The following is a 72,089-nucleotide window of genomic DNA, read 5'->3' as shown; positions in this document are numbered from 1 at the left end:
ATTATTCACTTTTTTTTAAAACAAAAAAATTGGTAATATATTTCTGAATTGGTAAATAAATAACTGTTCATCCTTAATTAAGTCTCTCCTGATTGAACTGGAAGATAGATTAACTCTGGTTCAGTATTGGCTCAGTCAAGGCCATTGCAACTATAACAATCCAAAAAAAAGATGTTTAATTTTTGTGGTGTTTTACATAGTATTTACTGAAAATAAAAGATTAGCTGTTTCCCCCTTCTTTGATATATATCTTAAAAATGTGACTCTGAAACTATTGACATAATGCAGTAGAAAATGTTTTGCTGAACATAACTAGTAATCATATAAAGAGACAGTCATTGATGTCCAGGACCTTGGAGCAGATTATCTGAATATTAGACAGTGAACCTTCTCCAGAGCCTTCTCCATCGCTGCCCCCTCCCTCTGGAACTCACTCCCCAAACCCATCCGTTCCTGCACACACCTCCCAACTTTCAAGACCATGCTCAAAACCCACCTCTATAAACTAGCTTTTAATACTTAACTTCTTCTTTCCCCTCTTCTCTTTCTGTTTCTCTGTCCTTTAATGTTTCTTCTACTGTTTTTAACTGTTTACTGTGATTTCTTTTTTACATGTAAAGTGCCTTTGAGCCCTCGTAAAAGCGCTTACAAATTAAATGTATTATTATATTATTATTATTATTAACGTTTGGAGCTCATGAGGAAAAGGAAGCAAATCATTCTGTTCTATTCTGCATTAAATCCTGCACATATCTCATTAGCCCTGGGAAAGAAAACACTATACTGCTTTGAATTGTCCTTTGTAAGCAGACAACTGGGCTTGTAATGAGTTGTATCCTTGCACATTAACCAGTAGAATGAATTTTTATGCTCCAGCAAAGTATGGAGCACAGAGACAAAGGGGGAGTCTCTTCTATGATTCCTGCACGAAGCTGAACACATTCAAGGAGAAACCATGTTTGCTTACTTCACACACTCTGTGCCATGAATAATTTTCTGATGTGTTTAATGGTCATTTTTTACTGTAATGTGGCCAATGTTTTGTTTCTAAACTGAAACGTATTTGAAGCACTGTTCAATGAGCTCTACGATTCCGCAACAATGAACGGAGATAGTGTGCTTGAAATCTGCCTCCTGTCTAAAATGACATAATTGATGCCCCTCCTTCTCTAAACAATTTAACACTAGAAGTCAGGCCATCCCGACCTCAAAAGTCAAATGAAGTCAAATTGCAAGTGAGACATCATGTGCCACAAGGGAATATGCCATCCAACATTTATAATGGTCCTAATAACTCCAACTCTTGCAACAGTGAAGTGGAGACCCTAAAATCACAGATAATCATTCAAAAAAAAAAAAAAAGGATAAGAAAAGTGGTTCATGGGCTCTTGTACACCTACATTAATATTCAACTAGTCAAAGTATGCTTGTGCTTTAACCACATCCTAAAATCTGGAAACAAAACAATTCTATTTTCTGTGAGACACATGCAAGCAAATCGGTTTTAGTGGCCTTATTTAAATGCCAACCGTAAAGAATTGACCATCTGTGGTTTCACAGAAGACACTGACCCTGCCTGCAGACAGCAATGGCAACTTGAATTCCAAACAAAACATAATTCAACTGATCTTTTCTTCATGTCACAATGTTTTTTTTACATAGACTGGTTTTTAATCAAGCATGTTAACCAGTTTGGGTATTTGACAGTAACACCCTGAATATAATTATTTTAGCCTATAACTCGGTAACTTTCCTAAAGTGACCCAAAATTCACACAACAAAGTGTGTATCGTGCTAAAAAATCCGTGTGTTTGTTTTGAGATTAAATGTGAACTAAATTACTCGGTACATCATATTTAAAATACACAGAACAAGTCAGTTTTGCTTACCCCTTTGACAGATGTTTTTTTTAATGGAATCTTGTAACTGTAATTGTGCATGCCATGTTTGCATGTATTTTTATCAGACAGTAGTGACATCAAGAGAACAGTGTATCACAGTTGAAAAGGTTATACATCTTTATTAAGCCCCAACAACTGTAGAATGTTCTTGACATTTACGTTTCAGTAAAATATATTTCAATAACTGTGTGTGTTTTCATGTCTAAGGTTTAAGACGACATATTGTATATGATATTGTATCATATGTTTGATCCCAAAACAAAAACCAGGAAATTCCCCGATCCCTGCTCTTTAAATCATTACATTTGAATTAATCATCCATTTATTTATGTCAGACAGGCTAATTATACATTTTTAAAAAGCTCTGTAGTTCAAAATTAGGTATAAACGCTTAACCATAAATAGACCATTCTATGAAGAACAGTAAATAACTGTAAATTGCTCCCTAATATCAATATCGGCCCCAAAAATCCCTTGTGGGTTGGGCCCTTGTTAACATGGACTTGACATGATCTACGTTGTCATTAGGTCAAGGCTTTGCTGTTCGAATCGAGTAGTAGTTGTCGTCAGTGTTTCTGGGGCCTGTACTACGATGTGAGTTCAACATATCCAGGGTCTCTTTGGGTGATCTGGCTTCACTAACCATAACATTAGAGATCGTGCTTATCAGTCCTAAGATGCTGGTTATCAACCTGATAAGTCAACCCAGAGTTGACAAGACCGTGTTCACATAAAAGGGCGGATTTATCTGCTTTTTACCAATCACAATCATCACCGCAACTGCCGTCAGCAGATTGTCAAATCTACAAACATTATATTCACAAAAACTACAAACTACACTGCTCAATAAAATAAAAGGAACACTTAAACTACACAATGTAATTCCAAGTCAATCACACTTCTGTGAAATCAAACTGTCCACTTAGGAAGCAACACTGATTGACAATCAATTTTACATGCTGTTGTGCAAATGAAATAGACAATAGGTGAAAATTATAGGCAACTCGAATTGGAAATTTCTGAAGAAATTTCAGTGTGAGAGCTGCAGCACACGCTGGTACAATTTATGAGCATTGTACAACAAGTAAAGCACAGTCTCATTTGGAGCTTAAATAACACAAGTTCCTAAATGGAGCTGGTGAAACATAAGAAGTAGTACAGCTCAGCAATATTACTTTCCTAAGGCTAATGGTAAACAAGTTATGAGTCTTAAATACAAAGCAATTAATGACTGACCAGAGGCCTATAGTCAGGCCCGCCCCTCCCTAAACGCAGAACACGCGCTTTGCGTAGGGCCCTGTGATCCATGGGGGGCCCCATTTTGCGCAAGTGAATTGAATTTCCCTTAGGATCAGTAAAGTATCATCATTCTTTGCAAATGCGCAAAGGATGCACGTGCATTTTGCCGAGAGGCGCGCGTAGAGCGCCGCCACCAAGTCAGCCCGAGACAGGAGAGAGCAAGAGAAAAAAGAGACGCAATGATTGAAAGCCCATCTGACCAATCAGCGGCCAGATGGGCCGGCAGGCAGTTTTTTGCAGGTAGAGAGTAGAGAGAGAGAGATGGCTTCCAAACGTCAATACGATTCGGGAGCTAGCAAAAGAAAGAAAAAGTCCAAACAAGAAGAGACTCGTGCTTCACTTGAAGGTGGGTATGTTGTTGAAATAAAAAAGAAAAAAACTTAGTGGCATATAAACTCGTGCTAATCATGAGACAGAAGATATGATAATTGTGTCTAGATGTGGACTGGAGATTACATTTTCAAGCGGCTCTGATGACCATTTATCTTGTTAACTGAATATATTCAGCTTTATTGAAAAAAAAAAAGGAGTTTTTAATTGACCAGTTGGTGGTCATATGTTGGCTCAGGTTTATAGCCTATCAATCTATGTTTTTAATATAAGTATAAAAATGTAGAACCTAAGTACAACATGTGAAAATAAGTACATACAATATTTAAATGTAGAAATATCATCAAATTCAATCATAATGAATATTATTAGTTGTAATCATATTTGCATTGATTGCAATTTAATTTTGTGAGGCTAGTATTTAAAATAATTTCAGCGTGTAGTTTACCATTAAAACCAAAACAAACCTATAAAGTTCTTGTTCCACTGTGGGTAGAGGCTCTTCATTTGATTCATTAGTAATTGTAATTTATTATTATTATTATGTTATTGGAAGGGGGGGCCCAAAATAAAATCCTGCTTAGGGCCCCCACTTGGCCAGGGGCGGCCCTGCCGATAGTACGAAGAGAGCTCAACATATCCTGGGTCTCTTTGGGTGATCTGGCTTAACAAACTCTGACATACAAGATCGTGATTATCAGTCCTACGAATCAACCTGATCCGTCAACCCAGGGTTGCCAAGAACGCGTTCACGTAAAAGGGGCGGAGTTAACATCATTTAACCTATCACAATCATCACCGCGTCTGCTGTCAGCAGATTGTCATATCTACAAACATTTCATTTACAAAAACTACAACCTGTATTAACAATATAAATACGTTAAGACAAACAGGCTCACAAGAGACACAGATGCAGGAACAAATGCAGGAAGGACAAAAAAAAAAAAAAAAGGAAAATCCATCATATGGATGATGACATGACATCATATCTCGTTCCATCCACCAACGCCACAAAGCACCACAACCGGTCCAGGAGTTGGTGGATGCTTTAGTTCAGGTCTGGGAGGAGATCTCTCAGGAAACCATCCACTACCTAATCAGGAGCATGCCCAGGCGTTGTAGGGAGGTCATACAGGCACGTAGAGACCACACACACTACTGAGCCTCATTTTGACTTGCTCCGGAGCAGGTTATGTTGGAGATAAGAGAGCATCTCCGACCACTGACCAATCAGGTCTTTCGATCGTGGAGCTCCTGGAGTTGATTGAGAGGGGGAGGTCACTTCATGTGTCCCGCATGATTTTATGGCCTTTTAAGTTAATGATTTTTTTACACTAATATCCTTCAACAGAGACAAAAAAAGCACTGGAACATCTTAGTTGAAGATGTACAATTACGAATATTTCCTTATGGCTTTGAATTGGTTTTTCATATTAATGTTTAATGTCTCCATGACTGTCAGAGCGTCAGTTTGAATGTAACTTCTCAAAATGTTCTCCTCTCCACTTTAAAGAGTCAGATCAACAATTCAGCTCAGAGAAGAAACAGGAATTACTATCGTCATTTCTAAATGAACTAAATGATTTATTGCTGCAGCTGTGTAACTTTAGTATTTGGGAGCCTGTTTGTTTGAACAAATTTATATTGTTAATATAGTTTGTAGTTTTTGTGACTATAATGTTTGTACATTTGACGATTTGCTGACGGCAGACGCCGTGATGATTGTGATTGGTTAAATAAAGATAACTCCGCCCTTTTATGTGAACGTGCTCTTGTCATCTCTGGGTTGACTTAGCAGGTTGATAATCAGCATTTTAGGACTGAAAAACACAATCTCTCACGTTAGGGTTAGTGAAGCCAGATCACCCAAAGAGATCCTGGATGTGTTGAACTTCGTATTACAGGCCCCAGGTCAATTTCTCTTCTTGTCTTCCCTGTAGTCCTGTTTGGATTATGAAGGATAATAGTTGCTATTTAATCCTTTTCCTAAATGTTGTTAATAGAAATCTGACTCCTCTAAATAATGACCTCAAATCTCTGCACATTCTTTTGATTGGATGAGAGGAATGACTGGAGGCGTCTCTTTCAGGTTAACAGAGTTTATTAACCCAATGAATCAAGAATACAAGTTACAGAGTCTCTGGGTTCAACACTAAGTGTCCCTGACAACAGACAGATACCTGGTCAGTTCGCGAAGTCTGAGCCCCGACTATCTTTCCCTGAACCCTTTTATACATTAGACAGAGAATATCTAACCAAATTATGCATTTGAGAATGTGCAGTTTCCGTCCTCCGATTGGGCAGCTTTTCAAATTATGCGCCTCCTGATGTTTGGTTCCGCTTCTCTCATTGGTGCATCAAACTCCCGAATCCTTTGTCCAATCTGTAGGGGAAGACACTTCCTACCTGTTTCTTATCACAACCTGACATCTCGTCTAGTAACTAATTCTTTTTAAGGAGAAGACAATTTAGGTAATTAAGAATCAAGGCTCATTGAACCTATATAAAAGTGGGTGAGTGATTAACTGTTCAGGGCTTAAACTAAGGAGCTGAAGAGACTCCGCCCCAGGAAGGCAGCCGGCCCAGACAAAGTGTGTCCCAGGATGCTAAAGGCCTGCTCTGCTGAGCTGGGGGAGCCACTTCAGCACATCTTCAACATGAGCCTGCGGCTTGGGAAGGTTCCTGTGCTCTGGAAGACCTCGTGCCTCACCCCGGTCCCCAAGAAGAAAAACCCCAGTGAACCAGGCGACTTCAGACCAATCGCTCTGACATCCCACGTTATGAAGACCTTCGAACGGCTGCTGCTCCAACACCTCAGACCCCAGGTACAACACGCACAGGATCCCCTGCAGTTTGCATACCAGGCAAAGGTGGGCGTGGACGATGCCATCCTCTATCTCCTACACAGGGCTTACTCTCATCTGGACAAAGGGAGCAGCGTGATGAGAATCATGTTCTTTGATTTCTCAAGCGCCTTCCACACCATCCATCCCCTCCTACTGAGAGACAAGCTGACCGAGATGAGGGTGGACTCGTACCTGGTGAGGTGGATCACGGACTACCTCACAGAGAGACCACAGTACGTCAGACTGAAGGACTGCACATCTGACACTGTGGTCAGCAGCACCGGAGCACCACAGGGGACCGTGCTCTCCCCCGTCCTGTTCACCCTGTACACCTCTGACTTCCAGTATAACTCTGAGCTCTGCCACATGCAGAAATACTCGGACAACACTGCGATAGTTGCTTGTGTCAGGGATGGACAGGAGGAGGAGTATAGGAGCCTGATCAAGGACTTTGTGACATGGTGCAGTGACAACCATCTGCAACTAAACACCTCCAAGACCAAGGAGATGGTGGTGGACTTCCGAAGGAACAAACCACATCTAGAACCTGTTTCCATCGGGGGGGTCGACGTGGAGGTGGTCAGGACCTACGGGTATCTGGGGCTGCAGCTGGATGACAAGCTGGACTGGTCGCCTAACATGGACACTACCTGCAGGAAGGGACAGAGTCGTCTGTACTTCCTGAGAAGGCTGGGGTCCTTCAACATCTGCAAAAAGCTGCTGCAGATGTTCTACCAGTCTGTGGTGTCCAGCGTCCTCATCTACGCCGTGGTGTGCTGGGGAGGAAGCTGCAAGAAGAGGGACGCAGCACGCCTGGACAGACTGGTGAGGAGGGCTGGCTCTGTGGTGGGCACAGAGCTGGACTCACTGGTGACAGTGGCAGAGAAGAGGTCTCTGGACAAAATGCTTTCCATCATGGACAACACACAAAACCCTCTGCACAGCACCTTCACCGGGCAGAGGGGCATGTTCAGCGAAAGACTGCTGTCACAGTCGTGCTCCACGGACAGACTCAAGAACTCTTTCGTCCCCCTGGCCATCAGACTGTACAACACGTCACTGTCACGGCAGGGAAGAAGCGCACGGTGATCCCTGGACTCTTTTTTCACTTCTTTCTCACTCCTCATCTGCACTGCCGACCTCAGAGTCAGCCTCCAGTTGGACACTTTAACGCATATTGATAGTCACCTTACTGAGCACTGGTCACTTTAACGATAATCACCCTAATCATCTGGTTCCACCCTACTGTATTGCTATGCTACATCTGTAAGGGTTGACATGATCACCCTAACTAGGTCAAGTTTCACTCTATTGTCTTCAACACTTAATGCTAATATGCTCCTCAATAGTTGGGTACTTAATTGGCAATCACCCGAATCATCCCTGGTCTCACCTCTTTGTCTTAGGACACTTAATGCAAATCACTGCTCACTGTTTAACGACTGTTTAACGACTGTACTCACACCTCGGGCATAAGCTCAAAGACCTCTGTACATACACCCAGCACACACAGCACACATGCTTCTCTCATGCAAACAGCGCACATGCTTCTCTCTCCTCACAGGTTAGGTACACCATGCTACATAAATTTTAAATCTTATGCTAAAGCCTTAACTCTCAGTCACATAGGGGCTGCTAAATCTTGTTTGGGGGATTATTGTATAGAGAGGGGAGGGGGGACAGCGGGTGTGTATTGTAACCGATGTTTTGTACTGTAACCAATGTCTTGTGTCTTGTGTCCTGCCTGTCTGTATACTGCTACTGGATGCCCTGAATTTCCCTCGGGATCAATAAAGTATCTATCTATCTATCTATCTATCTAAACTTGTTTGATTTGGTGAGTGATTCAGTTTAAAGGGCCACATCAAACACATGTTGGAATGTGCACTCACTTCTGCAAGCCCTCTTCACGGAATACCTTTAACCTCTGAACTAAAATCTCAAACAATTAGATTAAAACACTTAGAGTAAAACATGATATAATAACTGATATGATGTAAATCACTCTATTGTCTTCAACACTTAATGCTAATCTGCTCCCCAATAGTTGGGTACTCAATGATAATCACCCTAAGCACTCCTGGTTTCAGGTTATTGTCTAGGACACTTAATGCAAATCACTGCTCCTTTAAGTTGGTGAGCCAATTTACATTCCTGCATTGACTGTTTAACGACTGTACTCACACCTCTGGCACTACCTCCAACACCTCTGTACATGCACATGTAACTAGTTTCTAGAAGGTCAGCACTTTGTTTCTAAGGTTCCTTAACTGTTTACAGGTCTCTTTTAACCAACACATGTTTTTCTCTCCTCACAGGTTATGTACATTATGCTATATAAGTTTTAAGTCTAATTGCTAATGCTAACTGCACAGGTTTAACATATAATTATGTTTATTCTTAGTCACATAGGGGCTGCTAAATCTTGTTTGGGGGATTATTGTATACAGGGGGGGGGGGGGGGGGCAGCGGGTGTGTATTGTAACTAATGTCCTGTGTCCTGCCTGTCTTTATACTGCTACTGGATGCCTTGAATTTCCCTCGGGATCAATAAAGTATCTATCTATCTATCTATCTATCTATCTATCTATCTATCTATCTATCTATCTATCTATCTATCTATCTATCTATCTATCTATCTATCTATCTATCTATCTATCTATCTATCTATCTATCTATCTATCTATCTATCTATCTATCTATCTATCTATCTATCTATCTGAATGTAAACAAACATCATTCAAACTGTAGATATCAAACCATTCCTTTGGACTGGGTGATGAAACTTTATTGCAGTGAACACATTGATTATAAGCCGAAAAAGGCCTAATATTCTATCAATTATTATTTAGTAAGTTTTTGTTTGTCTTTGTTTAATTAAGTATTTGTATTTTTTGTTCCTTCAATTGGGTCCTCCTCTTTTGTTTTTCAACCTGTACATGACAATTAGTCTTCTGAATCAGTTATAGGTGACACTTTCAAATTTGACTTTGATTTAGTCAATCTAGACATATTTTATATTATAACAGTTTCTGGTTGCTCTGCACCATTTATGATGGTAATTTGATACCTGCAGATCCAGGCAAATATGACATGCCAACCTAATTAGTGCGATTATCACACAGCTACACAGCCTGAGAGGATTTGAAGTGGTTTCATCAAAAGGATAATTTTCCTAGGGAATGCTTAATCCTGACAGCGTATGCACCACCAGATCTATCTCAGTTTAGGATGTGCATGGCCTGTCTGCTCAAGTATATGACTGATGTGAAAGAATCAGCTCATACTTGACAAGAGTAGAGTAGTGGAAGCACCACACTGAGTTGTTACTCAGTGAACTCAAGTGATTAGAGTCAGATTGTGTTTTGCAATGGGCACAGTTATTGCCACAATCCTTAAAACAGAACAGTTATTGGAGCTCTGGTGGCATAAAATCAAACCTTTCTACACCAAAATCATTAGCTGGCAGGAGCATAGAGGATAAAACAAAATTACGCCCTAATAACCTTATCAAACGGCTGCAGTTGGTTTGCTAGTTAACATAATTTTTATAAATAGTGTAATGCCTCAGTTCAGATGGGGATTTAAATAAGCTTCCAAATAAAGGCTTAATTGGAATAAAGACATATAACCTACTGTACAAAACCTCAAAAATACCATATGGTTGTTGTATTAACTGTTTATGAACATATATCTGTCTTATGCGTTATTATATCTCAAATCATCTGTTGTTAGTGTCATCTTTAAACAAAAGCATGACTTTGTATTTGTATCTGTTTGTGTGTGTGTGTGTGTGTGTGTGTGTGTATGTATTTATATATATATAAATAAACACACACACACACACATATATGTGTATGGGTGTGTGTGTGTTTATGTGAACACGCAACTGTCTATTTTAACAAATTCGCACTATCATCTTGAAATGATAGTGGGAAATCTTGATCATCTTGTTCCTGTTGTCACCTAATGGTTTACCAAAGTTAAAGGTGCTCTTAACAGGATGGAATATCATTTTGCAAATAAATAATTAACAAAGCCTCCTCTATCATGTTGCCCAACATTCTTGAAAACATGTGCATTCTCATTCAGAACACAATAATTCTCAGTCAAGTATCTCTGCCCTTTCTCTCACTCAAGCATCATATTGTACTACAAATTACCTCATATTGCTAACTGACTCATGATGGCTGAGAAAAATGTCACTGCTGCTGCACAAATGCACCAGCATGTTACTTAACCTGCTCTGTTAAACTACTCCCTCCCTTATTCACCCTTGGGTGGTCTTGGTGTGTGCGCCCCAGCCTTCTTGGCCTCTACAATCGGGAGAGTTCCCGCCCTTTACCCGTTGTAAGCCCACTTCCCAGATCAGACGACGTTTGCCCATCCTCAGGGTCAAGACTGAAGGGACGACTGACAGAGGAAGACCAATGACCCTTTGATACAGGGCATCTAACATACCACTACTACATTGTCAAGCCTCTAAACAAATGCTGGGAGCCACATGGAAGTTCTCAAGGTAAGCTGCCAAATCATTGGTATACCCATGAGATGAAGCAGTGATGTGAGTATTGATCTTGGTCTTTAGGTAATGTAGTTGTGGGATAATCTTTCACATTCTTGAGTCCTCCTCACTCAACCGGATTGTATATTTTGCGTGTCTTCAAATCACAAATTCAACATAATCATGGACTCTAGCGTCAGAAATTCCGATGTCTGTGTCAGCTCCTGAGACACTGTGTAAATCCAAAGGGAGGATTAGCTCTTGACAGAATTCCATTTTCCAGACATTTGGCATACAACACATTTAATCCTATTTGCTCCACTACATAGGCACACTTTCATTCATTTCATTCCTGGTATTACTAAAATGACCCTATAAATTGGATAATATAATGTTTAAAGAGAAGAAATGCAACACATTTACTGGAATAAAAGTAGGTTCAAAACTATAAAAGTTTAATTTCATATCAGACCCTTTTTTTTGGCTTGTCAACAACATAGACTGTCCAAACATACATTACAAAACATCTGTTACGAAGGGGATTCCAACTGTCAGATACTCGGCCAAAACATTTCTGCTTTTAGTAAACTGGTGCCCCTTAAATGAAAATAAAAAAATCGTTAAACTCCAGCTTTCAAGACATAAGATCGGGCAGAGACATTTGGCACTACTTTCTGTCTTTCCTACATTGTTTTGTCAATTTGTCTCTGCTATGGAAATAGATGTGACTAATAGTGAGTGACCCAGTAACAGGCTATCTGCGTATAGTTGTTGCCATGGAGATCAGTCCTGGTATACACGTGCCACGTGACCCAACCAAAATACAGTGAAAGAATAACAGTTTGGGGGCCACAGACAGCAAGCCTGTGGGCTGCCTATTGAGGACCCCTACTATAACGTCAAAGTCTCTAGAACCTAACAATAAGTCATATTATTTAAAAAAAACTACTACTCTAACTTAAACGTTTGCATACACAATCATTTAGAACATTAGCTCAACAAAAGGTCCCAAACTGTCAGTGGAGGTTCATACAGTGAATCAGTGATTATACTTACAATCTTGGTTTCCATCAGAGTGTAAATTGTATTTTCTGTGAAAGTTCTGTCCGTCCTGTAAACTTATACCAATTTAAAACAGTTTTAAGTTTCGTTCCTTTAAATATCCCATGATATCTGCTGCAGTGACATCACTGTGGTGACTGCACACATGGAATAATTTACATGGGCTGTAAATGGCTTCTTATCTACAATTAACTTTACCAAAACAATACATAATGCCTAAAACCTATTACTCAACATAATTTACAATAATTTATGATAATTTTAGTCTGTGTTTTAATTATATATCTCACCCTCTTAAACTGAAGTAAGGTATAGATATGACGACACAGATTATGCAGTTAAAGCTCAGCAACATCCTCAAACAACCACATTAATGTGTTTAGGTAGACAATTGAAGTGCAATCTTTGAACTCAGCTCAGACTCTACCTTGAGGACTTGGACTTGGATTATGGAGACTCGACTCAGACCTGACTTGAAGTTTCCTTTAGTGACTTGAACTCAACTCGGACTCAAGCACTAGTGTGCACTTGACTCAGAATTAAGGTTTGCTTGACTACTAAAACACTACTGTCGACATACTGTATTTCAAAATGTTGTCTCAAACTAACTTCCAATAACCTAGAACCAGGTAAAGAGTTTGAGATCATGCAGGCCTTCAGCTTCATGGTATATAGCTGTAACACTGCCAAACTGCCATCAACAAACTAATGCATAACTTAGAGCCCTAAGATACACTAGGGCAAAGAGTGTCAGTGTATTCAATACACATCTACACAATACACTGTATTGTGTAAATGTTTGTTTTCTCATTTCTGCCTGACATAGTTAAGAGCTAAACAGCAGCACTCCAACCTCTCAGTAAAATATATATTTTTAATATTGCTGATACAATAAAATGTTCTATTAATTTGCTAGAGGTCCTGAATGCTCATCGCTACCTCTTACTTGAGACGACACTGCCAAATACTCCACTACTATTACCAAGATACCCATCATGTGCGCTCACTCCAATGCATGTTCTGTTTAATACATGTGAAAACACATGCAAAATCACACCCTCAAATACTCAACAGATTTGGATTTATAATAGCTCTAATTGCATCTGAGCCCATAAACATTGATAAACACCGCTTAGTTTTCATTGTGCACACATTAAAGAATACAGACAGGTATTCCAGCAGAAAAAAATAGTAAATACATATTTATTTCACATTAGGCACTCTGAACTGCATACATTTACAAGGAGCCTGTTCAGTCATGAGCACAGAGGAAGAGCAAGCCTTGCTAAACAGGTTTGAATGTGAATGATGAAAAAATTCCACATCATTTGCTAATTAATAAACTTCTGCTTTCAAATGGAAGTAAGAAAACAATGACATGCTACAGCAGAGGTGAGGAGGTGAGCAAAAGAAAAAGGTTAGTACAGTGACAATATGTCAATATTGCTTGAATAGCCCATTGATATACCAATTAACATGCTGTACATGTAAGTGTGAATGTTTTGAGTCAATATTAATGTGCTAAAATGATCAGCAATTTAAATATATTCTTTACAACCTTAATGGGTCCTTTGAAAGAACACAACTTTGACAATTGAAGGTTGCTGCAAAAATCAGATGATGATTTCATAGCTGCATATGTAACTTGATTTGTAACAAGACAAGTTATTTTGTCTTTTTAAAAAAGACAATTATTTTTATATTTTTAAAGTAGTCCTTAGTCTTTGAATTAATTAACCAATGGGATTAAAGACATGCTTATGACAGTCCTCAAGAGCTCTGACTTTTAAAAATCATCAGATTCAACTCCACGTGCAGACATTCATGGTTTATACTGACCTTTTCCTCAAACTCCAGGCACTTTAAGCCGAATAATGCTACATCTTTGTGCTCATTGATTTTCAGGGCAGACACTGAGGTCTCAAGTCAGCAGAGGCCAAGCTGAGAGAGGCCTTTTGTTCGTGAAACCAATCAGAATAGAGGTCTATAACCAGCCGGTAGATTTTTCAGGATAAGTTTTTTTTTAAAGAAAGAAATGCCTGTTTAAACCCACCCTAACGATGTTCAAGTAGACTGTTAATTTATTTCCTTTTAGTATGCTTCCACTTTAAAAGTTGTAAAACAGGTATACTTCATGTATGCCTTTCCTGGTTGTTTGAGAAAACTACAATTGCATAGCCTCTCACAAGGAATGTTAAGGCTCTGGGTGTTGCAGTTAAATTGAGATTTATTGTTTGTCACTTAAGCTAGTGCATTGTCCTTATCCTGCAGAGACTGGATAATGTGTTTATTCTTGGAAGAAAATGTTACATGGGTAATAATGTTAACCCGTAGCTAAAGGGTTAAAAGCAGAGAAGACATGTCTTTGTCCCATGCTCCTCCTCTCGATGGAGGAGTCTCTACTGTTACTGCTAGATCTTTAACAGAATAGTCCTTTAGGTCATTAGGCAAGAGAGTAAGATCTTTTTCCTTGAGGCAATGGCAGAATTCAAGTAGTTGTCTCACTCATATTCTAGTGGTATGATAATATTCTCAAGTCACGTTTAGACAACCCACTCATGGATCAGTCTCCTCTGCTCTATACTGCCTCTTGCCTCATTCCTTTTGGATTCACTGAAAAAAACAGAAGTGTTTGTGAATGCTGGCATTTACCCCCCCCCCCCCCCCCCCCATTCACTGGTACATTATGTGCTTCCTTCTGATTCAAGTACATCCTGTAACACCAACATCAATGATAACAGATAGTAGACATACTCACCTCTGTCTAGCTGCTGAGATTGATAGAACCAGTATCGTTACCACAAGTTTCCATCGTCATTATTTTCTCTGCCCCCACCTCGTCTCATCTTTATGAAATTAAATAACTAAATGTGTGAAACTGCTTCAAGCAACATCATGTTGGATAGTTTGATGCTCTTCACACTTCGGCGGCACTCTGAGTGCAAATGCACTGTTTTATAACACATAAAACCAACGCTAAACCAGGTGTCAAAAACATCACTTGCAACCAACTACTTTTTAACTTTAATTCAAATACATGTTTCAACCCCATCAATACTCACTTGGGACAGTACTTAAATGTGTAATGGACCAGTCAGTTTGAGGCAAAATAAAATATTAAGCTGTGGCTTACTTATTTAAAAATATGGTTCTTTGAAGCTTTTAAACATTTTAATCATGTATAAGTGAACTTCACACATTAGACAAGTGTTGTCTAAAGCCCCGTTTCCACACAGCAGTCTGGTACGGATCAGTACAGTTTGGTACGGTTTGGTTCGATTCCTAATCTGCACTCTCGGACTTCTCCTTGCAAGAGACGGGACTTAATCTCCCATAGCCAATTGAGAGTCTGTATTCAGTAAACCAGCTAATGAGAGCAGAATCTGAATCACTACCCTGACAGACAGAAGAAAACGATAATACTGATATTAAACAATACTAAATAGACCAATTTTCAACCGGGCTGCAATAAAAAAGGCCTGATATCACTACCAATGTGACCTGTCACATCTGAAACTAGCCAATCACAGCATTGCCACCTCCATTGACATGTTGTGGAGCAGTGTCATTTGCGTACATGCTATTGCCACAGGTTTTCAGAAAAAGCAATTTAATATGGAGCTTATATTGTGCAAAGGCTGCAATTCTCTAATTATGCTTGCACATGAATGATAACATTGTTTTGTTTGTTTTATGACCTCCACATCAAACACTTTTTGCTTTGTTTATAGTATAATTGCAAACATTCTTGGTTTTCTATGTAAATGTGACTGAAGAGCAGTGTGTACTGTTATTCTTTGATCGGAAGTGTGCTTTGGGCATTGACCTCAGAGGGGACATGTGATGTGATTTCCTTGTATTTGGCACTGATGTCTGAGGTGGGATGAAATCTCATTACAATGTCTATGGGTGTATTCCACAGATTGGAAATATTAATGGATCCCAAGTGACGTCACCCATATGTTACTTCAGGGAGCTCTGGAGGCTCATCGCAGCCACAATGCTCCAAATTCTGTCTCAGGATTTCAGACAACCAAACGACAGCCTAAGAGCTGCAGCTGAGGCGAGTTTTAAGCTTCCTGACATACCGCTGCTTGAGCAGAAGTCGTATTGTTCATAAAATCCAAACATAAGGAGGTTAATTGTCATTGTAGTTGTCTGAGGAAGAAGACGATAGGACCCCACACTTACTAAAATGCAACAAAAGGTTTAAATCACAATCACGTTTTGACAAGAGGTCTTTTTCAGATTTTTTTAACAAAAGAAGGGAGCCACACCCATTTATACAGACTTCAACACACTTCCCATGAGGACAATAACTAATCAAAATCAATTTTGTATAAGGCTGTAAACATGAAAAAAGGGTCATTTTTGAATTATGGTGTGTATGTGACTTTATTTTTCAGCACCAAAGGTTTTTGCTTGGCGTATTCTTGTCACGTTTTGGGTAGGAAACAGGGAGAGGAGGACCCAAGTGCAGAATCACTCATAATTTATTTTAACAAAAAGGCAAAAACAAAAACTTACAAGGAAAAATCCAAAACGTTCCAAAAGGCAAAAACAAAGAAAATCCAAAAAGGCCACAAGGAGAAAACACAGGGAGCAGGGAGAAGCAACACATTCCAGGAACACGAGACAATGACCATGACAATACAATACAACCAACAAGAAACTGAGGCAAACAGAGACTAAATAGACAAGGGGTAATCAGATGCAAGTGAGACTAATGAGACAGGTGAGGAACATCAGGGTAATCAGAAAGGCGGGAAACATACATACACAGAACACGAGGGAAATAATAAACTAAAACAAGATTAAATACAGAACAAAAAACCAAACCATGACAATTCTGGGGTGAAGAAACAATGCAGGGGTAATTCCTGCTAAATCCTCATTTGATAGGATCATGCAGAAAGGTGACTTCTTGCTAACCTTATGGTCTTAAGTTGATCTTAACTTTTTTGTTGTTGATGTCTTTATTTCAAGGGCTGCAGGAACAAGATGTAGGCTGGAGATGAGACACTGTTGAGAATCTGGGTGTTGATTTGCTTGGAATTCTTAATGGCTCACAGTAATACTTTTGGATGTCTGACAATATATTTGACATTCAATAGGAGAGCCAGGTTTTGGATTGGATTGTTGGGGATAATGTTAAAGATATTTATGAAGACATTTGTTACATTGAACCAGTGCTCGACTTTCAGTAAATCGCTGTGGAGAAAGTTGTGCGGGCTGGAGCTGGCTCTTTATATCATCTTTGTTAAACGACTAAACTGAAGGTTTGATCAACCCCTTCTTCCTCTGGGCAGGCTTTAGTGATGTTACACACAGACATGACATTAAGGTTAGGTTTTTTAGAGCGAATAGGAGTGGGAACTTGTAACAAAGTCTCTGCTACTTTCGCATACTGAAACTATTTTAAGGCAAAAATTACCAATGCATTGTATTTTTTTTTTACCCTATCCTCACATAAGTCATGTGAAATTTGTATCCTTTAAATATAATGCTCTATACGTTCATGTTCTTGAATCCTCCTGTCAAAGGGAATTATTTAACATCCACAAGTGCAGACATTTTACACAACTGAGGTCATCCGTTATCTGTCTCAAGAACAACTCCAGAACTGTGTTCTGCATCTATAAACTAAGTCAATGTATAAATCAATCAATCAATCGTTCAATCACTCAGTGAATCAATATTTTATTCATATAAGTCACACTTTTTTTAAATCTTAAGACACTTTACAAAACAAGATTGCTCGAAAGCAGTTTGGTTTGAACTAAGTCTAAAAGACAGATTGACGGCTTTGACAAAAAATTCATTGAATTTAGTTTCAATAAGTCCGTAGGAGAAAAGGAGGAATCTGCACTAGGTGACTAGGGAGGGGAAGGGGTGTCACCTATTTTGTCTCCAATGTTTAGAATTGTATGATTAAAAAGCTTATCAGATCATAGTTGCTGAGTTGTAAAGGAATACATGGCTCAGTTGAGCTATGACTCTCAGTCAGCCTGGCTTCAGTGCTGAAAAGGTATCTCAACTGGTTTTTATTTTCTAAGATTACCGTGTAGTAGTAGGAAGCTCAAGGATGATAATTCTTCCATTGTGGATGGAGCGGCAATTTTTTAATGGCTTTTGCAATCTTCCTTTTTTCGTTAAGAATTACATTTTTTTACTTTGAATAATGATCAACTTTGGCTCCATGCAAAGATCGAGTACATAAATTAATTCATGCCAAAAATGTGCCATATTAAAATATATCTAAAAACTTCATTAAACTTTTAACATAATGTATAGTTTCTGTTTCCATTTTGACCTAAATTGACGGTTTTTGAGGATTATCCTACATCTGAATCAAATTCAGCACTTCTCTACTTTCAAGCTTTTTTTCCATATTCACTGAACTGCCTTTTAAATCTTAAAAAAAGACAGAGAAAACCTGTGGACAGTAGAAAAATATGGTATAGCAGAGACCTGTAAATCTGTAGTAAAGATTTGACTAAGGCTTTTTAGAGACTATTGTAAAAAACTATTGTATTGGTCAAGTGTTCGTGGATAACATTTTTTTTTTACATTAGAATCAGTTCCCCTTGCCTTTGTCTTAACTCCAAAATGTAGTCTTAATGAAATATGTGTTGCGGGAATGTTTTACTTATTCAGACATCCATCCTGTGTTAATTATTTATGCTGGTTTTGATGTGAGTTTAGGTATATGTTCAACAGCCCTCTTCTTAAATTCTAGTGCACATGCAATTTTTAGCATCCACTTTGAACAAAATGCCCTCATGTAGCTGATCGCAAAGAAAGAAAGAAACAGAGTGAAACTGGTCAGGAAATGAATGGATCTTTTTCTTTTCGGGGGTCAAGGATTGTCGACTTTCTCTCTAAATGTTATGGTCCTCAAGGCATAAGCCTAAATCATGGGCCCATGTGCTCTCCCTGAGAAGGTAATAAACCTCTGTCTTACAAAGAGTCTATAAATAAAGTTTGAGCTTGACTTGCTGTAGGGATAAATGAAACACATCCCCAGTTAAAAGTTCCCTTTCCTGAACAAACCCAAAGGTTTGGCTGAAGGAAAAGGCCAAACTGAGGAAGACAAATAAAAGATCTATTATGAACTCACAAAGAATGCTTTCTCTGTTTTATCGTACACTCCCTGTCCAGCCAGGGGGCACTTCCTCTGCGTTTTTGTTCAACTCTCAAGCTCCAGGAGAGTTTCCGATAATCCAGATAAATGCATCTTACCCTGTGGCCTAGCAGCATTACATGAGATGCAGTTGCAGACTGGTAAAGAAGCTATACACAACTGATAAACTGCCTTATTTATTTAGATAATATTTGACTTATATGATGCCAAAAAATCATGAAATTAGCTTTAAATGTAAAGAATACTCTAAATGTTTTGCTTCTTATAGCAGATTTCTTTGGGGAAATTTTGATACTTGAAAAAAGGGAGCTGCAAATTAAAGCTGCATGTTACTTTGGAGCAGAAAGTTTCAGACTTTTATGATTTTAAAGTCAACACTATTTACACAGTATGTTGCCTGAACATGAAGTAATGATGTTTTTCATCCTTACTTTATGTTAAGAATCTTCTTTTACTTGATCACTTTTAACCACTTTTAGGCTGCTATTAGAGGTTGCATGTTTTAAATGGACCAACACTCATGTGAGTCAGGGTTCAACACAGTGAATTACTTCCAAACAATCCTAGTACAGTAAGCACATTGAGCCTCACCTGTCGTATGAAATGTACTTGACTTGACTAGTATTTATAATTATAACCTCAAAACCGAATCATACATTATCATTATTTACATACAACTTGAAGATCTAGTGTATTCTGATGAGGTGTAGTGTGTGCACTATTGTTGAGATTGGTGTACAAATGAATACACCAAAAAAAGCTTTTGAAGAGACTGGATAAAAAGATTTCTGAGTAGTTATATTATAAGTAGCATACGTTTCTCAATTGTGTGAAGATTACTTGTAAAAATAGGACATTTATTTTTGCACTAACAATATTGACTGACACAAAGTCAATATTAAAGTTTTAGATAAAAGATTTTGGATCCCTTGAGCCTAAAATGATTTCCTGGCAAATCAAACAGTTAATCTTCTTAAGCCTGCAATTGTGACTGCTTAGCGATTGAAAGATCCATTTATTTGACCTCTTACATTACATCGCTCCAAAATTGGTTAAGTTAGTAAACACTATACATTTGTTTTTTTCATATAGCTTTTTTCTCTTGTGAAAACAGTAGTTTATTGTGTTCTCTTTGCTTAGAACAAATAATGTGTTATGCCAGATGAGCAGAACTAAAGATTCAACGATAGTTGGCCTTAAGCAAGCTTCAGTTCGCAGACGACTGGTCAACAAATAAAAAGACTCTTTTGTGAACCAGAGGTGGTGACGTCAATTGAGCTGCATAAAGAAATAAATTCATAGTTGAGCTGCAACAACACAGCAGTAGGAGGTTGGGTCTCAGTGTCTTCCTCATTTTTTTAACTTGCGTAAATAATGAGCCTTCAGCCCTAGATAAATTAAGTGGGGCTAGTGACTGCTCTTTGCATATGCTAGCTCATTGTCCACAGTGTAGGCTGTGACTAGATGAAGGGATTATGGACTGTTAATAGATACGCTTGATCAATTACTACTCAAATAAGATGTTGGAGATGCTTGAATACAGCCACTATCAGGTAAGATGGCTTTTATGTATTTTAGAAAAAACAACAACAAACAAACAAACAGATAATTGAATCCGCTATGTCTGTTAGTAATTGAGAGTCTGAAACTGAAGTAAATACATATGTCTTTCTTTCTACAATATTCAGCACAGGCTCATGAACTGTCAAAACTGCATCATTGGCTTTCTTTGGTCTTTGTCTAAATTTGATAAATGCAGTTCAGAGCCCTTCATAAATGGCATTAAAGTGTAAAAGCTAAAGAAAAGTTTGCATTTGCTGCATCCATTTTTGAAGTGTTGAAGGATTTTAACTGGTCCTATATGTTTATAATAATAATAATAATAATAATATGAAGATTATTATTATGGTCATTAGCATTATTTCTGGGCAGAAATTATGTATCAATAAAATATGCCTGTGGAAGAGATGAAAACAGTGAAAATATATCTTCAATACACGTTTGAATAATGAAATAGATTTCCATAAGTTTAGATAGGTTGAATTAGAATGGAGCTTTGAGGTCAACTGATGATCTTCATACACAACAGATACACATTTTTACTGCATTGTAAAAAAACAAAAGATTAATTTGTTTTTTTGGTTAAAAAAAACAAAAACACACAAAAACAAAACTAAAGAAACTAAGTTTCTGTGGTTTCAGGCAAAGCTTCTGATTTGACTTAAAAATGGATGCAAACATCATAAAAGTTATTATAAGATATCTTTACATTAAAAGCCTTATTTTAAAATAAACTGTTATCAACACATACAAAGTAATACGAACATTCATTACAAGTATTATTTGAAATCACTAATCCTTTTTTATTTGTCTTTCAAACACATTAGTTATGGTTTGCGATTCTTGGTCCTTCTTCTTAAACAACAATATTGGACCTGATGAAGAAATAAATATGTTTGTAAATTCTTACTTGTGTAGGTGCAGCCTCACCTGGACAATCCCACAAAGTACCACATCCAGCAAGCTCAGAGGCAGCAGGTGAGGCACTATCTATCAACCACCCTGGGTGGTAAAGCCGGCAGTCAGTGCCCCAGTCAGCCCCCAGAGCATGGCATGCCCCCCGGGCCTGGCAGCAGCGCTCCAAACAGTCCAATGGCCCTGCTTACTCTGAGCTCCAACTGTGAGAAAGAGGTGTCTGCTCATTAAACCACCTAAGACTGTGACTTTTATTGAAATTAGGATTACCCAATCAACCTTAAATAATTTTAAATCAAACTTGGCTTCTTAAAATACAGATGGATGATGTCATCGATGATATAATAAGCTTGGAATCAAGTTACACTGACGATGTTCTTGGACTTATGGACCCTACTCTACAAATGAGTAACCCGGTAATTTTCATATTTTTTTGATTTTTAAAATATTGCTTTTACAACACTATCATTGACCTAAATTAAATATATCCTTTTCTTTTTATTTAATTCAGCAGCTCCCTATGTCTGGTAACCTTCTGGATGTTTATAGTAACCAAGGACTCCAACTACCCGGCATTGGCATCAGCAACTCCTGTCCATCCAACATTAAGAGGGAATATACAGGTAAACATTAAAAACACTGTTTTGCCTGCTTGACGGTTTTCTTGATTGTCTGTACTGATGTATATTTGGGTTTACTTAAAGTTGGAATCATGGAGTGTGATATAATTTCATATTAAAGTTTGTTCACTTTTCTAATACTTGACTATTAATTTAGGTAATATAATGTGATTATATTTAATAGAGAGTGGAGGAAAGTGAAGTTCAATATGAAATAAAATATTATTTATGACAGTATCCTTAACTTAGATAAAAAATCAACCTCTTTAAAGTAGAATGGAAAAGATGCATGAAGCCTTGAAAACAAATTCAATATTGTGTGCAATTTGGAAATGCACAAAATCCTATTAAGTCACTTATTTGCCAAATAGTAACTCCAGCGCCTGGCATGAAGCAAGTACTGGACAAGAATGGATCCTGTGACCAGTATGAAAGCTATCACAGGTCAGAGGGCTTTCCAGTAGGTAAGCACAGCAAAATGAACTAAAGTAAAAATGATTATGTTTTGCAAAGCGTAACAGTTTCTTTTCATTTTCACCACAGTTGTATATAGCATTTTGTGTATTACTTAATTTGCACACAATATAAACAATCTAATATTATAAATGTGTGATTGGCATGACTTCAGTTTTACTTCCAACTAAAATCCACAAAACTATTTCCTATTTGCGAGAAAGCAAGATAAAGCATAAAAAAACAAATGTTCAAAGAGCTCGAAGAAAGAGTGATAACAATTTATTTATAACTCGTTTAAAATAATTAATATTGGCACATCCTGTTGCTTTTCAGAAGCTGAAGTACGTGCTCTTGCTAAAGAGCGACAGAAGAAAGACAACCACAACTTAAGTGAGTCAGTCAAACAATTGTATTTTATAGTGAGCTTTCTTAATGACTTTGTTAAGCAGTTCTAACTTACAGTCTGAAGATGCTGGTATCGCTACCTTTTTTTTTAAGGTATTCCAAAAAATACCGCGGCAGCCTTCCAGAGAGTATTTTTCTTTAAATATTATTTATTAAGTATTATTATCATTCTACTTTTCATGCAGAATAACTGAATATTGTTGAAATTATTAGAAATAATAAATATCGATCTAACAATGGTTTGTTAACACATTTTATGAACTGTTAGTGCTTACTTCAGCACACTGTCTAACTTGCAAATGTACATTCATTAGCAATGTTTCGGTACTTGACTTTCATCAAGCCTGATGAATGTCTACCACTGAAACGTTGCCGGTAACTGTATGTAGGCATGTTGAACAGAATGTGGGAGTTCACCTTTCATGGATACATTAGATGTACAAAGTATTTTTCTCTTATAAACTGTAAGTACACCTTTACAAAATGTCGAAGCCCATTTCATTAATTGAACATTGATTCTTTTTTTAAACAAATGTCAGTTGAACGAAGACGGAGATTTAACATAAACGATCGCATCAAAGAACTCGGAACCCTGATACCTAAGTCAAATGATCCGTAAGTGTTTTGTTATTTATTCTCATGAACCAACATTGTAAGCAATCTATCAGGTTCTTCTCTTAGTTTCTCGAACCCTAAACATTTAATGGTATGTTTGTTCTGTAAAGGGCTGTAAATAGTTTTATACTTTTATGGCAAGTTGATCATCTGACACTGACTGAACCCTTTGTCTCCTAAATACCCCAGAGACATGCGCTGGAATAAGGGCACCATTCTGAAAGCCTCAGTGGACTATATCAGGAGGCTACAACGGGAGCAGCAGAGAGCCAAGGAGCTGGAATGCCGACAGAGAAAGCTGGAGCACGCCAACCGCCATCTGATGCTTCGTATACAGGTAGGTTTTTTTCTATGTGCTTTTACTTAGTCAATGTCTTTGCTTGTTGATGAAAATGGATTACACCAGAGCTGAAGCCTGAGAAAAGTCTCTTTGGCCAGATAGTTCTTCTCTTTGCACAGTAAACATAACACCATTCACACTATTTGATGTGAATAGGGGAATTTGCATGCAATACAGCTAAACTAAGTTATTGAACAACATAATCATCATAGTTAGAGGTACAAGTCAGTATGTTATCAAACAATATATTTTCTGTCACATTTTGTTTGTCTGTGTAATCATTTAGGAGTTGGAAATCCAGGCCCGAGCTCATGGTCTCACAGTGGTATCATCCCAGTCTGTCTGCACAACAGAATTGATGGCCAGAGCTATCAAACAGGAGCCTCTCCTGAGCGACTGCCCCTCAGATCTCTACCAACAAAGCACAACTCCAGACATGTCTCCTCCAACCACACTTGACCTCAACAATGGAACAATTACCTTTGACCAGATACCAGCAGATGCTGGGGACTCTGGCCCATATGGAAACACCAGGACTTGTAAAATGAAAGAATTGGTAAGGGATAACACCCTGTCACCAATTTCACCAAGTGATCCTCTGTTGTCCTCCATGTCCCCAGATGGCTTCAACAACAGCCATCACGATTCCAGCTCTGGTATGGAGGAGAATGATCCAGGCTGTTAGCATCATTTAATGCAATAAGTTACAGTTGTACTGAGACTTTCTTTCTGCCCATTAATGAGGCACATCCCCTAAAGTGACTTAAAGGTCCAGTGAGTAGGGGGATAATGAAATTGAAAATTGTTTTATTTGATCTTTTTTCCTGTATTTTTCTCATGTCCCCCTTTTCATAACCCTGATATTTAAATACAGTATTTTAATACTTCCTATTTTGTACACAGTATTTTCAGCAGTCACAGAGGAACAAAATACTACAGTCTGATGTTATATACACTGGTCAACAAAAGTTTTTTTTTTTTTTGGTCCAAAATCTACTTTTAGGGAAAAAAGAAACTTGACATTGACAATTGGTAGAGAAGTGCAGAGAGCTGTTCTTTGTTCTTAAGAAATTGACCTGTCCTTCTGAGAAACTTTTTCTGAAAATAATCTTTTTAATTCATAATGTGCTTACAAACACATTGTGATTCTTTTCTTGGTCTGACTCAATATAGCTCGATTACAACCCATAGAATTTTATGACCATTGACACCACCACAAAAAATCCATGAATGGGGCAGGGGGGTAATATACATAGATCAGAATAAGCAAAGTTGAAAGGGAATAAGAAACTTTAATCTCCAAGTTTGTTTGTTTTTTTTTATTTATGATAAAAATCTCACAAATGTTTCGCGTCAGAAATAAAGTCCAACCACACGTGTAAAAATGTATTTTTTTTCTGTCCTTTTTGTTACATTTGCAAATCTCTAATGGTAAAAGATAAATGGGCTTCAGCTTGTATAGTGCTTTTCTATCTTCTGCTTCAAGCACTATTACAGCTCATGTCACACCTACACATTCCCACACTGATTGCAGTGGTTGCTATTTAAAGTGACCCTCAAAAGTAAGTATTCCCAGTTTTTATACACATTCATACACCACCGACTATGCAGCAAGAGCAATTGCATTTAAGCAACGACACATCTGACATGTTGCTGCAGAATTGGCCCACTCTACTAATTTTACTAACTGTGCCACAGCTGCCAATGTCACGTATTGCTTGATCTTGAGCAAAGTTAACTATAGAAAACAGCTGTCCAGACTTTTCACTTGTTTTAGGTGGGCATTTTTCATCTAAAATGGGTTGATTAAAGTAAATAATCACAATAAAAAGCAAAAAAACAACAACGACAACCACAAGGCACAAACACTACTGTGCAGCATGATTTTTGAATTGCAAAGTATTCGATGTGATCCTATGTAGGCGTCATCCAAGTGTAAATATTTTCATTAAAGAGAAATTTGAAAAATTATTATGGTCACAGTTAAAAGACATCATCAAATGTATAGAAACTTCCTCATCTATTTTCTCAGTTGAAAGCAAGTGTTGCAAATCTCAGTGACTGTGTGCTGCCAAAACCACCTCATCAAGAAGTGAGACTGAGTGATATGTTTAGCTAAATATTCAGGTGTTTACCAGAAAACACAACTTTCACATTCAAATCAACGGCGCGGGAGATAGGTCTGTATGTAGGAAAACATTTAATCTGAAAAGCGAAAGGGCAAGAATGCCTTTGTGAAAGACTGGAACTCAGTCTGTTTTAACAACAATTAATTCAAATTCGAGTCTATTAACAAATATCAGTGTGTAATTTCTGCAACGACCCCTTCTTTCTCATCACCAACTCTATTCTTAGAACTCCAGCAGTTAGTCAAAAAGTAAACACAGCAACGGACAGAAAAAGATTTTTGGCTGAAACAGTTGTCCTTTTTTAAGGCTATATTGTCTGACAGATCTGTGTTGGGAACAAACATGCTGCCATCTGTATTGAGATATTTATAACTTGCCTCTGTTGTGTTGACCAATAGGATATACAGCATTTATTGAATCAAAAGGATGTTATAGCTGTATGTGTACTTAAGTTGGGTACAGTGGTATTTTGTCAAACAATCCCTCTTCCTACTCCTCTTCCTATGCATAACTTCTATAATTATTACATAATATTTTCTAATTTCTGGGAGCAAAAGAGTGTTCAGGCAAACTTCTTGATGCACCACTTGCCAACAGTCTATTCTATATAAAAGACTAAAAATGTGTTGATATACAGGAACATTGTAAAACTTGTGTAAATGTTAAATCTTGTTCTACAATTCTGCAAATGTACAATTCAGAAATCAGAGAGTAAGTAAAATATAAGCAAGGATCTAGAAAAGAGGAAACATTGTCAGTGAGTGCAAACAGAAGAGCTTTAAATTGGATTGGACACAGATGCTGACAGGCAATGCACATAGGCAAAAGACATCAACAGCTGTTCTTGAGAGCTCTTATCAGCATAGAAACCCTCTTAAAATCGTTATCAAACAAAACAATTGTAATTATCCTTGTCAATCCTATCCAAACCATCGTCATCATGATCATTAACTTTTTCTTGATCTTTTTAGGCATTATCCTTAAAAGATTTGGGGAAATGTACTACGCAGTCCCCACAATCCTTTGCTGAAATTCCTTCTTAGGGTTGTTCAAATAGCGCACTGGCATGATTGATCACCCTATGAACTCTAAGGGAGAAGAAGAGTATAAATGTGTTTCTGTGTTTTTATCCCTGCTTAAAATGGTGACGACTTCATTAAATATGTGGGTAGCTATTTATTTAACAGAGATGTTAATGTCATAGTGTCTACAATTACATAATCCCTGAAGAGATTTTATGATGGGCCCTAATCTATTTAACTGTCCTTCTATGCCCATTATCACTAGAGAGAACATGTTATCAAGTTTTTGGAACCAATCAGAGTGTTAGGTTTTGTTTTGGCGGACCCCAAAATGCAGAGACATAAACGAACCAAAATAGTTTTAACCAAAAGATATTTAATGTTCCAAAAACAAAAGAGCAGGCAGTGAGGGCAGGCGGCTGGCTGGCTGGAAGATCCAGGAGGCACACCAGCAAAAACTAGAAAAGAGAAAAACAAGATCAGTCCAACAGTTCAAAAAGCGAGAGCACAAAATCCACCTAAAGACTATAACCAATCTGCTGTATGCAAACATGCCACTACCGAACGAGACTGAATTATCTGGCACAGGAGTAGGGTGACAGCCAGGCTTATATAGAGGAGTTGATTTGATGGAAGACAGGTGTGCCTCGTCTGCTACCTGGAGGAGCCAGCCACACCCCCCCCCCCCCCCCCCCCCCCTCAAGGGACGCCACCTGGCGGCCTACCAGGCTTGTCTGGAAACCGGCTGTAAAAGTCATTAATCAAAGACGGGTCCAATATCAGGGCGCGAGATATCCATGAGCGCTCCTCTGGCCCATAACCCTCCCAGTCAACTAAAAACTGGAAGCCTCGGCCTCGCCTACGCACATCCAACAGTTGCCGGACTGAAAAAGCCGGGTGATCGTCAATAATCCGGGGGGGAGGAGGGGGTTCGGCCGGAGGACAGAGAGTGCTGGAGTTGACAGGCTTCAGGAGTGACACGTGGAATGAAGGATGAACCTTCAACGAGGGGGGAAGTCTTAAACGAACCACACAGGGATTAATAACCCGCTCGATCTCATAAGGGCCAATGTATCTGGGTGCTAATTTCCGGGACTCCACCTGGAGCGGAAGGTCCCGAGCGGATAGCCATACCTTTTGGCCGGGTTGGTAATCCAGGGCCGGAGTGCGGTGACGATCCACCAACCTCTGGTTCTGCAACGCAGTCCGGGTGAGTGCAGCTCTGGCTGCGCGCCAGATCCGTCGTGCCCGTTGTAGATGCCCCTGAACCGACGGAACAGCTACTTCTGCCTCCTGTGCTGGAAAGAGGGGAGGCTGAAATCCATTAGCTGCCATGAAGGGGGACATACCTGTGGCAGATGACACCAGGGAGTTGTGGGCGTAATCGATCCAGGAGAGATGGGTGGACCAGGAAGCAGTGACACAACGAAGTGCCGATTCTAAGTCCTGGTTAGTCCGCTCCGTCTGGCCGTTGGTCTGAGGGTGGTAACCGGAGGACAGGCTGACCGACGCCCCCAACGCCTGGCAAAAAGCCTTCCACACCTGCGCGGAGAACTGTGGACCCCTGTCCAAAACAATGTCCTGCGCGGTATGCCATGAAGTCTAAAAACATGCAGGGTGAGCAGAGAGGCTGTCTCCAGGGCAGAAGGCAGCTTGGTCAGAGGAACAAAATGCGACATCTTAGAGAATCTGTCAACAATTGTCAGAATGGTTGTGTTACCTTCCGACGGAGGCAGACCTGTGACAAAGTCCAAGGCAATGTGGGACCATGGCCTGTGAGGTGTAGGGAGAGGACGAAGCAGGCCAGCTGGAGCACGGTGTGACGCCTTACTGCGGGCGCAAACTGAACAGGCTGACACGTACTCCTTAGTGTCCGCTGACATGGACGGCCACCAGAAGCGTTGTCGTAGGAGGCTCAGGGTCCGATGAAAACCTGGATGGCAGGCGATCTTAGATGCATGTCCCCACTGAAGAACCTCCGACCTAGCAGCCGGAGGAACGAACAGCAGACCAGGCGGACAATCCACAGGGGGCTGGTGATGTTCTTGGGCCTCCTGGACCAACCTCTCAACGTCCCAACGGGCAGCCCCCACCACACAAGAGGACTGCAGGATGGTTTCCTCCGCGACCTCCTCAACCGGTGGTGAAAACTGCCGAGACAGTGCATCAGGCTTCACGTTCCTAGAACCTGGGCGGTAGGTGAGTGTGAAGTTGAAGCGTCCCAGGAACAGAGCCCAGCGGGCTTGGCGTGAATTAAGCCTGCGGGCAGAACGAAGGTAAGACAGGTTCTTGTGGTCTGTCCATACCACAAAGGGATGATTTGAACCCTCCAGCCAGTGCCGCCACTCCTGCAGAGCCAACACGACTGCCAGGAGCTCCCGGTTCCCCACATCGTAATTCTTCTCAGCTGGGGTGAGAGGTCGGGAGAAGAAGGCGCAGGGATGAAACTTCTGATCCGCGGCAGAGCGTTGGGAGAGAACAGCCCCCACTCCAGAGTCCGAGGCATCAACCTCCACAACAAACTGACCAGAGGGGTCAGGGTGAGATAAAACGGGGGCTGACGAAAACAAACTCTTTAACTTAACAAAAGCCCCTTCTGCTGCAGAAGACCAAACGAAAGAAACCTTCACCGAGGTTAGTTTGGTCAGTGGTGTAGCAACTCTACTATAATCGCGGATAAACCTACGATAGAAATTGGCAAACCCTAGGAATCTTTGAAGTTGCTTTCTTGTTGTAGGAGTGGGCCATTCGGCCACTGCCTGGACCTTGGCAGGGTCGGTCTTGATTTGCCCCTTCTCCACAATAAAACTAACTGAGGACACATGAAACTCACTTTTCAGCCTTTACATAGAGTCTGTTCTCTAATAGTCTCTGCAGCACAAGATTTACGTGCTGGACATGCTCCTGAAGCGACTGGGAAAAAATCAAAATGTCATCCAGGTAAACGAACACAAATCTGTTGAGCATGTCGCGGAGAACGTCATTAATGAGCGCCTGGAAGACGGCAGGGGCATTAGTTAACCCAAAAGGCATCACAAGATACTCAAAATGCCCCAATGGTGTATTAAAAGCAGTCTTCCACTCATCTCCCTCCTTGATTCTCACCAAGTGGTAGGCGTTTCGGAGGTCCAACTTAGAGAACACGGTGGCCTTGTGGAGGGGGCCGAAGGCAGAGTCCATGAGGGGAAGAGGGTACTTATTCTTAACGGTGACGTCGTTAAGTCCCCTATAGTCAATACAGGGCCGCAAAGTCTTGTCCTTTTCAACAAAAAAAAAATCCTGCCCCTACTGGAGAGGATGAAGGGCGGATTAGTCCGGTCGCTAACGAGTCCGTAATGTACTTTTCCATAGCCTCCCTTTCAGGCCTGGAGAGGTTGTACAGTCTGCTGGACTGTAGAGGCGCGCCGGGGAGAAGGTCTATACTACAGTCATAAGGTCTGTGTGGTGGCAGTGATAATGCACGATCCTTACTAAAAACCTCCTGGAGGTTGTGATATTCAGAGGGAATGGACGATAAATCAACTGGTTTAGGAGGACTAGGTGTGGTAGTAGTAGTGGTCGGTATCGCAGAGTGTAAGCAATGGGAATGGCAGAAAAGGCTCCAATTAGTGATGGTAAGTGTAGACCAGTCTATGTGTGGGCTGTGGAGCTGCAGCCAGGGGAGACCTAACACAAGTGGTGAAGTGGGTGACGAAATTATATACAATGAAATGGTCTCATGATGATTACCTGACGTAACCAAGGTAATCGGACCAGTGTGGTGCGTGATACGAGCGAGGAGTCTACCGTCGAGAGCGAACACGTCTTTAGGTCTGGGAAGGGGCTCAGAAGGTAAGTGGTGCTGGGAAATAAAACGAGAGTCAATAAAATTGTCATCTGCTCCAGAATTTTGAGAGAAACTGAGGTCTGACCCCAGGAGACAGTACCTCTGAGCTGCAGTCGTTTTGAGGGGGACGAAAAGTCTGCCGTGTGGCTCACCAGCGCCCCCTCTGAGACTGATGAGCCTGGACAGAGGCGTACCTGGTGGCCATGTTGACTGCAGTAGATGCACAGACCCTGTTGAAGGCGACGTTGTCTCTCAACACGGGAGAGTCTCATCCTCCCCAGCTGCATGGGTTCTTCAGTGCTGAGAAGAGTCGAGGCTGCAGGCGGAGAGGTCTCGGAGGATGACGGCTCCGATGAGGAGGCGTGATGTGAAGGTCTCCATTGTCGATCAGAAGGCGGGGTTCTTGCGAAGGGTGGGGAGACTCTCTGCCTAGCCTTTCTCTCCCTACGTCTCTCACTGAGGCGGTTATCCAAACGAATAGCCAATGAAATTAATTCCTCTAAAGAAGAGGTTTCATCACGAGCAGCTAACTCATCCTTGAGGTCTTCACTTAATCCCTTAAAGAAAACTCCTTGTAAGGACTGGTCGTCCCAACCGCTCTCAGCTGCAAGAATGCGGAAATCAATGGAGTAAGTTGAAACAGAGCCTCATGCTGCCCCACTAAAACTCCTTGGGAGGATAAAGCCTGCTTAAATCTCTCAGTCTCTGCGGGGTCCATTTTGGCCAGATAATTCTGTCAGGTTTTGTTTTGGCGGACCCCAAAATGCAGAGACATAAACGAACCAAAATAGTTTTAACCAAAAGATATTTAATGTTCCAAAAACAAAAGAGCAGGCAGTGAGGGCAGGCGGCTGGCTGGCTGGAAGATCCAGGAGGCACACCAGCAAAAACTAGAAAAGAGAAAAACAAGATCAGTCCAACAGTTCAAAAAGCGAGAGCACAAAATCCACCTAAAGACTATAACCAATCTGCTGTATGCAAACATGCCACTACCGAACGAGACGGAATTATCTGGCACAGGAGTAGGGTGACAGCCAGGCTTATATGGAGGAGTTGATTTGATGGAAGACAGGTGTGCCTCGTCTGCTACCTGGAGGAGCCAGCCACACCCCCTGCCACTCACATACCTGCAGAGGAGAAAAGACCAGAGAAGGGAGGGGGAGAAAGGACAACACAAACTCACACAGAAAACAACCAAACAGAACTGAAACCTCACACAGAGCTCCTGAAAAAAAGTGTCATATCAATCCAGACGACCACACTTCCTCATTAAGATACAAGAAAGTAAGGGTATTTTATCAGATACGTGGGCAATCTTGGAATGAATTCCTTACCACCAAATTTCTACACCAATGTGTTCCTAAAGGTGTGTAGTTACACATAAAAAAAAAAAAAACAACATTTAATTTCAACTCCCCTAGGAAAATCCGTGAGAGCTGTTGAAACTTTGGACACTTGGAACCATTTTTTTTGAAAAATTGCCTTTTTTTACATATACCTTAAATAGCATGTGAGGGGTCAAATTAGGTTTTTTTTAGGATGCTGAATCCATTGCAAGCATTTATTTTGCACTAAGACCACTCCTTGGAAGAGAAACGGCCATGCACTCTTTTACATGTGAATGATTTTTTTTATTTCAGTATCTTAAATATTAGTTTGAGAGCAACACTGCTGCACGATGTCAAATTTCTCAGAAGTCTAGGTCAGAGTCATCTCCAGACTCTTCATCAGCATGGATACAGTTCTTGCATGTAATGCCTTTACAATTTCCGCAAGCCGAGACACTGAAAAACTTGGTACAGAAACAGCCATGTCTGCTTTTCCTGTGCTTTTGAAAACCCTTTGTTGCAGAGAAAATAAATGTTGCTTGTTGCATGTAAATCCCAGGGTAGGGGAAAGTGGGGTAAATTGAGCCAGTTTTTATATATGTGTTTCTCCATGCAAAGACAATTGAGACAGAAGTTCTATAAAAACATCTAATTTAATTTGGGATGTTGTTTATCAATAGAAAATATGAGAATGCATCTATGACAAAGAGCCATGAAAATATGAAGTCAGAAAAACAGCTGATATGTCAGGCTGATATACAGCTTTAACATAAGAGCCATTATAACTTAAATGCAGAAATGTTACTGTATCAAAAAAAGTTTCAGAATGTAAGGTGCATAGTTGCCTAGCAACAGAGGGTCGATCAACTTACCCCACTCTCCCTATCTTCATAGGTTTATTTATATGCTCATGGACTGACATAAATTCGACACATAGGCCTATCAAACAATATTCACTGGTCAACAAGATATTGCAAGACAATTTTACCTCTGATATGTAAGTATTACTTATTATCACAATTGTAAATATTCCATGTCACTAAATGGATAAATACTATATAAGGAGTGTACTGTCAGCAAACTAGCTTAGAGCTAGCTAACACTAGGTATCCTAGTTAGTTAGCTAACATCCACACACTCCAAGTGCATCTGATTACATTTTACTTACTTGAATGTTAGCTGACTGCCTTATGCCAACTTTAGCTCGCTATTTTCAGAGTTTGTTTTGGTTTCTCAAGGTCTTTTTGCAGTAACTGTAAATCTGACCCCCAATTTGCTTTTAAATACATCGTAGTAGAGATAGGATATTTGTACAAATGACAAAGGATGACGTTCATGTCGCAAGAATGATTACAGATTTGAAAGAAATTAAGATGCTATCTTTGTAGGGCATTACAGAGTAGCATTATGGATGTCAATGTTAAACCTGCACCTCTGCTCACTTGTTTCATCTGTGAAGGCCAAGAGCTGCTCGCTTACAATCTTGAAAGGGCAAAAAATAAAGGCTACCAAACTATGTAGGGATATGCAGAAGAAATTGAAAATGCAAAAATTTTGGACCGCATGAAGGAGGCAAAGGAAGTTGGAAGAATGACATATCACAAAGAGTGTAAGCGTGATTTGTACAACAAATCTGTCCAGGTCATCACAAAGTCAACTCGTACAGCAGAGGTGGAGAAAGAGTTGGCACAGGCAAAGAGACAGCGTATTTCCTCTGGATATAGTGTGTCTGCTGCATGCAGTTCTAAAAGTTCACATTCAGTTCAGCTTTTGTACAAGAATGTATGCATTCTTTGCAACCAGCCCACTCATATCTTCCCAAAAAATCCAGAAATTTCTAGAAAAAGATACAGAGTCCCTGACAATTTGACTGCAGATGGACTGAAGACAAGCTTGCTGAAAACAGCACATGGGCGCAAAGATGAATGGGGCACCGAAGTCATTGGCCGCCTAGAAGGGATCAATGACTTGGTAGCAGAGGAAACCTTGTATCATTTGCGCTGCAAAGTACTTTTCGAGACGAGTGGTCATTACTCCAAGACAAAAGATGTGGGAAGAAAAACTGACGAGGGGCGAGAGGCTGTGTTTCATGGGCTCTGTGAATAGTTAGACCCAGAACTCGAGCATGGGGTTATGACACTTCCAAGTTTTATGTGGACCAAGTCCACATAAAAATGCAGCAGTTTGGGGTCGCCGGTAGCGCAGCTGCAGTGCGCGCGTCCCCATGTATTGAGGCTCAGTCCTCGCGCGCGGGCGGCCCGGGTTCGCGTCCGGCCTGTGGCCCATTTCCCGCATGTCTCTCCCCACTCTCTCCCCCCTTCCGACTCTATCCACCTTCCTCCATCTATATGAAAAGCCAAAAACAAATCTTTAAAAAAAAAAAAAAAACCGCAAGGTGTTCTTATCTCTGCTTTGTTAGTAGCGTGATCACGGCCGACATTGACCACTTATTAAAACTGATGTGTAAACTATATTGCAAGCAGTTTTTTTTCTCTCCAAAATGAGATGAGAGGATCTGCTGGCTCTGTTGAGATTCAAAGCCAGAGTTTTTCATGTAAGCCATGAAGCTGGCTCTCTTTATCCTGGCTAGACCAGGTGATGTTCAGTGTTACGGATTCCAGACATGGCTTGTATTAGTTTTTTGTTTAGGTTTTGTTTTTTGTTATTAGTTTGGTGTCTTTCCCAGATGATTATATTTACCAACAGTGGTTTAAAACTTTTACAGACCAAAATACAATAAGAGAGTTCATTACAATGGGTAATTAGGATGTCGAAAAGGTTCCCTCAATATTTATTTTTATTATTTTTTAAATTTTCTATAAACAATGCATTTAAAAAATTACATTGTAATCCTTTTTTAGCAAACCGCTGTTGGATGTATGCTCTCAGGTTAGTGTTTAAAATAAAGAGTAAGCACATTGAAAGCAGATAAATCTAGTTTTGTTTGTAAACAGTGGCCTCACCTTATTACCAAAGTGATATTCTTATTAAAATAAGAAATGAAAAGTAAAGCCCGGTTCATACAGCAGGATAATTACGCCGATTTTGGCCCAGATTCTCACCTTCCGATAATCTTAAAAGCGCCCCGATCATCATAAAATAATATTATAAGATCATCCTGCCGTGTGTGCTGTGTTAAAACTGCACACCAAACTCTGTTCGGAAGAATGCCGGGACCGCTTCGATCTCAAATTGGGGATATTCAACATGTTGGATTGTTTTGGCCCGATCTCACATGTAGTGTCCCCCGAGGAGAAAACGAGCACGAGCCTGTTGACTCTGACGCGGAGCCAATAAGAAAGCGAGGTGACGTAATGGCGAGGAAACACCGGTAGCAAAACAACACCAACTCACCTCCATATCATGTAGCAAGTACAGCTCATGCTCCCGTTGTCTCCACTCCTTTGACCGACGCCTCTTTTTAAAACGTGTTTTTCAGATAAAATCAGCACAAACGATCCCTGTTACATCCTCTTCGTCCGTTTGTTGACTCTGGAATCACGTTTGATCTCGAGAGGTTTTGCGAGATTTCCCGTCTGATCGGGGGATGTTCGCGAGTGAAATCGGTTTGTGTGTGGTGTGTTGATGTTGCCGTGTGGCTGCACACCACACACTGTACGACCAAAACTGTAAAACCTCCGATTATTTATCGCCATGTGGTCTCTAAAGTTTGGGAAATTGGCCGACAATTTTAAAATCCTGCCATGTGAACCGGCCTTAAATAAGATATTTTGGAATCTGTAATGTTCTAATTACACACACTAATAAACAATAAATATCTGTAATGATACATAAAGACACGTTTCACAGACTAAAGAGAATGGATGGATAGCTAGTTGCTTGATTGACTTCTTGTAAACGTCGGATTTACTCCTGGTCATAAAAAAAGAATACATTTAAAATGCTTAAAATGTTGCTGCTATCTGTTTGTAGCCATTTCATTGATTGACAAGGCATGCATCATTTGGCTTTCTAACCTCATGGCAAAGAAACATTACAAGAACACATGGTGGGCTGTCTGCACTACTAGTGACAATAGATTGACTGAGACCTCTGGTCAGTGTTGCTATACTTTAACAACAAATTATATTTATATTCAATTTGCATTTGGGAGGGTTATTGGTTTATTCCCCCCCTTTCTGAAAGGCAACAGTTGTTGTTCACTTTATACTATGACATACCATTCTATCTTCTAGCACTGGAGCTATAGAAAATGATCAAACACCCAGTCAAGAAGGGATGGTTCATATAACCGCCTAGTCTTAGGACTTATTGCCTAACGTTCTTTTCTAGGATAATTAGGTTCAAGTACAATCCTTGACTGCAACCCTCCTCAACTCAGATGTGAAATGTGTATGAGGTGTGGAGTAAAGGTCAGTAGTGCCGTGGTGTGGTAGACACTGTTGTGTGGCATCTTAAAGAGACTCAGTCAAAACATGATTTTAAGAGATTTTATTAAATTGACAAATCAGTAAAGTAAAACACAAAATGTAAAATAAAAGTAAAAAAATAAGTCAATATAGAAAGTTTAAAACAGGTTTTAAGAATCAGAGCAATGTGGAGTCTGTTTGCAAGAGCAAAAAGAGCCTCCTGATCAGCATTGCAAAGCCTTTTTTAGCCAAGCTGTCTTTTTGTCCCAAATCTTGAAAAAATGTGGATGATGCAACTGCATCAGCATTAGAACTCTGCAGTTGCATCACCTTCAGAGATCATTGAGGTCTCATACACCAACATGTTACCACAAGTTTGTATATGGTTTTGCACAAGATATGCTGCACTTTCCCTGGAGCGAGGGCACTGTGCAGCAGTGATAAGACTGTCACGTCTTTACTTGAGCTAGTAGGTGCACAAGGCTTATATAAAGCTATCTCACCATAGGTACATGATCAATAAAAGATGCTTGCATGGACAATGGTATATCTAAAAGCAATCAAATGCAGGATTATATGATGTAGCGGTTAAATGATAAATGGATTAAATAGCAATAAAAGAAATGGACACAGAAATAGTCATACAAATTAAACTATTGCATAACTCTTTCTGATGTTTCAACAGAAGACAGTCATCTCTCTTCCATGTACATACGAAAGACACAGAAAGTAAAATTGTACAAACAAATATAAGTACCGTGGCACAACAATTGACAACAAACTGACATAGAATGCCAACACAAATGCAAAATTTCCAAGGGCTCAACAGCGCCTATATTTTTTGAGGAAATTTAGAAATTTTAATGTGGTCAACACCATGCTGAAATTATTTTACAAGAGTTTGTTCACAAGTGTGTTGACCTTTTGTACTCAATGTTGGGGAGCATTATCAATACAAAATAAGAGCAAACTGGAAAAAAAACTTGTTTCATAAGCTCTAAATATACAGCATGCACTTGGCACTCTGCATTTTATTTAACTTCCTACTGAAATCTGTCGTTTAATCATGTGATGCTTGGTTGTGTTTTTTTGTGTTGTCTTCTCTTGTTTGTTTGCATAGTGTCTTATGCTCTTGGTGCTAGATAAATTCCTCTTGGGGCAATAAAGGTTTCATTCATTCAATTTAACAGGATGTCACACAAAAACCGTAACTTGTAGAATGGGCACATTAACTCTCACCGTTGTTGTCCAAGGGGTTGCTCAGCTCATCACACCATTTTTCATAAGCTCTGTGCAGAATCTCACAAGATATCTCATTGAAGATTTCTGCAAATGAAAAACAAAGAGTTCAAAGTCAACTTGCTTTAACTGTGCTAATAATATGAAGCTCTGATGACAAATCTTGAAGATGCATAATTAGCTTTTCAAACCATTTAGATTAGGGTCATATTTTCAGAAAGCAAAAGAACTTGGGTCCAGGTAAGCAAAAGTAATTAGTGAAGTTTTAAATGTCCAAACAGAATACACATTTCATTTCAAAGTGAAGACTCTACTCTCACTTTCACAGAGATGCAGTTCAAAGGAAACTTCCCATACATCCTCACCACAGTTAGCCTTTTACTACCTATTGCAGAATTCTCAGCTGTTTTATGAAGATGATGTAACTCAAGTGATTTTTTACCTGCCTGCCCCAGACCAACGGGCAGGGGCATTCTGACCAGACCTCCAGAATGTTTAAGCCTATCCTGCAAGGACCTTTGTATCAGCTCAATGGTGCAGGCCTCATGCCAGACTGGCAGCTCCAGATCCATCATACAGTTGATTATCCTTTGCTTTTCTTCTTCTGTCAAGAGACCACTTTCTTTGGCTACATACACCATGTAAGACATATCAATGTTCACTGCCTCTCCATGCAGCAGAGATGGGAGAACTTTCTGTAAGAAAAAGGAAAAAAGAGATTTAAAAATGAGGAGCATTATAGACTAGCATTGAACCAAATGGTGGATGTTTATAAGATTTACATCATAAACCTACAACAACATTTACAGATACAATAGTACAGTAGTAAAGTATGTAAATGTAGTTTTGCAATTCTGTAATAGGTATGTTTAAGTTAAATGATAAGCAACTCACACTATAGATGTGCATTGTCCAGAAACAGAAAAACTAACTCAAACCATAAATCTGCTCAAGTTTGCCTCAGTTGATTTATCCTATGTTACTCGTGCAAAGGGCCACCTATTTTTTCCCCTTTGCAGAGCCAGGACTAAAATAACAACATCAAATGGCTTTTCAGCAAACATACGCAAAATGGATGTCACAAGAACTGTTGGCTGAATTTGACTAAAGCTATTTTATACTACAATCACATAGCATGCATTTCAATACAAGTGTTTTGGGGAAAATTACCATCTCCAGTGCTGGGCTGATCAGGTGGCCGAAGTCCACAAGTCTGTTGAGATCATCCTCCCAAAGGTTTGGGGCTAGCTCCTCCAACATGGTTGTGATGGCTATATATGTTGCCTGTGATGCAGCCTGGGAGCAGTTGTTTCCATATGCACTGTTGTCATCCTGAAATTTGGTGTCCAACAGCATATGGCCCTGTTTCTCAAGAAGCTCAAAGAGACCTCTGTGTTTCATCAAGGCCATCTGCAAAGAAGCAAACATTAACAATCTTAACAAGCATTTTGTGCACCAAATAATCAACTGTTAATAATGATAATCATCATGATAATGATGATGATAATTAGGTACCCGAATTTCTCACCCAAAGACTATGATAATTACAAATTATATTTATGCTCGCATTAGTTAATGAGTTCTTTTGGATGCTGACAGGTATCTGTGCTGGTTAGTGAAAAATACAACATATTTACACTGGAATTATTGTTTATTTTAGTATGTAGCAGCTCAAGTCAAATATTCCACAACTTGACATACCTTTAACATCTCTGCCAGACCATTAGAGATGTGTCTTCGAGGAACTGTTTTTATGAAAGACAGGTCTAGGAAGGAAGCGACAGGAGGAATGTAGGCACCCAGCTTGTTCTTACAATTTGCAAAGTTAACCCCAGTCTTTGCTCCGACGCTTGCATCGATGTGGGAGAGTAGTGTGGTTGGTACCCTAATGTAAGGGGTGCGTCTTCTGTAGAGGGAGGCCGCCAGGCCCACAATGTCCAGGCATACCCCTCCACCAATAGCAATGATGGGCTCTGTGCGGCGGTCAAGAGAAAAATTGTTGACCTCTTCTAATATGTTCAAGACCATTTCCATGGTTTTGTTCTCCTCAGTAGTGGGTAGAGCCAAAATCTTGTACAGAACATTGTTTGTCTCTAAATATTCAGTTAGCTTAGCGCCATAAATTTTGTAGACTTCTTGGTCAATGACCACAAAGCGTTTTATTGGCTCAATGGACTTTTTTAAATCTTCAAGCTGCTGCGAGTCCGTGATGTGGCCAAGCAGGAGTGTATCATTGCTTGGGTCCAGCAGGCCTCGGCTCTCAGTTACCTTGTATGTAAACACAATGGGGCTCACAACAGTCCAAGTGATCCCCCTTTCTGTCATGCTCTCAGAGCTGCAACACAAAACACATGAAGACATTATTATTGTAACAATACAACTAATCATTGTAAACAGTTAATTTGTTTGAATCAATAAACTGAACTTTATAAACTCTCTTGACAGAGTGTTAAATACAACTGGCTCAAATTGAATGCATTCAGCCCTCAGGACACTAACATTCTGTAAATGTAATGATGAACAAGATAAAACTCATTTCTGAGCAAAAAAAACATTAACTGAAAAATATGGCAATGAAAATAACTTTCATTAAAGCATTATTTTAAGCTAAAATAAGGCTACTGTAGTGTAAATACAGCTACGCTTATCTAAGCTTCTTGTGCCCCTTATTTTCAGTCCCAGGACTCTGATATGAGAACCACTGTATATAACTTAAAAGTAATTGATGTTTCAGCCTTACACTAAAATATGGCAATATCTTGAAGCAGTCTTTTGTCACAAAAATATATTTTACATTTTTGCTAGCATGGTCTTCCCAGGCTTTTGTTGAGCCACTAGAGGGGAAAGACAACACAGGACAACACCAAGACACCACAGCCCATAACAGCCAGAGACAGGCTTTACCCACATCTGACTTCTTTCTCATTGCTTGCTGTAGCTGCATTCTTTTCTTTGTTGGTGGATTTTCTGGATATTTAGCCACACTTGTTCGCCACAGGGCATATTAATAATCCATGAAATTAACTTACTTCAGCGCTTTTGAGGGGCTGTGATTGGATGACAGATGGGCTACTAGCTATGTGTAAGTATTATCCAGTGACCAAAGTAACATCAGTAGGGCTCAACACTATTGGTTCCAAAAGTAAAATTCCCACTCATTTTCTCAAAATGGGGATTTAATTATTAGCTGTTATGTCATGACCATCCAAAGTAGACACTATACAAGATATTACAACATGATCCCTGTTGGGAGCGTTTCAATTCAAATGCATGTGCAAGTTATAAATAGATGCACAAAAAGTAAAGTGCACGTATGATTAAAAAAAAGGATCCATGTCACCTCCCACTCTCTCCTAGTAAAAACAGGGGCAAGGAGTTTTGGTGTAACTGGTGGTTTAATCTCAAAATGGGTAATTGGGGTTGCTAAATGTCCCGCATCAATCTGGACTTCAAACTTCGATAATTAACCTTTTTTTTTTTTTTACATCATGTAAACTCACTGGTTCGCAGATGAGTTGTTTTTTATTGAATCTTGTTTCCAGACAATAATGGGTCTCATACTCAAGCCCTCACAGACCTACACACTTACAGTACAGACTGCATTCATGATGTCACTGAAAACTAAAAAGGTCCAATGTTTTGGCTTTTGGTGTTGACTTTGTGTGTGCTATTAGAACATGACATTATAGGCTTTCTGTGTAAAATATTTAAATGCCATTTATTTGGCATTAAATGGATTGAAATAATTTACCAAATATTGTCAAAATACCTTTATTTAAATTATCTGATCATTGATACAACTTTTTGAACAAAAATGCTACCCTTTTAGCTTGTTTATATTTTAATGTGTTATGACATTAGTCATTAATATGCCTTTCAGTAGCATACAGTGGCCTCTTTGAGAAAACAAGTTCTGGGAAAAACTTAACCAGTCTACCTCCTGCACATGTAAACCTCCTGCACATGTCCACCTCTGGCACTTTTTCACACCTGTACATTCCAAGTTCAAAGCTATAATTGGGTGTTCAACGTGAGACCATAATGTGTGAAACTGACACACTGACGAGCCTGAAGCTCAAATGTCACTCTTATTAGCAGTCAGCCTAAGTTTCCTAAACCACAAAGTCAACTTAATAAAACACAACCACACCTCACCACTTAACGCACGCCTTTCTTTTATTTAAACCCAACATTCTTGTTTTTGTATTTATCGGTGAGAGTCCTCTTTTGTGTCTGTAACTGTTATAATGAGGACTCACACTGTCTATTACATATGAAGGCATAAATCGTACGCTTCATTAAAGTAATACTACATGTCAAAAAAGTGCTACTACTGACAATTAATCAATCAACATATTGTAGCGTCCGTCAGGACGTTAAAGGACGACAAGAACGTTCTAATATGAGTTTTTAATAACCCGGTCACTGTCGGCAGTGACCACGCCGTTAACAGGCAGAGAACAACACAACTTGCGTATACAATCCAACTCTCTCACCCCAGCGTTCTCTCTCACAGCTGCTCGACACTTCTTTCTGGTGCATTCACTGACTCTCCACATAATTGGAATTATGACCACTTTAAACAACTACTGTCTTTACAACATGAACCGTTATAATATTTTTAATCATAGAGATCCAGATATTTTAATAATTAATTAATAGCACTTAAAAACCATAGAGTGCTTTTTGTTTTGTCTTTGAAAGGAAGTCAAAATTGATAAGCCTGTGACAAGCAAAAACTTACAGACATATATAGAAATATAAGAGTGACTTCACAACATTGCTTCATATGACTCACCCACTTTTAAAAAAAAAATGTAATTCATTTGTTTTTTAAGTTAATAAAAATGTGATATACTCACATTTTTGCAGAAGAGACACAGTCAGCTTTGTCCCTATTGACCTCATGTCCTTGTTTGCACTTCCATGTGTCTTTTACCCTTACTAAGCTGAATTCTGTTTTCTCTTCTTTGATATTGTTGTCCTTCAGATTAACCTTTCCCATTCTTGCAGTGCTGACAGCAAGTTATAAGCAAAAATAGCTGTCCCAGGTCTGCAAGGGGATGGCCAGCCCAGGAGCCCTTATATACTGTGCAGTATTTGGAAGCCTGTGTAGTAAGGAGGAGCTTGAGTGTAGAGTATATGCCTTTACATGTTGGAGTTAAAGATGCTTTATTCACATGAATGGTAATATATATATATGTATATATATATATATATATATATATATATATATATATATATATATATATATATATATATATATATATATATATATATATATATGTCCAAACACAAATGTATTAAACGATGCACCAGACCTTTGGAACTGTTTGTGTCAAAGATATAAAAGGTGCAAGCATCAACCACATGTTTAGTCAACAATTCTTCCAAATTATGGTCACATTCCATAATGCTTCATGGCTATCTTAAAGAGGTTTAAAAAAAAAATTGTAAGAGGCAAATAGGCGCCAAAGAAAGTTATAGGTTTATTATCCTGAAGTACACTGTGATTTTGTTTTTGCTAAACATACTTGGTGCTGCACACAGTTTGACCTTCAGTAACTTTTTGAAGAACAAACCAGATGAAAACAGAAGCCAGACATAAAAAAACGGAAGCCAGACATAAAAAACGTCTTCCTTTGACCCAGTATGGTGAGATTTGTAAGGAGAACAAGGCCATCAGATGTCCAATACATTGGTGCATCTGTCACATGCAGTCTTACCTCACCTCCCTTCTCAGAGATATTCTACAATATTTTAGATGTGACAGGGCATATGCAAAATTAGACATGAGATGCACAACCTAAAAACAGAACTTTGATTTGACCACAGAAAATTCTTATTCTAGATTACCAGATAAGCAATTGGTTGCTTTTTCTTTAAAAAAAAATGTTGATACAGCCTTTAAGAGACCGAAAAATAGTTTAGTTTTAATGTAAAAAAAAATGTTATTAGTCTTCTGCCTTTAAATTAAAATGTCCCCAGTTAAAAGATCATTACATTTATTTAGTTTAATGAGTTTAAGAAGCATATTGCAGATAATTGAATGAACATCATGCTTAAGAAGTCATATATGACATTGCTGCTTTTTCATTTTTACATTTCTGAATATATTAGTCCATTTGTTGCTGAGTAGGAAAGGCTCCGATACATTTTAACATTGACCCTTTAAGTAATAGCCTATTTTCTTTGTTTAGGTAGTAGCCTATATTTTAGTTAAGGCTATATAAAGTTGAATGGGGGAGTGTTCCTGGTGTTGAGTTGCAGCTCAAACTGACAAGATTTTTCAACCCCACCTGTTTCCGAAGTTATGAAAACATGTGACTCGTTTGGGGTCTTATGAAAAAGCCTTACTTAACTATGATTATGAAAACTAACAAGCATGCATGCATGTGCATGCAGCTGTTGTGCAAACTTTCAGTCACTCCCCTTACAAAGTCACCTGCATGCATTCCACAACGAAATACCCACTCAACTGACTTACTAGGAAATTGTCTTGCCTGAAAATGAGAACCATGCCTGCAACAAGGTTAAGCTTTCAGACGGATAAATCTTTTTTGCATGTCCATGTCATAACTTGACATGGAATTTTGGACTAACTCCAGTGGTATGGCATATTTGCAGATTAGATGCACCGTACTACAGGCAGTCATTTGCTTACACTGCTCTGTGTGTGGAGCTAGAAGTGTGTGTATGTATAAATATAATTGACATCCACCGAATTTGTTATGATAGACAATGATAGACTTCATGATAGACTTTTGTGTTCATTCTGTAAGTTTTGAATATCAAAATTCATAATATTAGGCTACTCTGGTAATCTACAGATCAATTGATTATCAATAGATTAATACCATGATTTCTTGTCGATGTTTGCATACCTATTTGATAAGTAATCCACACTGTAAAAAAAGTCAGTAAAATATGCTGCAAAACACCGTCCAATTCCAACGGTAATGGAGCGTAAAACCAAAAACTTCCTTTTACTGTATTAAATACATCGAATAACAGTTAATTGTGAGACTGGATAAAACTTTGTTTTTTACTGTAATAAAATGTTGAAATTACAAGGATTTTCTGTGATAACAAATAATTATGCATACATTTTACTATTAAATATTATAATGTTGAAAATGTCTGAAAACCTTAAATTTTACGGTATTGTTTTGGTAAAACTACATCTTATGGGGTTGTGCACATTCAAATTAAAAGTATAAATATGTTGATTTGAGCAAACAAAAACATTCATTTTTACAGAAGCAAGATGTTAAAAAAATAGGGTCCACCGTAAAAATACAACCAGTAAATACCATTAAAAAAAACAACAACAAACGTACAAACGTTTTACATTTGAATTGCAGAGAAAAAGTGTTTCTGGTGGCAAAATTGTGCAGCATGAGCGAAGGGGAAGCAAGGCAAGACGTGGCTGCAGCTACCTGCTCCTCTCTTTACTGCACACTGAGTCGGACACACAGACACTTCAGCGCTAACGCACACACATACACACACAAGCGCAGCCCCGTTTAACTTTTAGTACAGTTGATCCGTGATCCATACGACCAAGTCGGGAACACGTGATCCGGTGAAACGGTAAACATAGCGATAGCAACGTCCTCTTACAGTCTCTGTAGTCTCAGTCTGTGAGCGTAATAATGAACAGGCTGATTATATTAAATGTATAATGTTGTCAAAGCTAAATCAAGAGAGAACTTGTTTTGTGGAATAATAATTTACTATTCTCTGACGGATTTTAGTTTTCAGTCTGTAATGTTAATGCGGACAATTTCCTGATCTGATAACATTATTGAATCTACGATTGATTCAGCAGAACGTAATGCTTTCTCAATTAAATGCACTGTAACAGATGTGTAGGCTACACAAAAACTGTTATTTAAATAAATCTGTTATTTTAAACATTAAAACATGTTTGGCCTGTATGTTTCATCTACCTGCCACCTTGATCAGTGAATCAAAAAGTGAATTTGGGACCCTGTCAGTAATATAGTGAATGTCAGCAGCTGTAGAGCAGAGGTGGTTGGTTGTAACAAGCAGGTGTTACCATGGTAGCTGCAAAGAAGGGGGTTGACCAGAGAAGAGTTAAACCTTAATTAATCAAAAGTATGATTTACTCGATTAATCGACTGGGATATTCGATAGAATACTCGATTACTAAAATATTCGATAGCTGCAGCTCTAATCGGTCTCATCACATGCATTTAGTCATTAACTTCAAGTTCTATGATAAATCAATAGGAAACTTAAATACAATGTTTTCCAACAAATTATGATTTTGTCTATGTATCACTTTTACATAAGTAGGTTTAAGAACTGCAGGCTTAACATGTATTTTCTCTCATTGTTTCTACAGTTTTGCATTCTTTTTTCCATTTTCTTTAAAACAAGGTCATTTAAGGGCACTTCAAAAAACAAATCCAGAGAATGATTTTTTTATTTTATCTTTTAAAGGGGGTCAACAGAGTAACTTCATGACAATGCTTGATATGACTCACTCGTTTTACTTTCATTCATTTGTGTTTTTTTAAGTGAATAAAATTGTGATATACTCACATTTTTGCAGAAGAGACACAGTCAGCTTTGTCCCTGTTGACCTCATGTCCTTGTTTGCACTTCCACGTGTCTTTTACCCTTACTAAGCTGAATTCTGTTTTCTCTTCTTTGATATTGTTGTCCTTCAGATTAAACTTTCCCATTCTTGCAGTGCTGACAGCAAGTTATAAGAAAAAAGAGCTGTCCCAGGTCTGCAAGGGGATGGCCAGCCCAGGAGCCCTTATATACTGTGCAGTATTTGGGAGCCTGTGTAGTAAGGAGGAGCTCGAGTGTCCAGTATAATCTACGTGCCTTTACATGTTGGAGTTAAAGAGTGACTATTTTAAAACCACCCCTATATTGTCCAAAGCAGCCACCACTGAGATGTGGAACTATTTCCGGACCTGTGCTCCTGGCATTGCAACAAACGAACGTCTGATACTGTTTTTCAATAGAGTCTGCAATCTGTTTATTTTAGTTCACTATGGGGATTAAGTAATGCACATACTGTAAATGTCTCATTCTGTCCGATATATTAATTGATTGATTGTTTTTTTTCTGAACAAAATTCTAAATAACAGGGGGAAAAAAAAGACAAAAGTAGTAGTATTCAAACAGGCTTTATATATTCCTAACCCCATATTACATTTCTTAGTTTATAGATTGTTTCAATTATTAGTTTATGGATTAAACATCATGTAAACTTACTGAATGCAAATGTGTTGTTTTTATTATTGAATCTTGTTTCCAGAAAAAAATGGGCCCATACTCCAGTTTTCTTAAACCCTTACAAATCCACACACCTACAGACTGCATTTATGATGTCACTGAAAACCAAAAGGGTCTAATGTTTTGCCGTTTGGGTAGAAATTGGGATTTGGACCACTGTTGACTTTGTGTATGCTATTAGAACATGACGTTACAGACTTTGGTAAATGGACTAAATGGTTAATGGGCTTTTGGCTTGTATAGCACTTTTCTCGTCTTCTGACTACTCAAAGCACTTTTTATACCGCATGTCACATCTACCCATTCACACACTGATGGCAGTGGTTGCTACATAAAATTACCATAACTAATTAATTCATACACATTCATACGCATCCTGGCATAGCAGTGGGAGCAATTCAGGGTTGCCCAAGGACACATCGGACATGATGCTTGCAGGAGTTGGGATCGAACCCTTCCGGTTGAGGGACGACAACCGTCAGGATCTGTGCCTGACAGCTCTTCCTTCCCCCTTTTTTTGTTGTCTTCAGTTGGTTGTCTATCCTCGTGGCTTTCTTTCACAGGCAGGACCAGGTGAGCCTTATCCAGTAATCAACCCTCACAGTATAAAACCACTGGTCTTCTCGCACGCATGCTGGTCTTCTTCTTCACTCGCTGCCAGATCGTTTAATCACCCTGAGTGGTAGTTTTCAAACTTTGGCTCTGCTGGTGTTTCTGCATCATAGTGCTTGTTTTTTTGTGGCTCATGCTCTTTTGTGTTTTTGCTCCCGATTTTCTTTATCTAGGTTGCCCACCTGCCTGTCGCCCTTTCCACATGGACGTCAACTTAAGTCTAGGATCTACAGACGGAAGGGACGCTTCACAGATTCCCTTGCACTCTGCACCAATTATATTATCCATTAAAGGATTTGTGTTTGCACCAAATCTGTGTTTTTGAGTCTTGCATTTGGGTCCAGACTTCCTGTAGTTCTTAACAACTCTACCAATAAATACCTTTATTTAAATTGTCTGATCATTTGTTCAACTTTTGGAACAAAAATTGAACCCTTTTAGCTTATTTACATTTTAACATTTGTGTAATGACATTTGTCATTGATATGGCAGTCAGTGTTTTAGTAACAATAGTGAAGGACTTTGGCAGAATTGGAATTATCAAACCTTGGGTACACTGACAATTGCAGTTATCAGGGTTATTCAATGTATGCATCTTAGGGATTGTCCATATATGGCTTCTGGCAATTGCATGATGGAGCAAGCCAATTTGGGAGCCAAATTATCCAAACTACAAGGATCTAAACTTTACATTTCATGAATCCTTTATATTTGCCAAGTCTTCCAAAGTATTACTGGCATAAACAAAGAAAGAGAAAATTAGGGACAGACAGGGAGAAGAAAATGTGTATGGACAGAAGCAAGAAAGAATGTTAACAAACTTTTAGTTTAGTAGGTAGTAGTAGACACACCAAGTAGTGTCTGGAAATTTTGAAACTTCAAAAGTTAATTAAGTCATTACTGAGAGTGATCTCTAGCCAGTCAGATGTATCTCTACTTTTCAGCCTATCAGATGGACACAATGCCACGTGGGGTATGAGCAAGAGATCCCGGCAGAGGAATATCAAATATACCCAAACACAAATGCCCAAACATTAAACGATGCACCAGACCTTTGGCACTCTTTTTGTCAAAGCTATAAAAAAAATGCAAGAAACATACTTCAAATTATAGTCATATTCCACGATGCTTCATGGCTATCTTAAAGAGGTTTAAAAAGAAATGTCGAACAGAATCATGAACACAAGTGTAGATATCAAGGTATTTTAAGTGGCAAAAATGAGCCATAAACATTCTTGGTGCTGCACACATTTTGACCTTCAGTAACTTTTTGAACAACAAAGCGGATGAAAACAAAAGCCAGACATAAAAACATTCCTTTGACCCAGTATGGTGAGATTTGTAAGGAGAACAAGGCCATCAGATATCCAATGTCTACAAAATGTCACAGAGCATACAGTACATGCAAAATTAAACATGAGCTAATAAACCTAAAAACAGAACTTTCATTTGACCACAAAAGGGAAGAGAAGTTTATTTATAGCATATTTCAACAACAAGGCAATTGAAGGTGCTTCACACAATACATCAAAAGCATCATGACAGAGGACAGAAAATATACATTTAAATAGAAAATTTAAAAATTACTGAAATTATTATATCTGAAAATATGTTCCAAGTAAAGATAATTTAAATAAAATGGAACATTTAGAAATAAAAGTTACAGTGCAGAGTGAAAGATTAACATCTTCCTTAAAATGGTTTAGTTAAAGGCAGCTGTATGTTTCTTATTCTAGATAACCAAATGTGCAATTTGTTGCTTTTTGTTTAAAAAATGACGGTGTAATTATTACAACTTGCCATACAGCCTTGAGCGTTTAGTTATAGTGTAAAAAAAATAATATTAGTTATCTGCCCCATAAGTAAAATGTCCCCAGGCAAGTGACAAAACATTTTTTGCTGCTTGGACTCTATGGGGTGGATGATGGGTTTGGAAAATGAAATTCTGTCCTTCATTAGAATAGATCCCCCATAGAGTTCAAACTCTGGTGGTGGTGAAGCTGATGACTTGATGAGACAGAGTGGGATGAATAATTGATGGATAATGAGTGTGCTGGTGAAGATGGTGGTGATATTCATTATAAAATAGCCAAAAAGTAAAATACGCCAAGAGATGGCAAGTGGAAGCATCACTTCCATTACAGTTATGCCCAGGAAATACAATAGCAAAATGGATGACAGAGAAGTGTGTCTATTTCTGAGGCAAACAATCTTGTGGAGCAGTCTGTCCACGGACTGTTGTTTTACTACGTTTCTTTTTAGTCTCCCTGTTTTTTCCACTGACCAAAGTTAACTTCCGGCTTGCTGGATCTACGTCGTTGTTATGATTTGGAAAAAATATGATCTCATGTGGCTTTTTGGCCTTGTTCACCTCCAAATCTGGAGGTGAAATTTTTTTAGCACATCCAGATTGTATGTGGTTTGATTTTTTTCCCAGTCTGAACAAAAAAAAGCCACATGAGATCTGATTTTTTCAAATCTGATTCAAACCACAAACGGAGGTGGTTTCAAATGTCATTCCTAAAGATCTGACTCAATCTGAACATGTCGTCGCTTCAATGTGTCGTCTGTGTCTTTCTCAATGTGACACCATTGAAAAATAACAATAATGTAGATCCTGCAAGCTGGAAGTTAACTTTGGTCGGTGAAAGAAACAACAATCAAAACAAATGTAGTAAAACAAGATTTGTAAGTGACTAGATCCTATCTGCGTGTTCTGATTGACAGGCAGGATTGCCTGTTAGGACAGGATTGACGCAGAAGACACGTGTAAGAGACCAAGACCTTCAGATTGAGTCTGCTCTGTATAGGAATCAGATTTGAAAAAATCGGATATCATGTGGCTTTTTATGTTCAGACTGGCAAAAAAAAAACACAATTTGGATGACCTAAAAATCAGACTTGGTGGCGCAATGTAATCAAGGCCTGAGATCAGATTCTGATCAGATTTGGGGGGAAATCAGATTTGGGCGGCAGTCTGAAACTGGCAAAAAGACCAAACTAGATACGATCTGGATGTGCTAAAAAATCTGATTTGGCTCTGCAAAGTGAATAAGGCTTATTACTCTTCCTTACAGAAGTTATGCTAGAGCTTCATATGTGACAATGTTGCTTTTTAATATTCACATTTCTTGTTTCTGAAAAGAAAGGCCTTAAACACATTTTAATATTGACCATAAAGTATTAGGGGAATGTTCCTGGTGTTGAGTTGCAGTTTAACCTGACACGATTTTTCAACCCACCTGTCTTCAAAGTTATGTACACGTGACTCGTTTGGGGTCTTATGCAGAAGCCTTACTTAACTACCAAGCACGCGCGTGTTTGCAGCTGTTGTGCAAGCTATCAGTCACTCCCCTTACACAGTCATTTGCATGCGTGCTGTGATATAACATGCACTTCACGTCGCTTTCCCCACTCAACTGACTCCTTACTACGAAATCGTCACGCCCGGAAATGAGCACCATAACTGCCAGCAGGGGTAAGATTACAGACCGATAAATCGTTGTTGCGCGTTCGTGTTTCATTATCATAACTTGGCACAGTTAGAAACTTTGGATGACTAACTCTATTGGTATCCAGTGGTATGGCATATTTGCAGATCAGATACACCGTGCAACAGGCTGTCAGTTGCTTACACTGGCTTTTATGTCGTCTATGGTGTGGAAATAGAAGTGTGTGTATGCTGTATTAAAAGAATTTCGCATGTATGTCTGACAGACGTCAGACGCATGGCCTTGCGCGAAAATCGAGCCAATTTTGACGTAAATTTACGGCCAACATCCAACCGATTTATTATTTTCTAATACACCTTTGTGTCCACTGTGGATTATGAATATACAATCCATAATATTACTCCGGTAATCTACAGACTAATTAATTACCAACTAAATTTAATAACATGTTTATTTGAAGATGATTGGAGACCAGTGTGATAAATAATCCACCCAGCCATCTATAAGAAATGAAATATAGATTAAACTTGTTTTCTAGCTCATTGTACAGTTTTCCATCTTTTTTTCTTGTCTATATTAAGCTGTGGACTATTTTGTCTATAGGACTAAGCAACGAAGGAAACTGTTTATGCCTCGGGTGTCTATATTTGGCATTTTCCCACATTTTCTTACCAATAGTTCATTAAATTCAACGAGAAAACAACTGGCAAGTCAGTGACCAGTATTTAGAGTTTTAGCCCTACATTTTATTGAAATGTGTGGAAAGAGTTGATAATTGCTTCACTAAAATTACTTGATACTATTCCCAAAGTTCCTGACACCCCAGTGGAAGTCCTTGTGGATCTCTTAACCAAAGCTAATGAGATAGCCAAAACAAGTGATAATGTGCCAGAAGGGTTGACTCGTCACTTGCAGAATGCCTTGGACATAGCTAGTGGCCTGGATGACTACCTGGCCAAAATGACCACACAGGAGAGTAAACCTCTGGCAGAACTCTATGAGTATGGCTTGGCTTTCTACACATAATACGATTCTATAAAGCTGTAAGGCAAATTTGCTAATATTTTAATTTACCCTTTTTGCAGGAAAACAATTTCCCATGACTGGGAACAAGTGCACAAGGAGGGCAAAACCATGTTCAAGCTTCCCAAAGAGTGCATCACTGGACACGTTGAAGGTCTGACATCGTTATCCAGCCTACTGCTCATTGCCATTATATTCCCTGTCTTAACACGTAACTTTATCTGTGTTTTTTTTTTTTTTTGTCAGGCCAGACCCTTAAGATGCTGATTCACATGAGTCAAGCTAAGAGGGTTCTGGAGGTTGGGATGTTCACAGGCTATGGTGCACTGTCGATGGCTGAAGGTCTTCCTGAGGATGGCTGCTTAGTTGCCTGTGAGTTAGAGCCATACCTGAAAGAATTTGCCCAGCCAATTTTTGACAAGTCTCCACATGGAAAAAAGATTCATGTCCATACGGGGCCTGCCATGGACACCCTAAGGGTAAGCAAAAAGACACATTTCAACTTTTAAGGACTGCCAGAGAAGAATTGGACACGGTCATGTGCATAATCAGAGCAGAAAGTATTTACCCTGACTCCTCTTTATTAAACTTGAGAAGGCCGGGGAATTTGTTTTTCAATGATCCTCTGTCTTTTCTAGGAATTGGCAGCTGCAGGTGAGCAGTTTGACATGGTGTTCATCGACGCAGACAAGAATAATTACATAAACTATTACAACTATATTTTGGACAACAACCTGCTGAGATTGGGAGGCATCCTATGTGTAGACAACTCACTGTTCAAAGCCAAAGTTTATCTGAAAGACTCCAAAGACGACAATGCACTGGCTCTTAGAGGATTTAACCAGTATGTCTGTGATGATGCCCGCGTGGAGCAGGTCCGTTTCAATTTTCTACATGAAACTGTTTGCTGTATTTGTGCTTGACTGTTTTTTAATGGCGCTTTTTGTTTTTAAGGTCATAATCCCCCTTAGAGATGGGATCAGTTTGATCCGTCGGGTATCTCCTGTTTTTGAATGCTCAGTAACCAAGGTAATGACCTCAAGGAGGAAGGGCTGGTATGAAACGTATGATTGGCTTTCTGACTGATTTATCAGCTGATCTTCTTTATTTGTTTAAGAGTAAAATAACAGATGATGAAGTTTTCCGTGGGGTCAAGGGGCGCTCCATCCTCGATCGAATGCGACTTGATGGAAAGGTGGCCTATGTAACGGGTGCCGGCCAGGGCATAGGCCGGGCTTTTGCTCATGCCCTGGGGGAGGCCGGTGCAAAGGTGGCCATTATAGACATTGACAAAGCTAAAGCTGAGGCAGTGACCAAAGAGCTCTTTCAGAAAGGTAAGAACTGTTGACACAAAAAAGACTTGTGTGAGCTGCAAAGCTATGTTCTATTCCTGCACTTCTAACCCATGTAGCTAAGTAAATGGGGTAGAATTACAGCAAACTGTTGGTCAGAATCTTTGTATCATTCTCCCTTTACATGACCTTTACTGATTGAACAAGTGGTTTGCTCTGTCTTACAGTCAGAGAGTCATCAAATTTGCTGAACTCTCGATTTTTTTTATGTGGAAAAACAAAATGATAGTAAAGGATAAATCTACATTTCGACAAATATAAAATTAAGATTATGTTACCATATAAGAATATTTTATTTTGACTAATTACAGGGCTTACATTTTAAAAACCAGATTAGGAGGGGAGAATTAAATACAAGCTATACAGCTGTGTAAATTTTTTTTTTTTTTAGGTTGAAAGAGAGTTCTCCTATCTGGTTGAAGATCATTACATGGGCAAAGTTGAAAGAGGCAGTTTTCCTCTTTAAGAAAAGTTTAGGATGAACCTGCTCATTTAAAGCAGGATTAGCCTGCTTTTGTATTTTTGCCACATGCCTCACGTCTGAGTCCTCACTGAGTTCTGGGGTGTGGCATGAAATAATTAAATAATTAACCCAATAAATAGAAAACAACCCGTTATTTCTATCTATAAATACTGTCAATGCTGCAGTACTCATTCAAGAAATGAAAGATGTCCTACTATCCTATGGGCTTAAGTAGCATTTGAATGGATAACTTTGCTGTGATGAGGGCAAGAAGAGAAGAGACACAAGCAAGGCAAAATAACCCTCATCTACTCGACATCTCAGACACTGCCCACATGGTGTCAAATCCTGTTAAGGTTCTTTGCAGCCGTGTAAGGCGGAAATTTAAGAATTATCCTCTGATTTGTACTGTGATATCAAGAAATTACCCAAACAAAGGGGTTTTCCACGAATTTCAGAGCTGTTTTTGCCAATTGCCTTGAAGCAAAATTTTTCAGGCTCAGGATTTTTTGTTCACTTTAAGCCCTGTAATTATTTATCAGAATTGTAGTTCCTGTCAGATAATAGATTGAATGACCAGTTCCTATTTGCACCTCTTAATTCACTTATTGTGCTCTCATTGTTCTTACTGAGTCATAATGAAATAAAATATCAGTTTTCAGTTGTGTTAAGGAAACCAATTCTCCTTATCTAGATGTGAAGCTTACAATGGAAAGTTAATTGTTTTGGAGGAAATGCATGCAAGTTAAAACACAGTTAAACAATAAGCATAGTAATTTTCCTGAACATTACACCTTTAAAAAAAAAAAACCAATACAAGGAATTAGCTAAAAAAGAGCAGAACATGCCATGTTTCAGGACTTCTGTGTGAACCTCTGAAAACAGACTTTTCATTGATGCCATAGATTCTTACTGTGTTCAGTTTTGATTTTTGGCCAGTAGAGGGCAGCAAAAGAAAAGCTATTCTTTGTCAGGATGACGTTCCTCCAAGCCTTCGTAGTTGTTAGATTCTCACTTTATCTCTTAAAACATTGAAATGATCTTTGGATAAACAAAACAAGTTTCTTACTTTTCTTTTTTAATTTGTTCTATATTGTAATTATATTTTAATCGTGATTTGTCTAAAGTGTCTAAGTATAGAAGTGTTTTTTATGCATATAATGTGGCTTAATCTTCAAAGTGCTCTAACAGAAAACCCTTTTTTTTTAATACAGGCATCCATGCCATTTCCATCACAGCTGACATTAGCAAACCAGCTGATGTCCAGAGAATGGTTGATAACATTGTCTCTAAATGGGGGACCATTCACATTGGCTGTAACAATGCAGGAATTAATTTGAACTCTTCCAGTGAAGACACCAGTCTAGAGGAGTGGGACCAAACCTTTAATGTTAACCTGAGGGGTACTTTCATGTGTTGTCAGGTTAGTATCACACCCTGTGTGTGTGTGTGTGTGTGTGTGTGTGTGTGTGTGTGTGTGTGTGTGTGTGTGTGTGTGTGTGTGTGTGTGTGTGTGTGTGTGTGTGTGTGTGTGTGTGTGTGTGTGTGTGTGTGTGTGTGTGTGTGTGTGTGTGTGTGTGTGTGTGTGTGTGTGTGTGTGTGTGTGTGTGCCCAACAAAATTTTATAACACAAAAATGCATTTTTATTCCAATACATTTAACTCTTCAAATGTAAATATTTTATTACGTAATTAACAAGTTGTAACTCAAACATAAAAGTGAAAAGCAAATATTACTATTTAAATGTAAAAGACAAGGTCATAATATTATCAGGTGAGGGACACTTTTTTTGTTGTTGCATGTTTTGGAAAGAGTGAAGTTATTTTCAACTAATCATCAGTAAGTAAACACTCTTAGTCTTTCATTCATCTGAAATTTAAAAAAATCCAATGGTGACCTATTTCTTGAAGAAAGTGTTTTATTCTTTAATTCAATTAAGGGGGGGAATTAAATAGTTTTGTTTTTTTTAATTGATGGCTACTATTTAACTAAAATAAAGTTGAGTATTTGAAATTATGCAAAGCTGAAATTTAAACGGACCTTTTGATGAGAAAAATTCAATACTATATAAATATATATATATATATATATATATATATATATATACACACACACACACACACGCATTATAGTGTGTGTTTATTAAAACCATGATAGACAGGGGTTAGGTCAGCTTTACCTTCTCGATAGTCAGTTAGACAGGTTTTAAATGGTCAAGAGATGGTCTATCTTCACCACAAACTAAAAACTAAAACTATATATATATATACATTTTTTTTTTTTTTTATTAATTTGTGCTGAGCCTTTTTCTGGTATATTCGTGCAACAATAAGGTCTTTAATGTGTATCTTTCGTCTCCATTTTTGCCTTAGGCTGCAGGCCGAGTGATGTTAAAGCAAGGTTATGGTAAAATAATCAACACAGCCTCCATGGCCAGTCTGATAGGTGAGTGATTTGTTCCTGCATTATCTCTTGACAGAATATGCATGAACATGTCTGCTTTTAATATCTGTGTGCTGCATTAAGAGTCATGTCCAGATCAGGAGGAGAGAATTAAATACTTACAAGCTATACAGCTGTGTGCAGAAATGTTTTCATTTTTACAATGAACATTTTTTTTTTGAGGTTGAAAGAGAGTTATCCTATCTGGTTGAAGATCATTACATGGGCAAAGTTGAAAGAGGCAGTTTTCCTGTTTATGAAAAGCTTAGGATGAACCTGCTCATTTAAAGCAGGATTAGCCTGCTTTTGTAGTTCTTATCCACTTAAACTGTGCTCTGAAGAGATTCATCCACCCTTGTATACAGTAAGCTTTGCAGAAAACTCTTGTAATTGCATCTTGCTGAGGTGCTTTTGCATCATAATAAACATCCCCTCTCTGTGGAGATGTTTAGAGGATGTAGAAGGCGACCTGAGGTACAATAAGGGAAGGGAGGGTTCCTGTGCAACGGCAAAATCCAAACCTGTGCCAGCAGCGTTGTTTGAACAGCGGAAGACACTTTTAGACTGTAGTGAGTGCCTAGTTAAAGGCTTGAAATGTGTAGCACATGTGTATTGTTCCTCCTCCAACAGGTTCCTCCAGAGGAACAGCAACACTTTATCAGCAGTATAGTCAAACAGCCAGTAAACTGTTATGCCATATGGGCCACAGTCCCATCTGCAGGGGCAATCTGTAAAACAGGAGCATGCTGGTAAATAGAGGAAGGCGTAAAAAAATGATCAATTACTCACATTACGTATAGTCCTTCAGGAATTTACTTTATTGGTCTGGACATCTGTTATAATATTGTCATAATGTGTAATCAGATGGGACCTGTTCTAGCCAAGTGGAAGCCCAAAAAGCAGCCGTAAATGCCCAATTAAAATGCTCAATGACAGCTTTTTGTCCATCTGCTGAATAGATTGTGTGTGGAGGGGGTATTGTTGGGCACACACACACACACACACACACACACACACACACACACACACACACATATGCAGAGAGTTAACAAAGTCCCAACCATCAACCATTTTTCCCCCAAATGATGGCCTCTAGATCAAAGACTTTGAGACAGCAACTATCCGAGTAAATATGGTCACATTCTGCTTTTTGACTGAGGACCTTTAAGAGGCTCTCACACCTGCAGACATCTGCTGCATAGCAATACAGATGAAAACAGCCACACTTCTGGGAAAAGGTGCATTATTTGAACTCTGAAGAATTCAAAATGTAAAGGCAGGCCTGATAAAGAGCATGTTTTCTCCCACTTGAAATGGGCAACAAGTTACAGGGTGAATGTTAAGGAGGGCTTTTGAGAATACTCTCCTGCTAACTCCCTTTCCCTTCTCTGGGGATTACTGCTCTTTAAGACAGCGAAAACATCAATGCAGGTTTATTTAAAGGATGAAGGCATTTTCTGAATGGTATTTTGGGGCCGTATCATCAGGTCTCGAGCGAGGATTAGTGCTGTTAGGCATTTTGAGCTGTGTTTCCTGTCCTGATAAGTCGGATTTCACCTTCAATCTGCGTGTAAGCCCTGGGCTCTGCCCCTCCTTGCCTGCTCCTCTGAGGTCGTAGCCTATCCTTATCCAGCCCAGCCCAACCAAACATTACCTTTGTCTGTTATCTATACACAATCCCACTCAAGCACACTCTCAGCCACAGTTCTGTTATCCCACCCTTTACATCTTATTTCGTACTCGGTTTCCAACTTTTACCTCTGTCCTGGAAATATATCCTTTATTTGAGCTTGGGATGCGGGATGCTGCAGCCCTTTCTCCCCTCTCAGCCTCTCTGCAGCTGGCTGGTATTCATCATCACGGTCTCACACTGAAGCCATTTGGCAGTCAGATCGACGGGTGCTGAGGTTAACTACTAAAGTTGTATGTAAGTTGGAGCTTTTCTTGTGATGATTAATCAACCAGCAGAAAATGAGCCCCTGTCCCGGCATCCCATGCAGTGTGCAGCATCTGGGATGGTCAAGGCAAACAAATGACTACCTGTCTTTGTTGCTGAGGACAGAGCATAACTGGACATGATAAGCGATTAATTTTACATGACTTCGTCCTCAGAGGCCTCAGCAGCTAATGGAAGAGCTTTAATGTAGTATCAACAAGAACCACATGAGCTGATATATGAAGTGTATGCTGTTAGCCCCTATGAGAAAAGAACTATTCTCTGTTTAGAAAGAGAAGAGCACTCCTTGAAAAAAAACCCCAAAAGATTTACAATAACCTGTAAATTTCCTAGATGCCTCCTTTTTATTATTATACAATACATTTAATTGCATATAACACTGTTTGGTCAATTTAATCTTTCTATCCTCTTCCTTGCAGTCCCACATCCCCAGAAGCAGCTCCCCTACAATACGTCAAAGGCTGGAGTGGTAAAACTGACTCAGACTCTAGGCACTGAATGGATTGAAAGAGGAGTGTGTGTCAACTGCATTTCACCGTGAGTGCTGTCCATTCTTAGTCTTCTTCTCCGACTGTTATTTGCCAAAAACATGTGGTTCCACCTTTTGAGCATTTTAAGGGATAGAGCTGCCAGAAGAAGTGGTGATTAGTGTGTTGGCTTTCATATGAAGAGCCCCATTTAGGAATGATGCACTAATTTAAATCCTCAAACAATACATCAGTTCTTAATTAGATGATGTCTTGAGGGATGAATCAACCAAACACTTGCTCTAATTGTTCTATTCAATTAGGGAATCAAATTTGCACCCTCGTTTAAAGTGTTGCCGCAACAATAGCGCCTTGTTTGTATCTATTTGTCTGTGAAGCTGAGCAGGGGGAAGAAAACAGTAGTACACAGGGAGGGTAGTGTGTGAGTGTGTAAGGAGGGGTTTAGTGAAGCGTCCCTTAGCCCCAGCCATCCCTGAGCAAAATCCGTCCAGTGGCACCAGGCGAGCCAGCACAGTCATAACCGCAGAACAAAGCCCTTACACGCGCTTCACGCTCAGCTTTATTTATCGGCAGCTTGTTTGCTAATTTTAATTTGCAGAGAAGCACGTGTCTCTCCCCTCGCTTACTGGGCGTCTCAATGGGCTGCTGATTTCTTTGAAGTGACAGTCGGTAAATATGCATAAAAAAGGGACACAATTAGTGCTCACGAGGTTGACTGGAGCCTGATTCTATTGGCAACTTTAGGCGTGATGGTGATAAGCTGCATTATCTAGAAAATTGGCTGAGGGAAAACGGTACCCCTGATTGCCAGCAAAGGTTCCAGATAACAGGGCAGCTGAAGTGATATATAATTGAGGTGGAATATGTTAACCATGATGTCTTGTGGTTCATAGAAGTGCTAGTTTATTCAATGTTAAAATTCAATATCAAGGCAGCAGAATACATTGAACAACAATTCAGGCCTCAAGGCTTTTTAGTCCATGTCACGTCAGTTGCAAATGTCATTCAATGTCTTTTTTTTTTTTTTAAGAAAGTGGTGTAAGCTCCGTTACAAGATTGTTGTAGAAGAGAGAAGTGCTTCTGCTGTGATTGAGTAACTGTGTTGCAGAGCTATTGGATACTAATTCACCTATAAAATCCGAAGCATTGTTTTGTTTTAATTTATTTTTTAATTCCTTCTGAATTCCTTCAATTAGATTTTTAACTGGAATCAGAACAGGAATATTAAGGAGTTGCATGTCATATGAGCAAATTATGCCAGATGTCCCCTTACACCCATGGGCTCTTCATGAGATGGGCCGCTCATCTGAGTACCACTAGTCCCACAGTAAATACCATCAGAGATGTCATGCTATGCCCTTTCTCCAAAGGATAATTGGGTTTATTTTTGTCACCAAAGTGGTGGCTCTGAAGCAACGCTGTCACTCCTGTGATGCCTTCTGATTCAATTTTGCCCCCTCCCCCACCCCTTTTCTCTCACTTTCTTTTTGTCTTTTTTTTTCAGGGGGATTGTTGACACCCCTCTCATCCACTCAGAGAGTTTGAGGCCGCTTGTGCAGCGCTGGCTGTCAGATATCCCCGCTGGTAGACTGGCTCAAGTGACAGACCTGCAAGCTGCAGTGGTCTTCTTGGCATCTGATGCCTCTGACTACATGACAGGGCATAACTTAGTCATAGAGGGTGGGCAAAGTCTCTGGTAGACGGGGTAGATGAAGAGATGAAAACTTTTATCCCCTCTTTACACTCTTGGCATGAGTCTCTCAAGAAAGGTTTCATGTATATAATCTCCTTAAGACACATTACCACAGTATAATTTAAAGTGGTAATAATAAGTATGTTTGTTTACATTTCTTTTTTTTCACTGTTTGATAAGAATTCTGGAAGCTTTCATTTTTGTCAGGTAGGCTCAATTTGTTGTGTGCTATGGCTGGCAAAATAATGCCAGTTCTTGTCAAACTATGAAATTATGTCATAGATAATTACATTAGTTCAAGAAAGTGGAGAAAATTGTAACCAGTCTTTATCTTCAAGCTTGATGATTTTGTCTGTTATCGCTGCATGTTCTCTATGTATTACTTCATCCTCAAACAATTGTGATAATAGTTTTTTTCCCCCTAGTCTTAATGTCACTAAGACACAACCTCTCTTAATTCTACTTATGTAAGCCAACACAATCTTATGTTAGTGTTTGTTCTTTACTGTAAAACAACAAGGGTGACATTTTCGAGAAAAATAAAATGGCATCGGCTTTGCTTGAGCATGCGAAACAAATGAATGACGCTTACAATAACTAAATAAACTTTTATACTGTTATGCTTGTTAATCTCTGTAAACTGTATTTCAGGGTTAAAATAAATAATGAGCTTTACATATTTTTCACAGACTACATGGAAATTACTACCTACTAGAATGATTAACAGTCCATTCAAAGCACAAAAGGGTAAAAGTGAGATGTATTGTACACTGTCTGCACCTTGACTTACCACTCCCTCTGGTCCAAGACTCTTGTGTACCATATGCAGGATTACAGCATTCCAGTCTGCCTCTTTCCAGCACTTTCTTGCCAAATGGCCCTCACAAGTGGTGCTCGTGAGTGCCTTCTTAATTGCTCCATTAACTGTTTGTGTGCTGAAAAACAATACTTAAAGGAGGGGTTAGCTGAGGACGTGACCCCAGCTCCTGCAATTATATGAAAAGTAGTGGCCAATTAGCTCACTCTGTAATGTGACACTGTTGGTGTTTATGTGAGCAACTTCAACTTCTCACTGTTAGTGACTGTTCTCTGATTTACATAATTGGGGGATTGGTCATTAATGGGAATGGCGTGTGAGAGGATCCCATTAAGATATGGAGTGAGATCTGATCATCTCCATTGCTCTCTGCTATTTATCTACAGCTGAAATGGAACATTAGAAGTTATTGGGATTCTTATCCTCATATATTATGGTAAAATATAGAAGTTTTCCAGTTTGTGAACACAAGGTCTAGGAGAATTTGTTCACATGGAGGCAAATTTTCCTCTTGGCGCCCATTTCCTGTCTTTCCACCGAGGGGCAGTATAGAGACAAGCAGCTGCATCATATAAACAAGGACAAAAAGTTGCAACAAGAGCATATCACATTATTGTTCATAATCTAAAGTAATAATAATTCACTTTGACTTGTGTGTGTGTTAACAATCTGATTCCAATATTCAAACAGCTCAACCTGATCACTCAAAGAAATGCATTAAGACATTTTCAATTAAATGTTTATTGTAGTGGACAGTTGATTTTTTTTTATTGATTAGTTTTAACTTAAAATAAGGACAGTTAAATTTAAATAGTATATTCTTTCCTGTGTTCAAATATAGTGAAGTGCAAATATCAGGTCTTAGTTGATGAAGCGCAATAACCATTTGCATTTATGGATCGCTCTCATTGCTTTTTTTCTTCCCCCGGTCTACCAAACGTGGTGCAAAGAAATATTGTCTGTCAACATCAAAGCTTCTTTGCCCTCTGTCCACTTTCAATCCATTTAATATCGTGACTCCGAGGCAGTGTCTAAACTGTTGTTTTGTCATCATGTTTTTCACTTTATTAAACTCTTTAAAAGCCCTCCTCGAAAGTTCGTGTTTTCCTTACAATTGCAACCAATGGAGCTAAAACTATAATTTGAGCAACACATTGTGTTTTCCCCTTTGAATGCCATAGCCTGCTTCAAGCTGTGTAAGTGATCTTGAATCCATTATTTCTAACACTCTTTTGCTGCCATTACTGTGAAGAGCAAGACCCTGTTGTACATAGTGCTGTTTAGCTAAACAGTTCTTCACCCGAAAAAGGCTCTTGTGCCCTCACACTGAAAATCAACTCTGATTAACTCTCGGCTCTGTCACGGCATGCAACATTTTACAGCAACAGCCGTTCAGAGGGAGACCCCGGTAGATGGTGAACAACACAATGAGGCAATGTATGTTGCTGGCAGGTTGTGTCCGGGTGACAAGAGGACCCAAGGTTTTATGGATGATATATTAACATTTGACATTATCAATACACTTTTATTGATGGATTATGGCATTCTGTTACATACCCACTCAGTGCAGTGTTTGAGGATGAAATGTTACCTATTATAAATTGAATCGTGTCCCTGATGCTATCATCAGATGTATGACTGTGTAACAGCAAAAGGAAAATGTCAACATTTATCTTCCAATGAGACCTGAGAGTGTTCTGTGAACTGCATACTCAAGAAGCTGGACGATTACATCCAACACATTTACATGGAGTAAAACCTGATCGTGATTGCAGCCAAACATGGGATCAGTTTGATTCACAATACAATAACGTTACCTTTTCAGCCTTTTCATACATTATTTTTAAGTGTTAATTTGTTAAGCCAATAATACGGATACAGACTGTAGCTGGACAAAATGTTAGCAGTTACTGTAGCATTGCAAGTGCTATGCCATTTAAGAGGGTTTACAGTAATCTGTAAAAATAAGGGAATCTGATAATGTATTGACAACAGAAGATAGTGTTCTGGTAAGGACGTTGTGTAGTAGGAAGTACAGTTTACATTTTGTGTTTTCTGGTTAGCTATTCTTATTATTTGCTTTGACTACTTTAATAACTTGTTTCTATGTTACATGTTACCTGATAGGAGAGCTTCTTGACAAGCCCCTCTGGGTTTAATTGGCTTCTCCAGCACATTTATTTCAAAAGACATCCTTATTTTGTATTAACTGTCCATTTTTTCTTTATTCTCATTTGATCTATTTTGTTTGTGTGTTTTAAGTGCATGAAATATATAAATGAAAAAAATAGGCATAGTACAGAGTGTTGTGCTCTTGTGTTACTCTTGTCCAATCTCACTATATCGCTTTATGCACTTACTATTGACTGCCGTTTTACTTTGATCATGAGAGATTGCATCAAATTGGTATCAGTTTTTCATGTTGCCAGGTCTTTCATGTGTGTGTGTGTGCTTGTAGGTGTTTCGCTTGGCTCCGAGAATGCACTGGATTATTGTCTACTCGTGTTCCTGACTTCTCATGGCATGACTTTGATTGCCTTCTTTAGTGTAAGGTAATCAGATGGACTGCCGATGAAACATTGTGATGGTTTGTCAAATTGCAAATATTTTATGTTGTTCTGTTTGAATGCTTTGTGCTTTCTGCTAATTATTGTAAAGTTTCCTGTTTTATGTACTTTAGTTAGTTGCTTGGCCTTTAACAAACCAGATATTCTTTAATTGTCTAACTGTTGAAATATTTTTTTATCATATCAACACCTCCTGATATTTTTTTTCATGATTTGTAAAGGCTGCAAAAATGCAGATGTGTTGTTGCTAGATCCGTATTCAGACTTGATAATCACTACATTATATGTCATGTGACATCTTTAAACAATTTAAGTGTTCACATTATTTTTGTACATTTTGAATCTAAAGGGCTTTTATTCAAACAGAATACTGAGCCGGTAAACCTTGCACTTGGAGTTCTCTAATTACAATGCAGCTAATGTGTTATTTCCTTCCCAAGTGAGATTACTTTCATCTTTCCCATTAAGATGCACATTTTGTTTGGATACTCAAATTACAAACCCATATTAAATCTGACTGTGCAAAAAGCATTGATCATAGCCCCGATAGCTGCACTCCAACTTTGATTTAATTTGCACTTCCATTAATATCTATGAGACGTCCGATTGTCGTCTTGGGCATATTGATGGTATTGTAAGCCCTGCCTTCATATAATGTTCCCCAGCGGCAATGAGGAAATGTTACACAGAATTAGGCCGAGAAGCAGGCTCAGTGGAACTGGCACTGCAGTCAGAAATTCATTACCCTAATAAATGGGGGGGGGGGGGGGGGGGGGGGGGGGGTGTCTTAAGAGAAATTTGTCTCTTCCTCCATCTCTCTCAACACAAAAACACAAAAGCCCTCACTTTGGCCTCAGAGTGGAACTTAGACGCTTCCTATTATTGCTGCCCATTCACCCAAAAGTCATTTTCGAACAGCTAGGAGAGTCTTTAAAATATGTCTGACAATTCAGTGCAAAAGCAGGAACTTATTGCCTGTCCATCATATAGCTGTATGTCTACAAACCTAACTATTGGGAAAAATGCAATAACAGCTGTGTTTTATTTAACATATCTAATCTTTAGAATATAATGGAAGAAAACACAACACTGTAGTGGATTCCTTGTGGGCCAGTTAAGTGTCAAACCATGCTGATTTCTTATGTTGATTAATGAAGTGCCAAATGAGAATATGTACTCTTTCCCTCCTTTGTTGCAGCCTTGACATGTTGTTTCCTATGGGGAAAACACTACTGGAGCCCAGAGACATGAGTTATGCTGTAATTAAAGCAATCATGAAGATGAAAATAGCTGTTGTTGCATCTTGAAGACTGTAATGGAGTGTTTGAACCAAGAAAGAGGAAGATTCATTGTTTGGTAACTGTGTTCGGAGACTGTTTTTCCCGAGTCCTTTCATTTTCTCATCAGCGTATCTTTCAAGAAGGAACATCTCTGAAACAAAATATGTTTTACTTCATCTTCCTGCAGCAAGATTGTCATGCCAGACAAGCTTTTCAGTGGATGGCACCATTTTCCCTTTTGTTTTCAAAAAAAAAAAGGGGGAGGGGGGGGGAGGCTTCTCTTACGATACTGCCACAGTGATTCATTTTCAGGTCATTAAAAAACTCGGCTTTTGAAAATGTTGGGCTGCTCAGGTGGCGAAGCCTGTACAGGGGAGACATGTCGTAAATAAAGGCAGCTACATTTCAAATGCAATAAATAGGGGACACCTAAAGACCTTGCATGATTGCAGACATCTAATCATTTAATTTATGCGTGTCTAAAGGAGCCCTCATTAACATTCAAGTAGCACTCATCTGTCTAGTGGGATCATTCCAACGGCTGCATCACTCTCAGACGGAACATAGGCTATCTATTTGGACAACACAGCATGGCTACGCTCAGCAAGCACCTTCTTGCTATCCTCCTCAATGTCATGAGAGACACAGCAAGTTACGCTCATTACGTATAGGGTTTAATTTGTGATCCAGTGATTCTGTTGCTGTTAATGTGGAGAACCTTTGACAAAGTTAAAGCCATATTCTCTAGGTCACAGTAGGCTACAGTGTTGGGACTAACACATCTGAGTATGTTGCAGTAAATCACTCAACTCTTTTTCTCACAGCAGTCTGAGTCTAGGAGCAATTATGCCTTTCAGATTGCAGCTTTTTTTAAAATAAGCATCAGCAGACTTCGATGAGGACAAGTGAAGTTGATATGATGTCAATTTTTGAAAATAGTTTAGAGTCTTTGTTTGTGCTGTGATGCTGCAGCAGACCTTAGTGCCTGCCACTGCATATAAATACATGACAGAAACTCAATAATAATTGCCATGGATCGCTTTTGACGCATGCTGGTTGACAGCTGCATTGTTCTTTGGTCACATTTTATATTCAACATATAAAACCATTGGGATCCTTCTCACTCTAAGGACTGATGGTAGTAACACTAAACTGTTAAGACGAAATATAGAAATTGTCTTTCTAAGATGAAGATATAGTCAATTTTCCTTAAATTTTCTGTCATTTTACAGGAGATTTTGTGAAAAGTTATTGGCACTAATTTCATGCACCATGTAAGTATTCCTAAAAATGGTCTGTTGCATGAGTGACATGTGCTCTAAGTGAAATGCATTCCTATTTGGACAGACAGACAGACAGACAGACAGACAGACAGACAGACAGACAGACAGACAGACAGACAGACCCTGGGAAATTGTGGGGCACAGCAGCAGTAGTTTATCAAAGAAAATAAAAACAATATAAGAATAGATACACAATAAATAAACCTTAGCAAATGTAAGGAAGAAAGACGTAAAAATATACATCGAGAGTTTAGCTGAAGATTCAAGAGTGAATGAGCACTCTGAGGATGATATTATGTTTTTGAAGATCCTCTCTAGCATTGATGGTCAATCATAGCAAATTAAAAATAACAAGGCTTGGCAAAGCTGTCTTGGATCTTGGACGTCTCACCTTGGTGTTTGTTGAGCAACAGCTGTAGTAGGAGCAATACTTGGCAATTTCAGACTTTGGATGGTTTACCCCAATGCTGTTCATTGTAATCCTATAAACCTTTTCTCTTGTTAGGTAAAATTTCCTGAATACACTTCAATGGAGAACATGTTTAAAGTATGGAACTTGTGATAACTACACTGTAATTAGGTAAACTGGCACATTTCCCTGGATTAAATTGCTTTAAGCATGAAGCAGTGTATAATCCTTGCAACCAGATACAACTGAAATCTGACAGAAATATCTGACAGTCAATAAAAGCTTGCATATCAGCAGTAATACCATTACAAACAGACCAATGTATTAACGTGGCTCATAGGTTTAAGTGAACTCAAAAGGCCAGGAAAAAAGTGAAAAAAAAACACCAGAAAAATGAGTCCCCTTATTAGCAGGAAGACCTGCAGCAACCCCACTTTATAAGGTGAATTCAAGCAAGGTGGGAGTCTTTAAATAGCCTTGAGTTAAATACCACATTTTAACTGATGCTCCAGGAGTGAAAGAGGCATGCTCCTCTTTATAGGCAGTATCCTGCATCATTTTGATGTCTCTAACAAGAACACAATAAATTGTTCCTCATTATTCAGTAATTAACTCCAATGCGCTGGATCCCCATCCCCCTGTGCCACTATCTAAATCACCAACCTCCTCCCCTCTTCTCCTCCTGCTACACAGCTCTTTAATTTCCTCTATGCTGTGGGGGGTGGGGGCAAAAGCGGCGAAAGGGGGGCAGACACAGCTTGATGCACTTCATCATCCCCTTGCTACCCTCCCGTCAACCCTTCACCCTATCTAAGCCCCTCCCTCCTCTTCCTTCTACCCCCCCATTCCTATGCCAGCTCCTCATCAATGTGTGCTCTCCCTGTAGGATGCCACCTGGTTAAAGGAGGAAGAGGTCACCTCAGCCGTGACGGCAGGCCCCAGTCACGTTTGACATAGCAAGACTGCATCACTTTGTACTATCAAGGCAACCAAACTTGCTCCCAGGCCCTATGCGTCTTCTTTCAGCTGGGCTTTCCCACCCCCCTTCTTGTAATTGTTAAAATTAGGTCATTAATTGAAGACTCAGTCAAATCACCTGTCATTTCAGCAGGGAATCATACACTGATTGAAAGGTATCATAAAAACCTGCCAAGGGCCTGTGTTTTTGTGCCTGCTGGGAGATCCCTTTGTGCCTTGAAAATCTCTGCCCATGGGCGCACAACTTCCTTCACTTTTTCTGGTGGAGATTAGGTGGGTGGTGTTGGGTGACACACATCCACGCGCCTGGCCCAAATATAGATTCAAGAGAGTCAGTAGTGTCAGGCACAATTCCTGGAGGATGTTGTGGGGAGTTTTCATTTTCCACTGTACTATTAATGCCCCTGACCTAATTGACTATAATGCTCATACACACCACTTCACTATAAGAAAGTGAGGTCAGGTTCATTTTAGGGGGTAATTGTGGAAATGGCATGTAAACCAGGACAACAGGACAAATGACAAAAAAATTAGGACAGATGACATATTTCTTGATAGATTTTTAATTCAGTAAATGTGGACATTTCCTGTAGTCTATGCAATTATAGTGTGGTGGTTGAGCAAAAGAATACATGGTATGAACCACATTCTGTTATGCAGTGGTTACCATGTTCTTGTATCAGCATTAGTGGTGCTGAATTTCATCGCAGCTCATGCTCTGACAGTGAGCAGCGTCACAGGTGTAAATACGAAAGACATTTATCAGAATAAATGTGTAACACCAATGAAGAAATATCACAAATGCTGAATTTACTTGAAGACTGAGAATTTTATAGTAAAGCCAGGAAATATTAAAACAGAAATACCAGTACAAAAACAGTTATTCTGAAGGCACAAAGCTTCAGAACTTCATTTTCCACATGGACTTAATCTTGAGGAACACTACATAAGATGCTGACAAACCAGCTGTTTGAAATAAAAATCCTCTAAACACATGGCATCAATATTTAATGGTGCTGCTTCCTCAAGAGGCCACTACAGGCTATACGGCGCTGTGTCTTAAGGGAGACAGTATTAGTTCTGTGTACTCTGGAAGAAGAGCAGCTTCACACTAATGAAGCGATCAGGGCCTGAACCCTGAAGAAACCCCATATCCTATTAGTAATTGTGCAGAGATGCATGTAAACATGGCTAAGCAGCACACGATTAGATCACTGTGTTAATGTGAGTCTTGTGTCACTTAACAACAGTGGGGCGGTGTGCAGCGATTGAAGTATTTGGCCAGACGCGTTTCACGTTTAATCATTTCAGCATAGTTTCTTTTAGACCCGCTACAAGTGTTATGATTAAACCAAAAACTAGAGGAGAAGTGTGCAAAGTGTATGCTAATTAGTTAACATAATCCTCTGAGCAACTATTAAAGGGGATGCATGGGTTGTACAGCAGTGAAGCAACCTGACCTTCTCCACATCGGCTTGGCCGATATGCAATAGCTTTTTAACTTGGCCAGAAAAGGACAGGCCATTTGGATGTTATTAAAAAACAGAGTTCCTGAAGGCCATGCTACTCCCAAAGCCATCAGGTAATTTGACTGAGATCCAGTGAGTTTAGGATGTGCAGATGTTTTCGCTTTAAAACTGGCATCTGTTTATGCAGACACACTTTATGTTCGAAAAACCACAAAGGACCTCCAATAGATTTTATAGAGCACTTTCAGCCAGAGCACTCAGCTTTGTAATTGTACTGCACCAGGTAATGAGAAAATTGGTCACAAGCAGTGTTCCCTGTAGATGTAACCTGCAACATACAATTTTGCACAGCATGTGTAGTATTTAAATTTTTTCTTAGACTGTGCAAGGTAGTCGAAACCTTCTCTTCTGCTTACAGGGGATGTACATAGTCACAGTTTGAGACTTTCACACAGTAAGAGGATTATTTTCCATCACAAGTGAATGCATGATACAAAACAATTATTGTTTATCATCAAACAATACCTAGAAAAAAAATAGATTAAATAATGCAAGTCAACCTAATCAGACTTTGAATACAGACATTTAGAAACACTGCAGATGTAAAGTACTTTTGATACAGATAATGTCGATGTATTTTTTTAAGGTTATCAAAAATATTCACATATGATTTGAACAAACCCCTAAATAAATTAATAAATTGAAGTTCATTGTTAATAAAGAACAAAGAAAAAGTTGTGTTTATTTACAGATGTGCGTACTATGAACTAAAATAGAACTAAAATAGAAAATTAGATGTGTGTTCATGTATGTCCATATCTATCTACTGTATGTAAGCAAATTAATTTATACATTGTTGCTTTAATTACAATAATGATATCATATCCCTGTACCATAAATGTATCAGACATTGATCAGCTTGTTTTTTGTTCTCTCTCTGATGTTTTTCTTTTTGGTGTTTTGTTTGTCGTTGTTAGTTTGTTTTTCTTTTGTGTCTTAATTTTGTCTTTATTAAAAAACTCAAAAATGCAAAAATAAATAAATAAATAACATTATTTACCTTTTGCATTTCAGTATAGATTAAAGTTTATTTCTATTAAAGTTTACTTTTTAAATATTGGCCAAATAAAACTACTACCACCTAAACACCAGTAAAGTAGCTAAATCTACAGTTAACAATCAGCTCTCGTAAAAGACATAAACGTTTTGAACTAAAAAGACAAATGAATCTCAAAAAGAAAATTGCAATCAATTATGGTCTATTTCTCAAGAAGTTTCTACGACTACACATGTATAAAACATTGCATCAGCTTACACAACAAAATAAAACTAGACGTTAACAAAGCTTAAATGAGACATCTGTGAAACATTCTTATTATTCTTATTTCGAAAGGATAATATGGGAGTTCTTTCAATTACTTTTCTCTTGGTTACTTGCTATTTATGTGCTTCAGCATATTCTTCAGGAAGAAACAAAGGTTACTGATTTTAGCTCTACTGTATTTAAAACAATTAGGTGGAATGCATTAAGATTGTAACATACATTAGATTTCTGAATCCTGACTAATACACTCATTGTGTACAGTATAACACAAGTCTTTATGTCATTGTTCTTTTATAGATATGGTAAATGGTAAATAGACTTGAGCTTGTAGCTGTTCTAGTATTCTGACTACTCAAAGCGCTTTTACACCGCAGGTCACACCTAAACATTCACACACTGATGGCAGAGGTTGCTATGTTGTGAGACCATCAGAAGTATATAATCCCATTTATACACATTCATACACCACTGAAGAAGCAGCCAATACAATTCGTAGGTAAGGGGTTTTCCCAAGGACACATCTGACATGTTGCTGCAGGAGCTGCAGATCGAACACTCGACCTTTCGGTTGAGAGACGACGACTCTACCAACTGAGCAACAGCCGGCCAGCTACTAGAGCTGTGGTCCTGTGTCCATTTCTCCTTATGTGAAAAGGACACATTTAAAACTGAAGTGATACAAACAGTTTTCTACCTCTTTAGAGAAATGTCTTTGAGATTGAGTTTGAGAGGACCGTCAAGTGGTGTTCCACAAATGCAGATCCCATGTTCCTGCTGTAGTTGAACTGAAATAGTCAGCCTCAAAAGAGAATGGGCATTTCACAGAATTGTTTTTTTACTTTTGAAAGTGCTTGTTGGTGTGTCAGTGTATCTACGCAGCAGTGGCTGGAGTGACAGAACATTACCTGGGCTATACATTGCTGCAGATGGGGCAATTTGTACCTGATATTAAGCTAATTAAAAAAAAAACACGAAAATTAATGATAATATAAGTGCACACTATTTTTAGAATTTTGTCAATGCTTAACTTTGCAGTCAGCAAGCCAATTTGTTAGAGCACATCCCTCAATCCGTTATTGATACCCATTTTCCTGTTTGGAGGATCATAAGTGACAGACTTTGAATGTGGGCTAACGCACACAAGGGGTAGAGAATTAGCCGGGAGAAAGGGAGTCATGATTGGTTCATCAAATTGGTACCTCATGGCAGACATTGGCAGGCTGACAACTACCACAGTGAATGGGTTTTCTTTTTTCCTTTTTCACAGCACCAAGTTATTGATTTCTATCA

The 72,089-nt window shown here is 39.0% G+C and overlaps 3 protein-coding genes across 3 annotated transcripts; 2 read left to right on the top strand and 1 right to left on the bottom strand.

Moving 5' to 3' along the window:
* Window positions 1–10,667: 10,667 nt before the first annotated feature.
* Window positions 10,668–25,347, top strand: mitfa (melanocyte inducing transcription factor a). The gene is made up of 9 exons (XM_079340530.1): window positions 10,668–10,895; window positions 21,565–21,777; window positions 21,882–21,977; window positions 22,073–22,184; window positions 22,553–22,645; window positions 22,971–23,027; window positions 23,582–23,657; window positions 23,847–23,994; window positions 24,284–25,347. Exons 1-9 carry the CDS (start codon window positions 10,881–10,883, stop codon window positions 24,680–24,682), a joined length of 1,209 nt encoding a protein of 402 aa, XP_079196656.1. The 5' UTR covers window positions 10,668–10,880; the 3' UTR covers window positions 24,683–25,347.
* Window positions 25,348–36,739: 11,392 nt separating this feature from the next.
* Window positions 36,740–42,958, bottom strand: eevs (2-epi-5-epi-valiolone synthase). The gene is made up of 5 exons (XM_079341240.1): window positions 42,774–42,958; window positions 39,613–40,246; window positions 39,082–39,321; window positions 38,354–38,606; window positions 36,740–37,998 (listed from the first exon to the last, which is right to left on the bottom strand). The coding sequence occupies exons 1-5, from the start codon at window positions 42,914–42,916 to the stop codon at window positions 37,901–37,903; spliced, it is 1,368 nt and encodes a 455-aa protein (XP_079197366.1). The 5' UTR covers window positions 42,917–42,958; the 3' UTR covers window positions 36,740–37,900.
* Window positions 42,959–51,109: 8,151 nt separating this feature from the next.
* LOC306821886 (uncharacterized protein) lies at window positions 51,110–61,292 on the top strand. The gene is made up of 11 exons (XM_079340494.1): window positions 51,110–51,280; window positions 52,066–52,255; window positions 52,340–52,431; window positions 52,524–52,756; window positions 52,916–53,152; window positions 53,232–53,306; window positions 53,395–53,611; window positions 55,307–55,515; window positions 56,465–56,537; window positions 58,911–59,028; window positions 60,484–61,292. The coding sequence occupies exons 1-11, from the start codon at window positions 51,256–51,258 to the stop codon at window positions 60,677–60,679; spliced, it is 1,665 nt and encodes a 554-aa protein (XP_079196620.1). The 5' UTR covers window positions 51,110–51,255; the 3' UTR covers window positions 60,680–61,292.
* Window positions 61,293–72,089: the final 10,797 nt, after the last annotated feature.

Source organism: Symphodus melops (assembly GCF_947650265.1).
Source record: "Symphodus melops genome assembly, chromosome: 4".
Lineage (NCBI taxonomy): Eukaryota > Metazoa > Chordata > Actinopteri > Labriformes > Labridae > Symphodus > Symphodus melops.
The sequence above is the reverse complement of the archived record's forward strand: the minus strand, read 5'-3'. Positions and strand labels throughout refer to the sequence as shown.

Coding starts and splice junctions, on each gene's coding strand:
- eevs (XM_079341240.1), bottom strand. CDS start 42,916: ATGGGAAAGGTTAATCTGAAGGACAACAATATCAAAGAAGAGAAAACA. Junction 40,247..42,773: donor TGTGTCTCTTCTGCAAAAAT/GTGAGTATATCA, acceptor TTTGTGTTGCAG/CTCTGAGAGCATGACAGAAA. Junction 38,607..39,081: donor TCAGCCCAGCACTGGAGATG/GTAATTTTCCCC, acceptor TTTTTCTTACAG/AAAGTTCTCCCATCTCTGCT.
- mitfa (XM_079340530.1), top strand. Junction 22,646..22,970: donor GTCAGAGGGCTTTCCAGTAG/GTAAGCACAGCA, acceptor GTTGCTTTTCAG/AAGCTGAAGTACGTGCTCTT. Junction 23,995..24,283: donor ATCTGATGCTTCGTATACAG/GTAGGTTTTTTT, acceptor GTAATCATTTAG/GAGTTGGAAATCCAGGCCCG.
- LOC306821886 (XM_079340494.1), top strand. CDS start 51,256: ATGAGCACCATAACTGCCAGCAGGG. Junction 51,281..52,065: donor CACCATAACTGCCAGCAGGG/GTAAGATTACAG, acceptor CTATTCCCAAAG/TTCCTGACACCCCAGTGGAA. Junction 52,256..52,339: donor CCTCTGGCAGAACTCTATGA/GTATGGCTTGGC, acceptor CCCTTTTTGCAG/GAAAACAATTTCCCATGACT.